The 71,821-nt window shown below is 47.0% G+C and overlaps 1 protein-coding gene across 1 annotated transcript; it reads left to right on the forward strand.

Annotated features, from left to right (window-relative positions):
* Positions 1 to 14,072: 14,072 nt before the first annotated feature.
* TENT5C (terminal nucleotidyltransferase 5C) lies at positions 14,073 to 43,653 on the forward strand. Its single transcript, XM_075560001.1, has 2 exons — positions 14,073 to 14,159; positions 38,086 to 43,653. Exon 2 carries the CDS (start codon positions 38,112 to 38,114, stop codon positions 39,285 to 39,287), a length of 1,176 nt encoding a protein of 391 aa, XP_075416116.1. The 5' UTR covers positions 14,073 to 14,159; positions 38,086 to 38,111; the 3' UTR covers positions 39,288 to 43,653.
* Positions 43,654 to 71,821: the final 28,168 nt, after the last annotated feature.

Consider the following 71,821-nt stretch of genomic DNA (forward strand, 5'->3'; position numbering starts at 1 on the left):
TGGAGGGTAGAGGCATGTCTGACCTTTGTGTGATAGGAGTCGACCTTGGGCTGGTGTGGAGTTGGGGTCTTCTCCCCTGGGTGTGGTTGGAGGAGGTCAGATGTGACCCCCATCCCTTTTCGTCCGCCTTCTGTGAGGGGCTCAGGAACGATGCCAGCCATCTTGGAGTCCTCTTTAGTGTCCAGCACTGTGTGCTACATCTCAAGAAGGGCCAAGGTGGTTTACAGAGAACAATTCTGCGTCAGAGCAGACAGAGGGACATCAGGACAAGTCCCTAGGGCTCTTCCCTCACTGCGTTCCTGGGAACACGGAGAAACCGTTCACTGCCCTCACTCTCGTGGTCCAGGACGGGCCTCTGCATTTCCTAGATGGGAACAGTTTTAAACCAATTGTTGCATCTGTAGATGCACATAGGAAGCCCACAGGGCAGTCTCCATTTGCCTCTCCACCCTCCATTTCCCCATTCTGTACCCCAGCAAGCTGGAGCCTGTGGATCCTCTCCGCCTGGCTTCTGGTTGGAGTTGGCCGATAGCTATTCATAGTTCTGGTTGGGGAGGTTTAGACAGATCAGGGGGCAGGAGGAATAAAGCCAAACACCTTACTGCCATCAAGTTGACTCTGATTCATAGCAACCCTATGAGACAGGCTAGGACTGCCGCTGTAGGTTTCTGAGGTGGTAAATCTTTATGGGAGAAGAAAGCCTTATCTTTCTCTCACAGAGCAGCTGGTGGGTTTGAACTACTACTAACTTTGTGGTGAGCAGAACAATTCATAACCCACTCTGCCACCAGGACTCCCTGGAGGTGTAAGGTGGCCAGTCCTCTCCTCTGATGTATGGTATTTACCTGTTTCTGTCCAGCAGCCCCGTCCTAGGTATACAGAATTTCTCCCTTTTGGCTGGCACGCACGCACACACACACGCGCGCGCGCACACACACACACACACACGAAAATTGTAAAGATTCCGAGATGTAAAGAAACCGAATAGCTTCTCTCTAGGGTGGTGGTCGTGGGGCTCAGGAGAGCCAGGCAAGCTAGCTCTGGGCTCTCAACCCTTGGGTGGCATACCCGGTGCCGACCCAGGTTTGTAGAGAGGCACTCAGGACACTGGGCACTGCCCGCCCGCCCCTCTGGCTCGGATGTCATGAGGATTAATGAGATAAGCAACTCCGGTAGCTTGGAATTCTTCACGTGATTAAGAAGAAAATAAGAAGCCCATTATCGTTCCTTGGCTTTGGGAAGGCCCTTTAACCTCTTTGACTGCCCCGAATCCCTCTGCTGGCCTGGCTGCTTCAGCCCTGCCCAGTGCCAGAGAGCAGCAGAGGGGACAGGGGACAGGGTCCTGGCTCAGCATCCTAGATTTCTCTCTCCCTCCCAGCAAATAACCATCTGAGGATGTGGTCCAAAGCAGATTGTGTCCCTTGGGGGCCCAGGAATCTGCATTTTAAAAACAGGCATGCACTGTGAGGAGCAGGGGGCCCTGTCTCATCTGGACTCCCAGCCATCGCACGGAGGGACCAGGGTGAGGGTGGAGGAAAGGGCGGTGGAGAGGCAGAGGGGCGGGCAGGGAAGGCCAGGCCAGCCCAGGCATTGCCCCAGGAGGGAGGAAACCCCCTGCGGGACGCCGAACCCGCCGCCCCCAGCGATTAACGCTCCGGAAACCGCGAGGACCCACTGGAAGCTTTGACGGATGCCGTATTCTTTTCCATGTCTTCTCTGATTACATTGATCCTGTACTTTTGCTGATGTTGTGACGGGCTAATTATAGACTTCGCGGCTGCTGAGCAAACAGTCATCGCTCTCCGCTCTCCTCTCCGCAAAGCTGCCGCTTACACCAGCGCCAGCCCAGGGACACTGTCATTGTCAGCAGCCAATCTGGTGACGCACCCAGGGCAGGGCGGCACAGCCGCACACCCTCCCTCTAGGAGGAAACGAGGTGAGTCGCTCCAGGCCCGTTGCTGCTTATTTAACGGGAGAGGAAACCGAGGCCCAGAGCACTGACATGACGGCTGCCACACAGTCAGGGTCAGAGCTAGGGACAGAGCGCTATCCAAGATTTCTTTTCTTCTCCCCTTTTCTCCTCGTGTTCATTTTCCCACCAAACAGCCATTGAGTGGCTGGTCTAAGGGTTTTAGAAGAGGCCAAAAGCTCACCTGTGTGTAAAGGGTAAGGGTAGGGTGGGGTCAACTGGATGGCCTCTGAGAAGCCTCTCTGGCGTCCACGTTCCTGGACCTCTGAAGCTTGTCTCTACCTGTGTCTCAGAGTTAGGGGACTGCAAGGTGCTGACTCATTCAGGCAATGCTCACAAGAGACTGATGTATAAGCCTTGAAGAGGAACTCCTTCTCTGGCCATCCTACATCTGAAGAGAGAGCCGCCAACTCCCTAGTGTTGAAGCCAGGCATGTTAGTCTGTTTTCCAACCTTCTTTGCAGCCAGGGCTTGGGCAGGTGATGCTAGTTCTGCTGATCAGGTGCCTCCATTTGGGAATTTGAATCAGCTGCTAATGATGGGGAGCAGCAGTGAGACCAAGACTCTGATTATGCACAGGTGGCAGCAGTGGAGGGCTGGCAGCCCCAGCCAGTTTCCAGAGTCGCTGCAGCAACACTGTCCGTCTGCGATGACCAGCCATGCTCCTGGGCAGGCTCTGCACTGTGATTCTCAGGCCCGGTTTCTGCTAGCAGGGTCAATGAGCAGGTTCTCAGCAGTCCCACGGATTCGGTGGGGTCCTCAACCCAGCGGGGCTTCAGAAGATATGAGTGGAGCATGGAAGAAGACGGCCATGGAATTTCCCCAGCAACCCTTTTGCATGTTTAAATAAACTTCCTTTTGCTTCAATTAGCCAGAGTCCTTTTTATTTTTTTAATTCTCTGAAATAGCAGATTGGAAGATGATCCCTGTACAAATAAACATCCAGAACTCCTGGTAGGTAAGTTCGTCAATCCTGTTCAGTGTTTCTGGCAAGCTGCGTGGGCACGGCAGAAGCCTCTTCTCAAACAGGCATGGGGCAGCCACTGCACAGGCTGGTGAGAGACACCGTGGGCCTGAGTGTAAGGCCGGCTGAGTGTGGCCATAGTGCTTGTTGTCCTCAAGGCATGAAAGGGATCAGTTAAAACATGCACTTTCATGGAATCCCTCTTCCCTGAAGGGAGATTTGAACAACTGTAATCCACAGATAAGACATCTGGGGCCCGGAAAGTGAAGGTGGCCACAGAAAATGCTAAAGCCGCACCCTCCTCGCTGTCTAAGCTGTCCAGATACTAAGGTGAGAAAAGGGGCCGAGGATGGGGAAGAGGAAAACCTGGTGATGGGGGCAACGACTTCACAATCATTCCCCAGCTCATTGCATTGGCACCAAACTCCAGGAAGAAGGTTGGCGACTGTGATCATCCTAATTTTAGATTAGGTAATGGCCTCAGAGAGACTGTGTCGCTTGTCCAACATTCCACCTTGTCCTGGGAAAGCCATCTGATCAGCCCTACCTTCTTCCTCTGATGACATCGTAGTAGGGAGATGGGCAGGAAAAGAAACTAGACAGGGACGTGAGAGGAATGAAGTCAGGCCCTGCTTAACTTTGACATCCTGTTTTCCCTGGCAGGGCTCCCCATCCGTGCCCCACCTCCAAGCCCCTTTCTCACCCCCTTCAAGCTGCGTAAGCCAGCGCCTCCACTATACTACGTAACACTAGAGCCTGCCGGCCGTATCGGTGCTCAGCAATGTAGACCACCCTTTCTTCCATGCATTGTCAACTCCGACCAGTCCAGGGTTCCGTTCCTGCTGGGGTTTGCTCTGAATCAAACTTAACCACCTTAGAGTTTGCAACTTAGTAAGTGGATAGCCAGGACTTTCTTCTGTGGTGCCTCTGGTTGGACTCAAACTGTCAGCCAAGTATTTAACTGCTTTTCTCACCCAACTGGTTGTACTACACATTCTTATTCCAAATCTACTTCTCGTCCTGCAATGTCAAAGGAAGGCTTGGCCCAAAGAAGCTTGAGAGGAGTCAGAGGGTCACTGGCCAGAGTTTCAGGTGGGAGCTGGAATGCTACATTGTGCTCTGGTCCCATCAGGGATTCATTAGGATATAGACAATGTCTCTGGAATGGTTTTGAAAATGGGTTCCACCAGTTATTTGTTGCTTCTTTCGTTGTGGTGTGGAGTTTCTCTCCCCTTCCCTAGAGCATGGGCTGGACTTGGTGTCCTGCTTCTAGTGAACAGAGTAAGGTGGAAGTGAGGATGTATCACTTCTAGGATGTGGCTGGAAGAAGATACCATGACTTCCTCCTTGTCCTATCCTGCATCATTTACCTTGAAGGAAGCAGCTGCCACATGGTAAGGGCTCTCAAGCATCCCTGCGGAGATACTCTCATGGGGAGGAACTGAAGTCCCCAGCCAGCAGCCACGTGAGTGAGTCATTTTGGAAGCAGATCTTCCAGCTCCAAATTATGACCACAGCTGACATCTTTCCTGCAGTTTCATGAGAAATTGAGCCAGATGAACCCAGCTGAACCAGTCTTAGATCTTTGACCTTCAGACACAGTGTAAGATAATTTTAAAAAACCACGTTTTAAGTTGCTAAGTGTTAAGGATAATCTGTTATACATCAATAGAGAAATTATACAATCTCATATTTCTATTTGCCTTGCTCCCAATTATAATTTATAGGTTTATAATTATAAGACAACGTTATCAGCTTTGCAGTATCGATAGTTAAAACAAAGCAAAACACCAATTAAATAACAACGCCAACAAATACTTGAAGACCTTTGGAAAAGCAGATTTTAAGACTGTTTAAGACCCACTAGAATGACCAAAATAAAAAGTTTTAACAAAATAAAGACAAATAATAACAAGCACGACACAAATGAAACTCTCAAACACTGCTCATGGGAATGTGCATTAGTATGATCACTTCAGGAATCAGTTTGTCAATATCTCCCCGAGTCATGCTTACTAATACCATAGGAAGCAGCAATTCCCTTTCTAGGAAGATGCTCAAAAGACATGTCAAAGAAGGTTCCATAGTAACGTTATTCCTGTTCACCTCCTATGGGAAACCATCTCCATGCCCATCCACCATTGAAAGGATAAATTAAATGAAATTACTGAAAATGAAGGACACCTCCATGCTTAGATTCATAAACACAATATGGAGCAAGAGAAACCCAGCACAAAGCATTGCCTACTGTAGGACTCATGGATGCAAAGCAAAGCAAATCTGCTGTGTTAGAGTCGGGATAGTAATTACTCTTGGCAGAGCAGTGACTGGCACGGGGAAGGGAGAGGGAGACTTCTTGGCGAGAGCAGGAGGAAGACTGGTCAGGTTCTGTTCTTGAGTTGAGTGGGAGGGACACAGGTTTGTTCAGCTTGTGAGAGGTCACTCTACATCTATATCTGTGATACTCTCCATGCAAACTTTCCTTATGGTCATTTTAAGGAAAATCCTTGAATTATGGATTGTTATAAGATCTGTTAGAGCCCCCAACAAAATGACTAGGAGGAAGAAAGAAAGAGAACACCGTGGGGGGAAAAAAATGAGGGGAGGGAATTTTAGTCAATACTTACAATGGTGATCCACTCTGAGATAAAACAATACAAACACCCCAAACCTGATAGCTCAGGCGGATGACCAGACACTGTGGGGAAGGTTTGCTTCATGCCATACAAAAGGTGAAGGGTAGGCTTTCTTTGCTTCCCCGGGGTCACGGCTTGAGTTATATCCCTCCAAAATTATGTGTCAACTTGGCTGGGCCATGATTCTCAGTGGCTTGGCAGTTATGCAATGATGCAATCATCCTTCACAATGCAATTAGTCCACCAATAGCAAGGTGATTACGGTGAGAGGCCATAACCTTGATCTCACATAAGGGGACTTTCCTTGGAGTCTGGCCTGCATCTTTTCCCTTCCTTTTCAAAGGACGAAGGCAGAGAATCTCACTACCACTAAAGAAAAAAGAGTCAAGAGCAGAATGTGTCCTTTGCACCAAGGTCCCAGCACTGAGAAACTCCTGGACCCCAGGGAAGATTGATGCCAAGCCCCATGGACATCTCTAAGGAACTTGGACCCAGAGATGTTTCAAGGAAATAAAGAACTTCCTCTAGAGCCAAGAGAGAGAAAGCTTTACCCTCGAGCTGGCTTCTGTCCTCCTAAATCATGAGAGGATAAATTGGTGTTTTTAAAACTACTCATTTAATTGCATTTCTGTTTTAACAGGATTAGATAACTAAGATGCCTGGTGTGTCTAATATAAGACTGAGACATACAACTATTTAAGGGTCATCACGAACTGAGACTCAACTGCATTGTTAATGCGAGTTCCCATTTCTGGTTCCTCCTTCAACTTTCCTGGGTCTAAGCCACTCAAAATGTAAAGAAGGTCTTAGAAAATTTTGATTGGATGTGCTCCAGCAAAGACTGGAGTTTGGCAATCATCTTGGAAAGGACAGTGTTCGTATCCGGTGCTCCGCCCGAGAGGCAGGACCTGGTCACTTCCTGAGACTCTGCCCAGCGTCAAGATGCAACAGTTTTACGAGGTAGAAAGAATGAACAAACAAAAACGTCTAAAACAAAATTCTAGAAAAGGCAAGTACTGTCTCAAGAATGAAAATTTTTAAAGAGCCCAAGGAGGGGAAAATATACACATGTAAGAAGAAATGTTTTCTCTATTGGCTCTTGGCCAATCCCCTCCTCCCTACCACAGAATTACCTAACAGCCAGGAAATGGAACAAAATTTCACCTAAGCAAAGGTGAAACTAGCCGGGCTAGAGCAAAGGTAATTCTAGGACAGAATGTCTGCTGTCTTCCGCCCTGCAGCCACCTGTGCCAATAGTAGTATCCATTGTCTGAGCGGCAATGGACTGCGATCATGTACTGCACTCATTCTATGAGGATCACATGTCCTGGATTTTTCTGGACAATCTGGATTTTAAATGACCAGTAACTTTATTTTCTTCAGTTTTCTGGTAAACAAGTATTTGTTTATTTGCTCTGTAAAATGTACTTGCGTTTGATGATGTCCTTGATAATTCCTGATGCTGAATTAATGGGATACTCGGGGGAAAACACAAAACCAAACCTGGACTCCAAAGCACACCAAAAAACTAGTTTGAGATGAAACCTAGACTGAGATGTGAACGTTCAAACAACCAAGCTCTTGGGGGGTGGGGTGAGAAGAGAATATCTTTACGTGTGGCCTTCCAAAACCTCACTGCCATCGAGTCAGTTCTGACTCACAACAAGCCTATAGGACAGAGTAGAACTGTTAGCAGTTCAGTGCATAATCCACAAGACCACCAGGACTCATGCGTGGCCTTAAGGCAGGCCAAAAAACACCCACAAATCTTAAACAGACCCAAAGAGCACTGAGCATAATAAATGAATGCATTGGACTTCTTGGAAGTTAAACATGTTGCCTCATCAAAAGATAGCATTAAGACAATGCAAGACATGAGGATAATCATCTATAATTTATCAAGGGTTCGTGAGGGCAGGAGAGGGGAGGAAGGGGAAGAAATTGGGAGCTGATATCAGGGGTTCAAGTGGGAAGAGAATGCTTTGAAAATGATGACGGCGGCATATGTGCAAATGTGCTTGACACAATGAATGAATGTATGGATTGTGATGAGATGTAAGAGCCCCCAATAAAAGTGTTTAATTAAAGAAAGATAACATTAAAAGTATAAGTAAGTTACAGAATGGGAGAAAGTAATTCATATATTTACAAAAGTCTCGTTCATTATATAAAAAAAATCTACAGATCATTAAGGCAGACAGCACTTCAAAATAGGGAAAAGCCTTCAGAAGGCAGACACCTCCCGAAAACAAACTCAGAACGGTTAATAAACGCATGAGACCGTCACCATTCATGACCAGACTGGTGCACCTTTCAATCACAATGCGACACCCTTTTGACATTTAAAAATTAAAATGGTTGACAATACCAAGCCCGGCATACAGTGGAGCAACTAGACAGCTCTTTTCACTGGTTCGAAGATAAATTAGTAGATCACTTGGGCACACTGTTTGGCGGTCTATTGAAAGCTGTGCGGGGGGCGGGGGGCGGGGGCAGAGTGGTTAAGTGCTCAGCGCTTATGGAAAGATTCAGGGTTTGAACCCGCCACCCGCTGTGTGGTACAAAGACGTGGCCGTGTGCGTCCATCAAGATACGCACGCACGCAGCCTCGGACACAGGGCGGCTCTACCCCGTGCTATCGGGTTGTTATATGACTAAATCCACTCGACGAGCGCGACCTTTTGTGTGTAAATTTGAATCCAGCAATTCTAAACGTGGGATCTATCCAACATAAAGGAATGCTATACGGATTAAAAGCCATGTATAAAAAGATGTGTATCTTCACTCATGATTGGCAAAAACGAGAGGTAACCACTCACCAGCGGTTAGTATTGCTACACGAATTGTCAAACATTTATATAATGAAATGATACACGAGGATAAATATGAAATCACATGCACAGCAGCATAGATGAATTTCATAGAAAGAAAGAAGGCAGGCACAAAAGAACACGCACAATAGTATTAACCTCTACAAGTTCAAACAGTGGTAACATGAAGCAGTGACAGAACAACGCTTCCCTTGTGGGACACTGAATGGGAAGGGGCATGAGAAAACTGGCAATGACCTAGATCTTGATCTGTGTGCTAGTTACATATGTAAATTTTTATCGCGCGGTTCACCTAATATAGGTGCACGTGACAGATGGCTAGATCTCAAAAACAAAGAGTGAAAAAGAATGACCAGACCATATTCATATCCTGCTTTCAGGATAAGCAATAGGGTCTGATGATCATTTCCAATGATGATCCAGGAGACCCTCCTAGGACAGGCACTTATTTGAGGGCTGTAGCCTAGCAGACACTGAGATCCACACTTAATTCTGGCAGGGATTTGCTAAAGTGAACCGAGGATATAGTAACGTTAGATACATAAATGGACTTTGAACTCGCACTTAACTGGAAGCCCTAAGAACAAAGATCAGTTTTTATGAGGCCCTGCTCGATACGTAACCCTCATGAAGGGACCACTGAAAATTTGGATGCTATAAGAAATGAAATCAGCTGGTGCCAATTTGGCAGAAAGAATGGGGTCTGGGGTCTTAAAACTTATCACAAGCAGCCATCTGAGTGAGGGGTCAGTCAAGTCCACAAGGAGGAAGCTTATGTGATACAGGATTGTAAATAATAAAATCCAAGCCCAGAGGAGGAAACTGTATTAGATCTTAAATTCTGAGCACCCAGTTTGCAGAAGGCTACAGATGACAGTGAAATTCCAAATCCATTGTAGAGTCTGCACATGGATTAAGCTTCCAGAGAATTGCCTCTGACTATTGACCCAGGATATAAACAGCCTTTCCCTCAGACAGAGTGTACTGGAAAGCAAATTAATGCAGATATAGTTAAATTTAATACCTTATTGTTTGTTTCCCCTTTTGACCTGTTTAAATTTTTTATTTAGTTCTAATTTTTATTATTACCTGCTTTATTTGGGATTGATGTTTCTCTGGTTTGGGGGGGGGTTGTTGTTGGGAATTTTCTTTTTTGTGACTTTAAATGAAATTCGAAAGAGGTAAATCTATAGAGACAGTAACTATATTATAGTTACTTATGATTATGATGGGATATTGAGGAGAATGGGGAGCTAATAATAAGAAATAAGAACATGTTTTAAAATGGATTGTGATGATGATTTTATAACTCTTTTTGCTACATTTGAAACTTTGAACTGTATATGTGGATTACATGTCAGTAAAACTGTTCAAAATAAACATAAAAATCATTCAAGCATGGGTGGAAAGAGGGAGGGGTAGGCAAATTGTTTGGGACATAACTTTTCCCACTAGCAGCCAGTAGAGAAGTTGATACAAATTAGGAGCTCAATGAATATGGTATAAATAACAGTAACTATTCTTTGATATAAATAACACTTAGCAAACACTATATCTAGCACTGAACTAACTAATCACTTTCCAAGTCTTCTTTAATACTTATATAACCTTACATAGCTGTTCCAGCTCAGTCCCATTTCACAGGTGAGGAAATGAGGTTTCGGGGGCTGAATTTACTTTACCAAGTCCTTACAGATAGTTAAGTGGCAAATGGAGATCTAGATGCAGGTGAATCTGAATTTAGTATCTGGCTCTCAACCAGTTGCTCTGACATCAATGGATGGTGTCCAATCCCTGCCTACACGTTATGTAATTTACAGACTGACCTTTTGGCATAACAGAGGAGGATTGAAGCAGTTGTGGTTTCAGGGATCAGTCATGAACTCCCTTGAGGCCCTTAACGTCACTAACTGCACACAGTGGGTAAATGAGGACTCAAGTGCACTGGCCCTGTTCCCAAGAAGGTCCCCTTTCTGGTTGTTACTGTTGCATGCTATTGATCCAGTTCTAAACCATACTGACCGTGTGCACAACATAAGGAAACATGGCCTGCTTCGATACCCCCCCTCACAATCTTTGCCACTTTGGAGTTCCTTGCTGCATCCACTGCATCGCTCTCTCAGTGAAAGTCTTCCTCTTGTTCACTGACCCTCTTGCTTTATCAAGCATGATGTCCTTCTCCAGGGACTGGTCCCTCTTGAGAACATACCCCCCCTCACGTTCAAGGAGCCTGCTGGCCACACTTCTTCAAAAACAGATTTCTGAAAAAAGTCCACTCTCGTGGCAGTTCATGGTCTAGCCATTATCCTCCCTCAGCACAACACTCGAATGCATGCCCTCCCTTTGCTCTTCCTTTTCATTGCGACGCTTTTGCAGGAGTATGAGGTACTTGAATGTACCACCGCTTGGGTTGGGCTACTCCCTTCATCCTGAAAGAGACATTTTTGCTTTTAAGTGCTTCAAAGATATCTTCCGCAACAGATTTGTCCAACACACTAAATATGTAACTTGAGTTATCAACTGTTGTTTCCGTCAGTGTGGATTGTAGCGTCAAAGAAAATTAGGTCTTCGGTAACTTCAATATTTTCTCCACTTACCATAATGTTGCTTATTGGTGTGGTTTTGAGTGTTTGTGTTATAATGAGGTGTAATTCAAGTACTGTAAGTCCTTTCAGCCAGCAGGGGTGTATCGTATGACTATTACACGTTGCTAATGAGTTTCTTCCAATCCTGAAGCTGTATTCATCTTCATAGAGAGCAGCTGCTGAGATCACTTGCTTACCATGCAGATTGAATACATGTGGTAAAAGATGTAATCTTATGCACACCTTTCCTGATTTTAAATACTTCATATCTCTTTGTTCTGTTCAACTAATTGCTTGTCAGTGCACGTACAAGTTTTGCATGAGCACAATTGTTTTGGAATTCCCATTCTTCCCAATCTTATCCAAATTGTTATAATCCACTACACTGTTGGATCCTTTGGCATCCTCCATAAAACAAAGTCAACCATATTTCTGGTATTCTCTGCTTTCAGGCAACGTCCATCTGATACCCCCAATGACATCTCTTGTTTCACTACCTCTTCTGAATCTGGCTTCACTTTTGCCATTCCCTGTTGATGTATTGTCACAACCATTTAAAAATTACGATCTTCAACAAAATCTTACTTGTAATGACACTAATTGATAATTTCTGACTTTGGTTAGATCACCTTTTTTTGGCATGGACAATAATATGGACCTCTGTCAGTTGGTTGGCCATGTGACTGCCTTCCAAATTTCTTGGCATAGATGAGTGCTTCCAATCTCACATTCTTTTTTTGAAGCATCTCAACTGGTACATGCTCACAATTCCCGGAGCTTTGTTTTTCGCTAATGCCACTAGTGTAGCTTGTACTTCCTCCTTCACATTGATTCTTAATCATATGCTACCTCCTAGAATCGTTGACCATCGACTAATTCTTTTTGGTACAATGGCTATGTATTCCTTCCATCTTTCCTTGAGGCTTTCTGTGTCATTTGATATGTTGCCCATACTAAAATCAAACCCATTTCCATTGGGTTGATTCTGACTCAGAGACTATATAGGACTTCTGAGTCTGTAAGTCTTCATGGGAGAACACAGTCTCATCTGTCTCCTTCAGAGCAGCTGGTGTGTTTGAAACACTGACCTTGTGGCTAGCAGTCCTTCGATATTTCCAATTGAGGCTTGTATTTTTTTCTTCAGTTATTTCAGCCTAAGAAATCTTAAGCATGCTCTTCATTTTTGCGTTTCTAACCCCAAGTCTTTGCGCATTTCATTATACTTTAGTCTTTTTCACCTCTTTGAAATCTGTTCTTTTACTGTTATGTCAACATTTCTTTCATTAGCTCTAGTTAATTTACATCCACGATCAAGTTTCTAAGTCTCTCCTGACATCCATTTTATTTTTTCTATTGTTTAATGAGCCTTTGCTTTGGTCATTAGGCTTTGGTCATTAGTGTTGCATCTGTTTTTGCGATGGTCTTAAAATTCAGGTGGGTTATGTACAAGGTGGTGCTTTGATTTTCATGGACTTGTTTTAATTTTCTTTAACTTCAACTTAAAATTGCATATGAGCAACTGATGGTTTGTTCCACAGTTGCTCCTTGGCCTTGCTTTAATGGACCTTGAGTTTCTCCCTTGACTCTTTACACAGATGAAGTTCATCTGATTCTTGTGGCTTCCACTGAGCAACGTCCTCATGGGTAGTTACTGTTGGTGATGTTGACTAAAAGGTATTTGCAGTGAATAAGTCACCAGCCTTTCAAGATTCAGGTGATCTGTTGTTGTTTCTATCACCACCACCATACTTTCCAATGATTGACACTTCATTTGTCTTTTAACTTTTACATTCTGATTTTAATTATCAATACAATTTGATTGCATATTGGGTCACTTTCAGACTTTAGAGTTGTTACAAATCTTTCATTTTATTTTTCATTTTTATATTACTGGTTGGTTTGTCGATGTAAACAATCTTCTTATTAACTGGTCTTCCTTTAGGCAAATGAATATTATCCTATCCCTGACAGTATTGTATTTCAGAATTGATCTCAAAATACTCTTTTATATCAATGTGATGCCTTTTCTGTCTGTTAGTCCTGGCATAAGTCACATGATTTTCCAGTTGAAAATGGCCAGCGCCTGTCCATTTTAGCTCACTAATGCCTATGACATGAATCTTTGACGATTCTCAATTTTCCTCGAGTCATACTTTATATTCCATGTTTTGATCGTTAATGGAAATTTGCAGCTTTTCTTCTCATTTAGTCATATCACACCAGCAAATGAAGGAAACGAAAATTTTGCTGCAACCGCATCAAGGTCAACTTAACTTTGAGGCAGCAGCTGTTCCCCCAGTAGTATTTTGAGTGCCTCCCAGCCCGAGAAGCTCATCACTAAGTTAGACAATATGGACAACTCTTTCTTTCTTTTTTAGAAGTAGGGCACCAGGTCTTTCTTTCTTAGCCAGTCTTAGTCTGGAAGCTCCGCTGAAATCTGTCCACCACCGGTGACCCTGCTCCCATTTGAAATACTGACGGTACCACAAACTGGCAGACGCGGGGTGGCGCACCCCGTTATCCCCAGCTCGTTTGCGAGAGGAATCAGAAACCAAAGGTCGGTTCCTTCCCCATTCCCAGACGTTCGAGCGTGGGAGAAGAGCTAGCAAGAAAAGTCCCAGAGAAAGAAGAAGACAAACAGGCCGGTGATGGAGCGTTAAAGAGATGGAACGCTTTAGAGCGGGGTAGGGGGCGACAAGTTGAGACAGAAGAAAGTCAGAAAATCTGAGTACAGGGAAGGTGGAAAACTTTGGAGGTAACTACGTTCAGGGGATGGCTCCGCAGCCTCCAGCGCTCTCTATTGCGCCTGCGCAGTCCCTCGACGTTATACACGCCCCTCCCACCCCCAGCGCTGAAGATTTACTCGTCTCTCGGCAACCATTCACCAGAGGAGCCAATCAGAGGGCAACGCTCGCCCAGCCCTCTCCCGTCAGCGCGGGGCCCAAGCGGCCGGGCCGGGTCGCTCCGCCCCGCTCCCCGGCTCTCCCGGGAGGGCAGGCTCAGAGGCGGGGGCAGGGGCGGGGGGGCGTGGTCGGGCAGTATAAGACCGGAGGGGGCGGCGGCAGGACCGCTCACTCTGCGCCGCTGCCGAGGGGCTGTAGTGACCGCGCCGCTCCTGCTGGGGGGCTGCCCACGCCAAGGTCCTGCCTCTGTCGCGTCCTCTCCCAACTCCCAGGTGAGTTCACAGCGCCTTTCCCTAAAAGTGCCAGGAGGCAGCGCCCCCAGCGAACGCTGCCCCCGTCCTCCGGGTCTGCCCCCGCCTGGCGTTCCAGTCTTGGACAAGTTTGGAGGGGCGGTGCGCACAGGTGCGCGGTCTCGGTCCCCATTTTCCCTCCATCTCTCCTCAAGACCCCTTGCCCCGGGCGCACCCGCCCCGGGAGACCAGGCGAGACGCTCGGAGACGGGGCTCCAACTTTCCCGAGACTTCTACCGGGGCTTGGCAAACTTCTGCGAGTTCCCGCTGCGAGCGTCTGCGGGGCTGTGCGCCGGCGGGGCGGCCCTAGAGGGAGCGCTGGGGGCTCCGGCGTCCTCCCTGGAGCAGACGGCGGCCCCGCCGCCCGGGCCTGCCCTGCGGCCCCCGCAGCATACCCCTGCGCCCCGGAGGGCGCGCACACCTCCATCGCGGGCGGAACCAGCGCGGATTCCGATCCGGCAATTTCCCAAGGCGCGGTTGCGGGGGGATGCAGCGGTCGGGGGCGGGGGGGGAGGGTTGGGGGTTCCCGGAGAAGCGCTGCTGGTATCGGAGGCCGCAGGAGGGGAGGTGCCCTTTCTAGGCTCCGCGCCCGCACTGGGTTCTGAAGGCCGGTGGGGTAGTGGAGAAGCCCCCTCGTTTCTCGGATTCAGTCGAGGGTGGGCCCCGTGAGTGGCCCCGGGCGCTGCGCGTCTCTCGGAAACTTTTGGGAAATACGGTGCCTGTGAAAACTAGCTCCCTGCGCTTGAGCCGTGACGCTTATTTATTAGGTAGGCGGACAGTCCTGACGCGTTCGGCGACCGGGATAGCGGTGCTTGCGGGTGGCTCAGAGGCGCGGCTGCTGGGGAGGTGTCGCAATCCCGGTGCTCCTTCGCAGATATGCGGGCGGAGGAGGGAGCGGGGTAAGAGAAGGCCCCAGAGAGCGAGGAACCTGTAGGGGCCATGTTGTGCCCTGCACACCTAACCGCGGTATGAAGCAGGTGAGAACGCGCGCCTTGCGTCCGCTAAGGAATGGAAGCCTGGGTGAGAAACCTCTGGCGAGTTTGCCTTTGACAGCCCGGGACCGCGGTACGTTCAGTCGGTGGGCCTGCCGGTTAGGGTTCGGACCTCACTGGGAAGGATGATTGGGGTCCCCATCCCCTGCCCCAGGAATGCTCTGTGGGGCCTACCTCGTCTTCAAAGGAGACCCGTTTCCTTTTGAACTTTGTATTTCATAGTGTCACATGTAAGCAATGAAAGGCTTATAAAAAGTGCCACTGGGCTCATTTATAATGTGACTACTTGGTGGTTTGGGTATTTGATAGGTGGCTTCGGAACCCCAGCAGACCCCTCCCCCGGCCCCCACCACCCAAAGAAAATTAATAGAATTAAATCCTGAAGTAGGCGCCTGGTTTGTCCTCTAGGGGAGGGAGGGGATGAGGTTGGCCACTGTTGGCTATGTAAACCTTTCAACGTGAGTAGTAACTGGGCCAGCAGGCAGGCAAAGCAGCCAGCCAACCAGGAACTGTGGTGCGATTGCTTACCAAGAACTGCTGTGCCTTAAGTCCCCAGAGGTATAGCGGAGAGTGACACCTGAGACTTCTGAACTTCGCTGGGGTGGGGGTAGGAGTGAGAAAGAGGGAAGACTGACTTTTCTGCAGCCAGCTGAGCTGGCCCACAGGATTTTCTCCTAGAGTTCAACTCATTTTCCTTCAGATAACTGGCACCTTGTCATAAGGTGTGTCCCTAGTGGGTTTTAGAACTGTGTATTGGCTTGTGTGTTGCATATAATTGTATATAAGATTGGTATATTGTACATAATTGTTCTGGTGGTTGTGTGTGTGGGGGGGGGTGGGAGTATGCCATCAGTTATTATTTACTACCAGTTTCTCTAAATTGTTAGCTCAAACCTCTTATCACCGAATCTGTTGCCATCAATTCTCGTTGATGGCAACCTGTCGGGTAAAGTGGAGCTTCCCGTGGGCAGTCATCTTTGTAGCAGTAGTGCCAGGTCATTCTCCCTAGGAGCCCGTGGTGGGTTGGAACCAAGGAGCTTCCAATTAGCAGTGAGTGCCTAACCCCACCAGGGGTCCTTTACCAAAATGAAGGCCCCGGATTGCATAAATAACTCTGGTGTGTGTACTGGGAGCTAACAGCACCATTCTATTTCGGATTTCTTCCACAATAATCACCTTGTATCTAGAGACTGCTGGTGGAACTTGGGGAAAGGATTTGGCTCATGGACTGTTAGTCCAAGTCAATGTGTGATGATTGAGCACCAATGACTCTCCCCCTACGTGGTTTTTCAGCCCAACTATGGGTTCGAACAGCACACAGAAATCCTCGGTTTCACAGCCCTCCCCACCCCTATCTCCCAGTGGTGCACGCTCTTAGCCTGCATCATCACCCTGTATTCACGGCCGGCCCGCATATTCACATCTTGCACTACCCATGGGAGAACAGAGGATTCCTGGCTTCTGGAAGTCCAAGGAACAGCCCAGCAATAAAGCTAACATAAAAAAGTAGACCACAGTGGCCTTGTTCTCACTATACCATTAACTGGCAGCATTTGATAGTGAGTTAGAGAATGATTGTTCTTTTATGGTGCAAATCAGTAGTAACATGATGTCCGGCTTCCATCTCTGGTATGTTGTGAGCCTGTTCTCGCCACTACAGAAAGGCAACCCAAGCACTCAGAAGCAGTGCAGCGATATGGGAAAGCTTAAATTAACGAGAAATTGGAGGGCCCTTGGTGTGGAGTTTGCTAAATTAAAGGTTGGACACTAATCCACCAGCTGCTCCAGATGAGAAAGGACGGGTGATCTACTGCCGTGAAGGTTACCGCCTTGGACACCCTCTGGCAGCTCCACTCTGTCTTACGGGGTTGCTGTAAATCAGAAGTGACTGACACAGCTGAGAAGTTGTGGGGAAAGGCGAGACTAGTTTCATGAATGGTTAAAAGTGGATCATTGTGTGGATTCGTTGGTGTGTCCCATTTGAATCTGGGTTCTACTTGTGTATAGAGGCGTGTGCATGTCTGTTGACGCATGGATACTGGGCTTGGGGGCTAAAGACAAGCAATGCAGACTGCAGAGTTAAGTGGAGTAAAAGACTGGTTCTGTAGATTGTGTGTGTGTGTGTGTGTGTGTTTTGTGAGGTTACCAAGGCAATATAGAACAATGCTTTCTGCAATCTTACTGTTCATGACTGCAGTACATTAAATTGACATAAACTGTATGGTAATGAAGCAGACACTTCTGTTTTTGTTTGTTAAAGATCCAAATGTCTAAGAGCTGGCATACAGCAGGCGCTGGTCTCCTGTGACCTTTCTGACCTTTTGAGCTGTTTATTTACCTTACCCTCCCGCTATATGCATTATAAGGACGCATCTATTTGAAATGTAGGTGGCCTTGTGGATGCATTTTTTAAACTCCACGCTGCCCAGCAATGTAAGCACACCTCAGGAGTGGTGAAGAATAATTTCTTCATTTTGTACAACTGGCCCTGTAGGCTGATTGAGAATGGTTTGCAGAACTTTTAGAACCATCAGGGGAGAAAAAAGACATGATTGAATTTCACTGATTTTTTTTTAAGTCCCCCCCCCCTCCCCACCCCCTGTTGTAGGATCATTTCCAGTCTGACCATTTTGGAGTCCTGGTCACTAACTACCCAGTGTGTGTGTGTGTGTGTGTGTGTCTTAGATAACAGCACTGAGTCCGTGAAGCAGTTAAGTGCTTCCCAGGCCATTGTTTTCTGCCAGGTGCTGAGGAGGCCCAGGGACTGGCATGTGGAAAGGCCAGTGCAAGTGTTCTGCGTGGAAGAGTTGCTGGGCAGCTTCCGAAGGCACTCTACCCATTACTTAATGCCTTCCAGTGAATTACGACTCCGTCACCCTACAGGACAGACTTAACCCTCCCATGGGCTTTCCGGCACTGTTGGCTTGACCAAGGTGACTGCAGCGTGGGGGCAGCTTGGCTAACAGGCAAGCTTAAGCGTGGGCTGACTATGGCGGGCATTTGCTAATCTGTCATGTACAGTTTTCCGTGAGTTTTACCCCATCTTTGAATCAACCGGTTTGACCCCCCTGCTGAGAAATTCCCTTTCCACCACCGCCAGACATACTGACTCAGAATTGATGGTTTGACAAGATCTCCAGGTGGTTCTTATGTATCCTGAGGTGATCTTGGTAAAATGTTGACTCTGATTCTATATGCTTGGCATGCTCAGCTGTTAACCCAAAGGTCGTCAGTTCAAATCCAGGGGAGAAAGATGGAACAGCCTGCTTCCATCAAGGTCAATCTTGGAATCTCTGCGAGTCAGCTTTACTCTGCCCTCTCAGCTGCTGTGGGTTGGAATCGACTTTATTTCCCTCCACCCACAGTGGAAATGCAAATTCTCAGCAGATGGTTGAAACAGAATGGGCCATTTTAAAGCCCTGAACACAAGTAAGCAAGTGCTTATTTTGCTTCCTGGGTGCTCCGGCCCTGTCAGGATTATAAATTTAAAAAGAGGCTTTGCTTTTGTCAGGAGGAAGGTGTTGTGGGGCTGGGAAAGAGATGGCTAACACCTGCTAGCCATCCTTAGAAAGCAGGCTCTTTGTGGAAGAAAATTTGAAATTGTTCATTAGTAAGCAAGCACAAGTAAACCCATGCTTACTGGGCACTCTTCCTGTTGGGGTTTGTCAACTTGAGAAGCAGCGTTGACTCCGTAGGAGGCAGTACTGTGGGGTAGGGGCAGAGATGCCAGCCATACCCAGGAGTGGAATCTTTGATATGAAAAAAATGTAAATTGGTTACTACAGACTAGTAAGTAAGTACACAGAAGCTTGTGCTTACCTGGCATTATTACTGGGTAATCCTACACAGCCGAGCAGCCGGTGGGCCCAGTGGATGACTTAATTAGTCAGCAGTCCGTGCTTAGCCTCTGCACCTCCAGGGCATGGTAGGCACCCCTTTTCCCTTGGCTACTACATGCAAGTCCCAGGAAGGCAGGATCCGTTTTCCCCACTCAGTCTCCACCACCTAGCGTGAGGCCTGGCTTGAGGAGGTGAATCAGTTATTTGGACAAAGCACTCGGCCAGCAGACATCTAAATGGAAATCCTCCCTAAGAGTTGTCACTGATGCTGCTTCCCTGGACGCTCCCACTCCTGGGAGCCCAGGTGTGCAGAGTAGCACTGCCCATAGGGTTCCTTCCCAGTGGCTATGGAACCACCAACCTCTTTGGCTGACCTTCGAGTGCGTAACTGTTTGTGCCACTCCAGTGGGGGTCCTCCTGGGGTCAAGGCGTTGGAGCCCGTTGGGTACAAAGTTCCCAGCCTAAAAAGGCAGTGCGTGTATGTGTGTGTATGTGCCCAATTCTAAGTGGCGGCTTCACGGGTAAAGCTTTGGAGCTGAGGGTTAGCTGACTGCTGAGCCACAGCTGAAGCTGCTAGAACAGAGCTGCAGATCCGCACTTTCCACTGTCAGCCTCCCATTCTTCCCGTCCTCTCGGGGCGCAGCTTTTCTCTATGTTCACTCAGTTGCTAATTCTGCTGATTCTCGCTCTCTTTTCCTGCTGTCATCACTAACCCCACTTAGGTAGGGCCCTGCAGACAGCAACTTGATTAGAGCATTAGCCGAGCAGGGCTCCCTGCCTCTGGACGATTCTGTCCTGTTCCATTCAAACAAAATTCCTGAACTGTACAAACGCTTGCCATGCTCGGCTGCTAACCGAAAGATGGTGAGGCTCAAGCCCACCCAGAAACACCTGGAAGAGAGGTTTGGCGAACTACTTATTTCGCTCCGCCCTCCCTGAATCGGCAATTGCAAACCCTGACACATGGGAGGTTCTCCAGAAGTCAGCCTCACTCAGCGGCAGCTGGCTTGGTGTACTTGGAGTGGTACAAGAACCAGTTGTTCCTCTGCACATTGAGCTCCTTGCGGCCTGTCCTGCTTGGCTTCTGTGTCTTCTCACTTGCCCTTGGGCTTGTCTTCCTAATTACCCCATGTTGCCTCACACACCGCATGCTCAGTTATTTGAACAAATGAATGCTGGTTCTTTGTAAACGTTAGTCTCACGCCTCTGAAGACTTCTTGGAGGCGCTGACAAACCTGTAGCATGTGCCCTGAGGAATCCCTTGCCCCCACACTCACCACCTCAGCACTCTGCAGTCCTCTCCTGGAACTTTGTTTTATAGTTTGCTTTCATCTTCATTGCATGAGCACAAAATCCCCTGTATGGTTGCCACCAGTGATCCACCGTAGAACCAAGTTGAGAAGAAACTGGAATCTTAAAACACCCCCTTTTGTGTTGCTTTAAACACACACACACACACACACACACACGAAAACAAACTTGCTGCCATCAGTCGATGCTGAGACTCAGCCACTCTCAATTTGGTAGCCCACCCTAAGAAGACAGGTGGTACCAAGCTCAGGCTTGCTTGGCTCCTTACTCCTCCCCACAGCCTGTTTATCCGTGAGCATTGCCTGTCACAGCTAAAGGGAGTAGGGGATAGCCAGGCCACACAGCTGGTCAGCGTGCCCTTTCCTGACGTTTTTGCGAAATCTGACTAGAAGACCGAGCACTGACCTAGATGTAAGAAGAATGGACACTAGCTGAGCACCTGTCCTGTGTCCCCCAGGTGCTTGCCTCCGGTCACTCGGGAAGTAGCACGACCTGTTTTTCCAGTGCCCAGCCCCTTTCTGGTCTCTGTCCTTTCCCCTCCCTGCTGCTCAGGCTGCTGCTCCTTGTTGGGAGACTGAGGGTCCACCTCTTCAAGGTTTCTGGTGCTGTCCAGTAGGAACATACTGTGAGCCGCCTAGGCCATAAGCCCGTTACAAAGTAAACCGGAATGGGTTAAAAGTAATTTCAGTGGTAATTTTCTTTAACTATGTCAAGTAGTAGTGCTTCAACATGAAACCAATCAAGAAATTGTAATGAGAAGATTGCCTACCGGCCTTTCTTTCTACTGTCTTTGAAATCCAGTGTGCGTGGGAGGCTTAGCAGCATGTTTCAATCTGGGCTGGAGCATTTCAAGTGTTTAGTGGCTACATGTAGCTAGTCGGTACCATCTTGGGCAGCATAGGGCCTAGACCATCGCGTCCCTCAAAATTTGACTCTCATATTCTGATTTGATACATGTGGCAGGCACGAGTTAGCCACCTTGAGTTATGGGAGAAGTGTGAGCTAGGATGGGCACTCTGCAAGGGCAGGGGTATTAGTTGCTTGCTTACTGATGGGTCCCAAGCTTCCAGAACAATGCTTGGAACATAGGAGGCACTCACTGTATGCAGGAACAGGAATTCTGCCATGGCAGCTGCCTTATTGATAATCATTAATCCTGTGAGTGAGATCTGGCACCAAAACACAGGATGTTTGATACCTAGCCCCATGCGTGTTCTTTTGTTTCCCATAATCATAAGGAACTAGAATTTCGGAGAATGGTAGGTGCAGCTCTGAGGCAGATGGGACCAGGATTCGGACTTGTGTTTTCTCTTATCGGCCATTGGAAGCAAATTATTTCAGTGAAAGGTGCTTATTGAGGTACCTTGGGACAGCCCAGCAGCCCCTGGGCTCCCTAGTGGCGTGGTGGGTTATGCATTGGGCTGATCGCTGCAGGGCCAGCAGTTTGAACACACCAGCACTCCATGAGAGAAAGATGAGGCTTTCTACTCCTGTAAAGAGTTTGTGTTGGAAACCCACAGGGGAAGTTCTGTCTTGTCTTATAGGGTTGCTATGAGTCAGAATTGATTAATGGCAGTGAGTTTGTTTTTGTTTTTAAATGACAGCACATTCGTTTCTTAATAAATATTAACTCAACAATCCCCTGAAGCATAGTTCCTGCAGAAATAGGAGCCACTCTGTGGCCTTGTTTCCTTCCTTTCAGTCAACAGCTCCCCCCCCCCCCCCCCCCGCATTTCTTGTGATTGTCAGAGGGACCATTGAGCCTGCTGAGGGCTCATTAGACTGTTGCTATGCTCAGCATGTGAGGGTCAGGTGCCTCCTCCAAGAATGTTAACCCTGTGGGAAAAACCACCGCCGTCTAGTCAGTTCAGCTCAGTGATGCTATAGGACAGAGTAGACCTGCGCACTTGGGGCTTCCAAGGCTGGAAATCTTTTCAGACTTGCCTCCATCTTTCCCCCTTCAAAGAGGCTCATGGCTTCAAACCACTAATGTGGTTCTCAGTTGGCAGCTGGACGCTTAACCACTATGCCACCAGGCCTCCTTCACCCAGTGGGACCTACGTGAAATCCAAACCTGGATGGAACTGCCCACATCCTTTGCATCTTTAGAATCTGCACCGAAATGTAAGCTGGCCCAAGCTTAGACATACTTGAATGGGCATGCGTGCATGTGTACAGTGTTGATAAGCACTGTGCGTGAGTGCTACTTGGCCCTTTGCTGATAAGGCCCCAGGGGTACTGCAGGTGACTAGGCAGGACTTTCAGTTGACTGCGGTCTTCATTTTGGACAACTTACAAGGGCTCACAGCTCCAAGCAAGAGTGAGATCCTGAAATGACCTGCGGATGAAACCCTGGAGGAAACCTGGCAGCTCTGAGCTCGTCTACTCTGTAGCTTGTAGGCTAATTTGTCATTCTTACAGCACAGCGCAGTCTCTGTGTAGGAACCATAGTATTTTCTCACCAGAATCCACTCCGTTTGGGAATCTTTGAGTTTAGACCAGGAACATCTATGATGTAGAAAAAGCCCTTTTCAGCCGCGGGGCTACCGAGTAGCGACAAAAATGTAAGCCCCAGTTTACGATGACGGGGCTCCCTGCAGATGCGTCCTGCTCGAAGTCGAGCGCCGTGGAGGATTGCCTGTTGGGCTGCTGAGGGCGAGGTTCTCTTCGCCCGTGAAGAAGCACGGCCTCGGCAAGCCGCAGAGGCCGCTCTGCCCTGCCCTGCCCTGTAGGGTCACTGAGTCAACAGATGATGGCACTCCGTTTGGATGCCGAGTTGATTGTGATGATGTGTAAGTCACAGACCTTGTTAAAAATGGCTTTTGATTATCACTCTTTTTGTAAGTATTTATTTGTCTTTGGGGATTAGAAACATTCCATGTACACATACACACACACATACGTAAATTTTCGATGACCAAAATTTACTTCAATGGTGGCATTGGCATTTTGTCCAGTTGCTTCAGTAACTCCACCTATGGAAACTTCTGGACTATCCGGATTACCCCTGGCAATTGGGAGAGTGTTTCTAGTCTGAAAATTCACACTCTGTATAGCTGCTTTCGGTTTTTCTTCCCATCTGCAGTAATAACTCACTGTTACCGGCATCTGCCTAAAGATGTTACCAGTGTGATCGGCATCCAGGCCCACATTGTCAAGCCCCTGGTTTGTTTCCAGTCAACCTTTACATTGTAAAAAGAAAAAAAAGCAATTTCTCTCCTTCCTCTCCACATCTCCTTTTTCTTCAGCATTTCTTGACTCTTTTAAAACCCAGTCAGTCCTGATGGGTCAGTTCTCCTTCACGATCCATGAGCTGATCCACATATCCTGGACTTGCCTAAGATAGCAAGTTCTGAAAAATTCAGCGTTCTTGCCACATGATGGATTTGGTCCACCGGCCGCCTCCTTTGTATTGTCGTTAGCAGATGTTTACACCATGTCCACATTATTTGCCGTTTTCCCATACTCCCTACGTGCATTTCCCCAGATCTTAATTCCAGGAAGATGCTGTCCATCACCCCGACACATTGAAGGCTGTGTGATTCATCGTAACTTGAATAATGTCCTAAATTGGGTACGACCTGTATCTCCTGTTCAAGGTGTGTATGTAGCATTAAATCAGGCTAATAACACCCTGGGACGGTCAAGAGCTCAGTGCCTTGCGGCCTTCTAAAGGTGTGGCCTTGTTCATTCCATCTGCAACCATTTCCTGGTGTTCCCTGAAGTACTTCTGTGGTGTCACAGTTAAGTAATATCTGGGCTGGTGTTTTGATTCTGCTCCATGCTGTTTTCCAGCCAGGCGTTCGCTCCAGCGTTCTCTCACCACACTTGCTTTAAGCATCCTATTTTGAACTTAGGGTTTTTTGGTTGTTGTTTGTTTTAACAGTTTTTCTTAGGGGGAGGGTGTCCATGGATAAGGATTGAGACAGGATTGAGTGGGGACTCACGTTCGGCCCTCAGCTCTTAAACACCATCTGTGCTGGGCAGGCGGCAGCCTCCGCTGTTGGAGGTGGTTCTCTTCAGCGCAGGCGCAGACAGCATCCCGGACGCCGTGGGAATCTCACCAATTTTTTTTGACTACAGTAAACATTAGTGTCAAATTGCTGGGAGGTTGCAGATAACCCTGAGAAACTAGGCGGGTCCTCCGCCTGCTTGAGAGCGGAGAGTGAGAAGAGACCATCTGTAAGGGCTGCTTGTGCGCCTGTTCGCCTCAGCTGTAACCAACTGTAAAAGCAACTTCTTGGAAAAGTGAACATGGGATCTATTTTGTGCTTTTTCGAAAATGAAGGACAGGTCAGCCTCTGGGTTATGAACGTCCGACTCATGGATAGCTCCATACTTGGTAGCTCCCAAGCTTGCTCCCTGCTGTCCTGTTGATTCCAACTATAGGACAGTACAGTGCCTCTTTCTCCCATTTGGGTTAACCCAGAAACCCAAAGCACACAGCAGCCCTAGAGGACAGGCTGGAACTGCCCCTGTGCTTGCTGAGACCAGAAGGCTTCGCTGCAGTAGGAGGCTCTCGCGCTCTCCCGTGGAGCGGCTGGTGGATTTGAACTGCTGCCCTCATGGTTAGCGGCCCAGCACACAACCACTGCAGCACCAAGGGCTCCTCCTTATTTTGGCTAAATTAAGGCTAGATAAGAACCGTATGCACCTGTTTGATTTTACGTATAAACTCGCCTTAAAGACACACTTGTGAACGGAACTGGTTTGTAGCCTTTGCCCTGGGACGTCTGTTTGTCCACGTTGTTGTTGATGATTTGCATTACCTTGGGTTTGCCTCAGTTATGTAACTTTTCAGTGCATTGGGGAGGGGGAGGGTGGTATCTCCAGAATGTGTTCGCCCGCTGATGGTCCTAGGCCCTGGTGAACAGGACTAGAAGCCAGCAAGCAAAGGCTGCCTTGAGCCTACATAACCCCTGGTCTTCATGACCCAGGAAATTCAAGGAAGAAGGGAGGATTTATCCTCGGAAGCGCAGTCAGTCCTTGCTGAGTCTGGCCTTCCTCTCCTGCCTACTTGCCAGTTCCTGTGCATATCCAGTCCGGGTCTGTTTAAAGTGCCGGGCGCTCTGCATATGGGTGAAGGCATCTCAAGGCCCCAGCTATAAAGATGGGCACAGCGACACGAGTCCAGCCTCAAGAAAAGCATTTGTGCAGTCTGCTCCCGGCTCTGAGACTCACTGGGTTTCCTTCCTGCTCCTTTGTCTGCACCAACTCTTAGAGTGGGCTCACTGCTTTCACTTTGACCCTGACTTCACTCTGTAGCTCCTGCGTCCTCTTAGACCTGAGGGAGGTGTGCTTGGCCTGCAGGGAGTGTCCTGTTCTATAGCTCTGCCTGTGAATCCAGCCTCCTGGCCACTTGGCTGGCTGAGCAAATCCTAGCATCATCATCTTATGAGCAGAGCATCACCTTAGTCTCCCTGGCAGTCCTGATCAGCCCTTTCGGAAAACCCCCCTCCTCTGCATGATTTTTCCCTCCTGGGAGCTGGCCCTGCCCCTTCCACCCCTAGGTTATCCCTCCCTGCTGAATTTGCTTTCTCTACAATCCCCTCTGGCTTGTCACTGAGCCTCTTTTTGTTCTTTTTTAAAATTTTCACCTCGCCAGCAGCTGGAGCTCCCTCTGGGGAAGTTGGAGTTCTGGGCCTTCGCCTCCTAGCCAGTGTTCCTTGAAAACAAACATTGGCATTGCTATTCTGTGTTTGATTTCATTCACTTCTGGGGTGCCCAGCCATGCTGCATGTACCTCCAAATGCCTTTTGATTTGGGGGGAGGCAACTTGGGCACTGATAATTTGGTAAAAACTTCAGTTCCCCAAACTTCTACCTTGTTCTCAGTAGTTACCATCTGGTTTTACCCACAATGAGGCACACCTGATCCCATCTAGCCAAAATGTCTTGCCCACAAGCTTACGGAAAGAACATTCACTCCTTCCTTCCCATTTCCATCCACGTACTGCCATTTACTTCTCTTCCACTGCCTGAGCTCCTGGCTCCTCTTCAGTGCCCCCACCCCCACACACATTACTGCTGCTTGTGTGCTTGCCTGCGTGACTGCCTGCTTTTGATGTCAACTCGCGGCGACGCCATGTGTGCAGGGTGGAACTGCTCTTTAAGGTTTTCAGGGCTGTGACCTTTCAGAAGCAGACATGCAGGCCTGTTTTCCACCTAGCCCCTGCGTGGGTTCAAACTGCCTTTTCAGCTAGCACTCAAGTGCTTCACGGTGTGCATCCCCCAAGGCCCCCTATGCCCCGTCTCTGCCTCCTGCAAGCCGTGCATCCTTGGGCAGTTTACTTGTTCCTAGTTGCCCATCTCTAAATGGCAGCAAGAGTATCTGCTTTCTGAGCTAATGGAGGAATCACATAGGTGGATGCCCATGAAGCTCCTACAGCATTGTCTCACAGCTTAGATGGCTAGCTCTATGCCTGGCATAGGACATTCCCAAATAAACTTGGCTTACTTAGGATGCCTGGCTCAGCATCCAGTTACTGTCTGTGGCCAAGGCTGAGGGATTGAGGTGCTGTGGAAGTGGCATGATGAACCCTGTAAGGGCAAGGACATGGGGAGGGCTAGAGAGAGGCTTATTTAACAACTGATGTGTGTCCCCACTAGGGAGTGAAATGTTCCACACAGGCCAAAAAGTCACCTTCCCCACCATCTGAGGGGCTCCTTGTAGCCACCTTGGTGTCCTTGAAGATGAACCCACAGTAAAGTATGGCTGGCTCAAGCTCTGCTATCTTGGGCAAGTGCAGTGGGAACCAGGGCAATGGGAAAGATAAGAGGCCACGTGATGGCTGTTTGTTGGTGTCCCCCCCCCCCCACCTCCAAACCAGCAAAGTTTTGTTTTAGCAAAGGGACCCCTTCAGTAGCAGCAATGATCAACCATCTGGTGCCTATGTAGATCAGTGGTCTGTGTTCACACCCTCCAGCCTTCTGCAGGCAGTGAGCTCGGTGGAAGGATTGCTCATTCCAAGAGTGAGTACCCTGGCCTTGGAGATGGGAACCCGGAGCCAGACCTTTCTGAATCTTACTTCTTTACCTGTGAAGAGCAGCGAGTTCAGAGAGCTTGAAGAGAACCAGCTGGGAATTGATGTGCACTCTGCGTGCGGTCTGGTCTCTTGCTTCCAGACACCTCTACTCCTTCACATTGTATGCAAATGAGGTGCAGGAGCTGGGGCAGTGATTGGCTGAGCTTGCTTAAGAGAAGGGTGGGGTCTAAGATCTTATGCAGTGTGTTGCCATCCACTCTGGTCCAGTTTACTTCTGCCGACCTTTCTACGCAGCAAAAGCAGTCTCTCTTGGCTGAGTTTCCTCCATTGTACATGGAGAAGAGTATGCGTGGAAGATGCCAACCACAGGCGCGTGGACCCCCTCTCTTCCAGGAGCCAGGGACAGTGGGTGTCTTTGTTCCCCAGGCACACATTACCGAGGCTGGCACCAGGCTTGGTCCATTGCCCAGGGATGGGATCTCTTACCTCAGCTGGAGACTTTTCCGAGGAATGATCCCAGCTTTTGAGGTAAAACATCCAGTAGCGGTGAAAGGGAATTTTGTAATCAAATTTTGTAATCTTTTGTTTTCTGAAACCAACGGGAGGGCAGAGGGAAGAGGGTATTGCCCCTGCTGCCTTTGGTTTGGATGGAGGACTTTGGTTGCAGAGAGCCCTCAGCCAGGCTCTGGAGCCTTCACGCTTCAGCTGCCTAGGGCTCCAGGACCACCCCACCCCACCCACCCCACCCCCGACTCCTAAAGAATTCTCAGTCTAGCATTTGCATTTTCATAGCTTTCATGAAAAGACCTAGACATAAATATTCTCACCTTTTAACTTCAGGGATGTCCCTCTAACTCTTCGGGCAGGTCCTGTGTCTAAATAGCAGTCACTTGCCACTGTATATCAGAGAAGAACCCCGACTCCAGAGCATTTTTCTTTTTCTTTTTCAGTGGCTAGGTTTTCAGGGATGAATTGCTTCTGGGTGGATTTGAATGTTCAACCTTTCAGTTAGCTGTGTGGCATATTCATTGTTTACCTTGCCCAGAGACTCACTCTGTTGATACCAGGGGCCCGCTAGGAATCATTTGTGCATTAACTCACATCCTTGTCCATGAGACCTATGTGCAACTGTGGCTAGTACTCTAGCTTTCCTCTGCCTCTCCTTCACTCGTCTAGTTGAGCCCCTTCACACTTTCCTGGCCCCTGTTGCCCTTATTCCTATAGAAAATGGACAAATCCAGGGTCTTAAGATAAACTGTGAAGCAGGATTTATCGCCAATTAGGAAATAATTAGAAATTATTTTCCAGTTAGGCTGTTTCCCATTAGGATTCAAACATGGACTTTCAAAACAACCTCCCTTGACTGGCTCTTGTTTTGCCAGTGGGTGAAGTGAAGGTAAGTTATCCATCTTCTCCTTGGGGAGCTTGCTTTCATTTTCTAGCCGCCTCTCTTCCCCAAAGATAGCTTCTTTCAAGGTGTACATTTGACCTTTCTGCTGTAGCCAGGTGACAGAAGAGAAGGGAATTCCAGCGTGCCTAACTAAGCTAGAGAGACTCCGGGCTCAGATTCTAGAAGGCTAAGTAACTTGTCTTAAAAAACACGATGCCTTCGTGCTCACTTGAGTTGAGAAGCCCTGGCTCTCCCACCTTTACTTGTTTTCACTGTGTGTAAGACAATTCATCTGTTTCTCAGACAGAAAAATGGAAATCAAACATTTTCATTCACTTTCACTAGACTTCACTTTCCTAGTCATTATTCCATTAATTCTGCTACCAAGAATTTGCCTTTGACTAGGGCCATTTGTAAGCTTTCGTTTGTTATCTAAGCCCAAGGGCTGTGACTTAGGGAACCAATGTGAAGGTTTCTCTCATTGGAAAGATTCCAAACAGGAGTGGAAGGAATTCTTCTTTCTTCCCCTCAGTTATTCAAACAATTTCTAATATAAAATGCACATTCCAAGTTACTCAATGTTGGTCTAACTAAAAGAAAAATGAAGAATCCTTATAATAGGGACCAATGATTTATTTGGGGTTTTTGAATGAACAAAGCGTATATTTGAGTGCTCAATCACTTGAGCTCCTCTGCATCTACATCACGGTAAATTTGGAAAACTACGGTAGATGTGGCATTTCTTATGTCTCGAACAGTGTTTTACATAGACCACTTCCCTCCCTAAAGTTAACTTTGTTATTCATATAGGTTATTCACCTATGTCATTTCCAGTTTGTTTTTGGATTCTTATAAAGTATTTATTTATTAGGGTTCTTATAAACATGTACAATAAATGCACCCAATCATATGTGGATAGTTATAATAGATCTGAAATGAGAAATAGCAATTCTGTAACGCTGCAAGAAACTTAGAATTTTAAAAATTATTTGTTAGACATCGACAACAGTTTCTACATGATAGTTCTTGCCCTTTCCTGCGTTGTTCCCCTCCATTAACAAGCTGTCTGCCTGTGAGTTTCCTATCTAATCTTTCAAGTTGCTCTTGTCCATTTGATCCCATAATGCTTTGGTTTTAAGAAAACTTCAAGGGATAATTTTTGGTTTACGGTTTAAAGATTATTGCAGGGGTTCATCCAGCCTCCAGGCTCTAGAAAGTCTAGAGTTCATGAGAACTTGAGATTCTGTTCTGTTTTCTTCCTTTCACTGGGGTTTTCCCTGTGGAATCTGCAATCCAAGTGCTTTGGAAAGGTAGCTGGCCATCAGTCACTTGTTCTGGTCGCATGACAAAGGCAGTTGTTTGCAGAGGCAACACATTCCATACCTTTTTCCTATTCCTGGTTCTTTCTCTGCTCTTTCAGGTGAATATTGCAGACCTATTGTGTCTTCAATGGTTACTTGTAAACTGTTAGACTCCAGGCACTATGCAATAAACTAAGAGGTAGAACAGGGGCACTGGATGTGTTAACTAGGCCCATTAGCTGGGAGGTCTCATGCATCTATGGTCCTAGGCCTTCAAAAAAGAAACCTTGACTGATGCTTTCTCTTTTCTTTCCCCATTTTGTTTTGTGGTAAATATATCTATTACCCAACATTTTGATAAGAGTGGGATAGATGAGGTGATTTATCCAATATTTGGAGAATTGTGGGGCCTTGTGGTAGACTGGTTTAAACACTGGGCATCTTCTCTAAAATAGTACATTAGTAGAAACTTAGAGTTTCTCTGAAGGTTGGGAAAAACAAAACAAAAACCTCCTCCTGCACTCATCCGTATAGCTGTCCACATTCAAGGCTTGGAGGGGAGCCTGCATTTGGCTTTGGTCACATGGCTGTGGAGATGGTTGAGCAGTAAGGAAATGAAATTGAAGGAGTCGAAGTAGAAGAACAGTAAAAGGCACATAGGGGAAAGATTTTAGAAACTTTGGATCATGAGATTAAATACATTTTTTTTTCAATTAATGCAGGCATTGATTCCAAATCCAAAAGGCACAAATAAAAATGTGCTTCTCCCCTGTCCTTGAACCTAGATGTGCTGGTTAGTATAGACGGAACTATGTCTTGTGTGCTCTGCCAGAGACTGCTGTATGCTTGGGTCAGCATGCATTTCTGCGTTCACGCACAGGCTTGCATGTGCTTTTCTGAGACTGAATCTTGGAGAGTGTTCCACATCTATTCAGAGAGAGCTGCCCATATTGTAGGTAACTGTCGGAGTCACTGTACAGATGTACCAGTTCATTTACCCACCTTCTGAATACTTGCTGGCTTCTCAGTCACTCCGCATTGAAATATACTTGTGTGTACTTGCACATACAAGAGCCCTGGTGGTTGAGTGGCTACATGCTGGCTGCTACCTAAAGGGCACCAGGTTCAAGCCATTAGCCACTCCAAAGGAGAAAAATGTGGCTTTCTACTCCGGGAAGAGTTAGTCTTGGAAACCTCTAGGGACACGTCTACCTTGTGCTGTATAGGGTCGCTGTGATTCAGAATTGATTCGATGGCAGTGATTTTTTTTTTTTACTGTATTTACTCGTGTATCTACAGGAGGAAATCCAAATTGACACAAATAGCTAACCCCATCCAGAAGGGCCTTGGCAGACAGTCCTAGAAACCCGCTTCCAAAAGGTCACATGATCCTACTCTGCTCCATGGAAGAGTCGCCCTGAGCCGGAAATGACTTCATGGCAACTAACCGACTTCCTGTTCAGAATTACGATGTCACAGGAGATGTTCACTTAGCATTGAGAGTCCCACGTGATGCTCCATAGAGGAGCTTCTAGCAGCATACCAGGCGGGTACCCAGCGCTACACCTAGGCCAGCAGCATGCCTGTAGCCCTTTTTGGTCTTGGCCAATCTGAGAGCAGACAATAATGCACTGAGGTTGCATTTGGCCACTCTCGAGTGGGGGGGATTATGATCTATATGAATACATGTCCTTTGCTCATTCTTCTGTCGAGGGTCTAGTCTCTGATTTGTAGCCGCTCTCCATTCAGGAAACGAGTTTTTGCCTGATGTTACAAGTATGTTCCTAGTCTTGTCTGACTTCATTGTGGTATTTTCATCATATTTTTATAAAGAAACATGTCCATTTTTGTGGCTTTTAAGCTTTATATAATTTAGAAAGTACTGCTTACTCTGAGTACATGTCATTTTTTTAGTACACTCATGGTTTCATCTTTTTATAACGTACATATATTCATCATTGCTCATGAGATAGGGAGCCAGCTTGATCCTCCCAGCACCCCAATTTCCTATCACTTTGAAGTACTTCCTCTAATGTATTCTAAATGCCTTTATAGGATCCCTGGTGGTGTACTCATTACCTGTTGGGCTTCCATCCATAAGATCAGCAGTTCAAATCTTCCAGCTGCTCCTAGGGATAGAGACAGGGCTTTCTACTCCTGTAAAGAGTTCTAGTCTCAGAAACACACAGGGTCAGTTCTACCTTGTCCTATAGGGTCTCTGAGTCGGTATTGACTCAGTGGTAGTGAATTCTGTTTTTTTTAATGTTCTTATAAATTTGGTCTTTTAAAAACATTTAAAAATTCAATTCCATTGCTACGTCTTTGTATACCAGTACCACATGGTTTCAACTCTTGTGGCTTCACGGTCTTTTCTGGCCCTAGTATAACTCATTCCTATTTTTCAGAGTGTTTTTTGCCTTTCCCTCTCCATATAAACAGGACCTTTAAGAATTCTCAATCTAAAACAATCTGATGTGGAATCTATGATGTTTGGTTAGGAATATATGTAAGTTATTAGACATAATGTACTCCCATGCCAGCCCCACCTTGGGAAGAGGTCATATTTTTCGTCAGATTCTCAGTAGTCTTAGATGGTCCAGTTCCTAATAGCAAGAAAACTGCTGCTGAGAAGGAAGAGCCCCGATTCAACGTCAGGTGACTGAGCAGCAGCAGCTGCAGCACAAGAATTAGAGGGCATCCCAGCAATTTTTCTCCTGTGCTACGTTGTTTAGGGGCTTGCTGGAGATTTTCTCAAAATCGAATTCGCTTTGGTTGTGTGACGTGTACCTGTGTCATGAGCACTGGCCGCGGAAGCACAACAAGAAGTGATTCACAGGCTAAAGCAAATTTATTCTGTAGGTAGAAGAGCATTATCTGACCTAAATCCATGCCATCAAGTCAGACATGAGCCAGTGATGTTGCAAAACAAAGCTAAACTCTGCATTTCTGGGATCATTTCAGTTTAATTCTGGAGAGCCTTATGTAATCAGTACAGAACTGCCATATGCTAAGCATAAAACAGGCCACAAAGAAGTACACAGGAAAAAGGAAATTCTATGGCCCAAACCTGTCTTGAAACCAAATGCCAGCCACAATATGCAATAATTGTTCCAGCACAGATTGTGCTTGATGGACTTAGAGAAACTTTTCGTATGATGCTCTAGAAGCCTAGGCCTTTTACCTCTGTTCCAAGACGTGTGAAGGGAGTTTTTTCCTTTCTTCCTAGTGGTACATAGCTTCTGTAGCAAGCAGGGGAGCAGTCATCCTGGACTGGCTTTCTGAGAGCTGCCCTTACGTGTGTGATCACCCTTCCTGTTGCCAGCAGGCAAATGTACGGTTGCTTTAGGGGTGCGTGTGGTTTGTGCTCTGCTTCTGAAGGTTGGCAGTTCAAGCCTATACAAGATTGCAACTGAAGAGCACCCTGGTGCTTTCCTGAAGATTGTAGTCAAGAAGGCTACACCTCTGCGCTGACACACAGGCAGTGTCATCATGCGTTGGGTGCCACTGAGTCAGTTCCGATGCATAGTGACCCTATGGGCAACAGAAGGAAACGCTGCCCGGTCCTGCGCCATCCTCAGAATTGTTCTGTGTGAGCCCATTGTTGGAGCCACTGTGCCCATTTTGTCCACGGCTGCTGCCTTTTCGCCGCCCCTATACTAAGTATGATGTCCTTCTCCAGGGTCTGGTTCCCTGGCAACATGTCCAAAGTATGTGAGGTGAAGTCTCCCCATCTTTGTCTCTAAGGAGCATTCTGGCTGGACTTCTGAGAGCTCGTTTTTCTTTTGGCAGTCCTTGGCGTTTCCAGTCTTCTTCGCCAGCACCATCATTCGAATACGTCGGTTTTTCTGAGGTCTCCCTATTCAATGTCCAACTTTCCTATGCATATCCCGCCCTCGAAAACACTGTGGCTAAGGTCAGGTGCACTTTAGTCCTCGAAGCATAACATCCTGGCTTTTCAACACTTTAAAAGAGATCTTGTGCAGAAGATTTGACTAATTAGGTGTGTTGTTTTTTTCTCTTGGCTGCTGTTTCCTGAGCATGGATGGTGGATCCAAGCAAGCCCCAAATCCTTGACCATGTAATCTTATCTCCGTGTATTGTGATGTTACTTATTGTCCATTTGTGAGGATTTTGGTTTTCTTTATAATGAGTTACAATCTATACTAAGACTGCAGTCCTTGATCTTCATCAGCAAGTGCTTCAAGTCCTCCTCACTTTCAGTAAGCAAAGCTGTGTCATCTGCATATTGCAGGTTGTTAATGAGCCTTCCTCCAATTCTGATGCCAAATTCTTCATCTAATCGAACTTCCCTGATTATTTGCTCAGCATACAAATTGACCAAGTATGGTGAGAGGATACAACCTTTCCTGGTTCTAAATCAGCCAGTATTCCCTTGTTCTTTTTGTACAACTGCCTCTTGATCCATTTATAGATTCCACATGAGCCCAATGAAGTGTGCTGGAATTCCCGTTCTTCTCACAGCCATGAGAATAGTTCATTACTGTTCATAGTCAAATGCCTATACAGGGGTCACTGAGTCGAAATCAACTCAACTGCCATGGGTTTAACCCAGATGTGGGCGTTCTTGGGTGGTGCCATGGCCAGGCCACCAACACACAAGGCTACTCAGTGAAGGTTGGAGGTGTTTGAGCCCATGGCCCCCTCAGAAGAAAGGTCTGGTGCTCTGTATGTGGAGATTCAGTCAGGAAGACCTAATGGAGCACAGTCTACCCTGACACATGGGCTCTCTGAGTTGGCTTTGGTTGGGTAGCAGCTGGTTTTAATTTAGACCCTAATGGACCCTCATGTCCTTGTTTGAGGAGAGTAGCTTGGTGTGGTTACCAGCCCTACACTCTTGCCAGGTCCCTGGTGCCTGCTGCCGTTGCTCCTCAGCCCCTGTGGAGAGCTATGGCCAATGTAAATGGACATTGACGTGAACACTCCAGTGTCTACCCCAATAAGGGGCCCTTTTTTGTCCTGCTTTGTCTCCTTTCTGCCACTCACATGAATACACCACCCTGCTTGGAATTCTTGCTATCTTGTATTTCCACCGGTCTCCTTCATGGCCAAGCTTGTCTGTGCATGCTCATCAGCGCCCAGACACAAATGGCTGTCCCATGGATCTGAGGCTGTGGGAGAAGCAAGGATCTCTGGTACCTTTGGAAGGCCAGACACCCAAGTTGGAGACTTAAGAGAATGCCGGCCGGAGGTGTGTTCGGTAGTGGGCATTTTTCAGAATAACGAAACTGCGGAAGCCCGTCGGATAGGTTTTATATGTGTGTAGTAAGTGAGAAAGGCAGACTTGCTCAGATGTTCGCTAAGGTTAGCCATAGCCAACAGGGAGGACATTACTGGTTCCCAGTGGGGCTTATAGGCAGCTGGGACCTGGCCTGACCAGCATGTCAGATAAAGCCCATGGCTCCCCATAGGAGCATATGTAGCTAGAGTATGAGTGTCTTGGGATGATCCCTAAATTCTACATTGTAAACACAACCCCCTGATTTCAAGATGAGTAGACTTTGTTGGTGCCCTTTCCACCTCTTGTCCCATTGCCTCCCTCAGTCAGGCATCCTTTATATTTGTGGCATTTCGACACGCCATCCTTTCCTTCACCTGGCACGCCTTGGATGTATGCCCAGGGGAGAAATGCCCCCGCTGCCTGACTCCCACCGTCTCTGCATTAAGCTTGAGGAAGGTTGTTAGAACAGGAAACTGCTCAGAGGCACCCTTCAGGTGGCGACCAGAGCATGTGCCAGATCTCCCAGCTCATAATTATGTCTGTCCTCTGGGGAGGCCACCACCACCCCTTTTCTTCCAGCTTGTCACGGGCCTCCAGCTGATCTCCACCCCTGTGCATCTCTAGCATCTTGAACGTTAACATTCCTCAGGATTTGGTTTTATGTTTGGGCCCGGAGCCCATTGCACACACACCCCCTTGAGAAGTATAAGTTAATTGAAGATCAATTTGGAGACTTTGTGGTTCTGGCAAGTGAAGGGTGAGGTGATGTTTAGGGAGCTCCTCTGCGGCATCGTTTCACAAATACAGTTCAAAGTTTGCAAAGCCCTGAGGAAATTTCCCACATTCCCTGCTCTCTGGTCTCACCGTCTATCCGGGATAACCGGAGTGCTCGTTTTAGGACAGAATGAGCATGTATGTGAAAGGAAAGCACTTACGGAAACGGCTTATTTTTCAGCCCCCCCCCCTACCCCACCAGCACTGACCAGCAATGGTGCCTGACACAGGTCTGCCCAGGAGAGCCTTACCCCTAATGGTTTCCCCCAGTCCAAGAGAGTAGGTGCCTGTTCCCTTCCGATGGCAAAGCTGGAAGTTTTCATCCAGTCATCTTGTAATACGCTTCGTTTCTCGGGTAGGGCTGGATTCCTTTCCCTTGAAGCAGAGTGACACTCCTACATTGCCCTGCCACTGGCTCTATTCCCCCAGGATGTTAGGTCTATGTGAACATGGCTGCTAGGGCGGTGGCTGCTTGCTACAGACTGCCACGGGTGATCCGACTCCTGGGTGGGTGCTAGCCCAGAGGCGAGAAGTCTCTGTGTGAGCCTCATGTTCCCTGTGTAGATGTGGTAGCTTAATGCCCAGCTAGTTCAAGATAAGAATACACCCAAACTCGTTGCCATCGAGTGGATGCTGACTTGTAGGCTTCGGAGACTAACTTAATGGGAGTAGAAAGCCCAGTCTTTCTCTGGCTGAGCTGCTAGTAGTTTCAAACTGCCAACCATGTGGCTCCAAGCCAAACTCATAACTACTAAGCCACCAGGGCTCCTAGATATGATTAGGGAATCAAATTTAGGGGACAAGATTTCTCACAAGGAGGAGATGAGCCAGTCAGGGTGCAATAAGCACCGAGGAAACACACAACTTTCCTCTAGTTCTTGAATGCTTCCTCCTCCCAACTATCATGACCTCCATTCTACCTTACAAATCCGGCTAGACCAGAGCATGTACACGGGTACAGATAAGATCTCCCAACACAGGGAATCCAGGACAGATAAACCCTCAGGACCAATTTTGAGAGTAGCAATACCAGGATAAGGGGAAGGGTAGGGGAAGAAAGAGGGACCTGATCACAATGATCTACACATACCCCCCTCCAGGGGGATGGACAACAGAAAAGTGGGTGAAGGGAGACAGCAGTCAAAGACATGAAGAAAAAAAATAAATTACCAAGGGGTCATGGAGGGGGGAGGGAGGGTCGAGAAAATGAGCTGATACCAAGGGCTCAAGTAGAAAATGTTTTCAAAATGATGGCAACATATGTACAAATGTGCGTGACACAATGGATGTGTGCACAGATGTGATGAGCTGTAAGACCCCAATCAAATAAAACCTAAAAGGCTAAATTATCAACATAAAACAAAAAGCCCCACAAACCTATTGCAGGGACACAGCATCCCTATAGGTCAGGGAACCCCCACCCCCACGGGGTCTCCAAGGCTGTGGCCCATACGGAAGCGACCACCACGTCTCCCACCCACAGAGTAAGCAGCTGGTGCCTCCAAACCACTGGCCTTGGCGATGAGCAGCCAAGCACTTCACTGCGCCAAGCCCTTTATTGGCCAGTGTTGTGTTTCAGTTAGGCGTTTTGTCTGCTTTTCTTACATAGCAGAAGCCATTTCCCCTTCACAGACCACCCCACCCCCTCACGTAAACAAAACAAACAATAGCAAAACACCCAAATAAACAAGACCCACAAAACTCTGGCCTTATCCAAATTGCTATAGGATGAAAGTGTATATGAATTTTAAACAATTCTTTAGGCATTTAATCCTCACAGTGGTCATTCCAAGGTCAGACAGTCAACCATTTGGCTGCTATAACCACATGGTTGGTGGTTCAGGCCTGTCCAGGGGTGTACTTTGGAAGAAAGGCTTGGTGTGGTGGTTCTGAAAATCTGAACATTGGAGGCTTGGTGGGAGGGGAGGGGAAGGACACAGTTCTGACATGGGGGCTCCAGGAGTCCATTCGTCTCAATGAAGCTGCTCAAAGAGAAACCAGCATCTTGGTGTGAGCTGTCTTGCCCATAGAAACGTCCAGTGAATCCTAACTCTCGTTTCTCACCCTTCACTTCCAGTTTCCCTGGCCAGGACATCCCCCAAGATGACAGACGAGAGCAGCAGGACCAGGGAATGTGTGTCCTTCAGCGTGCTGAACTGGGACCAGGTTAGCCGGCTGCATGAGGTCCTGACTGAGGTCGTCCCGATCCATGGCCGAGGCAACTTTCCGACCTTGGAGATAACTCTGAAGGACATTGTTCAGACCGTCCGCGGCAGGCTGGAGGAGGCAGGCATCAAAGTGCAGGACGTCCGGCTGAATGGCTCTGCAGCTGGCCACGTCTTGGTCAAAGACAACGGCTTGGGGTGCAAAGACCTGGACCTCATCTTTCATGTGGCTCTTCCAACGGAGGCAGAATTTCAACTGGTCCGAGACGTGGTTCTGTGTTCTCTTCTGAACTTCCTGCCCGAGGGCGTGAGCAAGCTCAAGATCAGCCCCATCACTCTCAAGGAGGCCTATGTCCAGAAGCTGGTGAAGGTCTGCACCGACACTGACCGCTGGAGCTTGATCTCCCTCTCCAACAACACCGGGCGGAACGTGGAGCTGAAATTCGTCGACTCCATCCGGCGCCAGTTCGAGTTTAGCGTGGACTCTTTTCAAATCATCCTGGATTCTTTGCTTGTTTTCTATGACGGCCCCGATAACTCCATTTCTGAGCACGCCCACCCCACGGTGATCGGGGAGAGCATGTACGGGGACTTTGAGGAAGCCTTTGACCACCTGCAGAACAGACTGATCGCCACCAAGAACCCCGAGGAGATCCGGGGCGGGGGGCTTCTCAAGTACAGCAACCTCCTCGTGCGGGACTTCCGGCCCACAGACCAGGAAGAAATCAAGAGTCTGGAGCGTTACATGTGCTCCAGGTTTTTCATCGACTTCCCAGACATCCTCGAACAGCAAAGGAAGCTGGAGACCTATCTTCAAAACCACTTTGCCGAAGAAGGGAGAAGCAAGTACGACTACCTCATGATCCTTCGCAGGGTGGTGAACGAGAGCACCGTGTGCCTCATGGGGCACGAACGGAGGCAGACCCTGAACCTCATCTCCCTCCTGGCCTTGCGTGTGCTGGCAGAACAAAACATCATCCCCAATGCCACCAACGTCACCTGTTACTACCAGCCAGCTCCTTATGTCAGTGATGGCAACTTCAACAACTACTACATTGCCCATCCTCCGGTGACCTACAGCCAGCCTTACCCTACCTGGCTGCCCTGTAACTAACCTTGAGACCTAAGGGTGTCCACAGTGGGGGACCCTGATAGGGCGAGGGCTCTCAGGTAGGGGGGAAGCCTCTTTCTAGATGTAGGTAGGTGTTTGACTTTTAAAGGGGAACTCAGCTCTGATTCTGCCTTTTTTTTTCTCCCCTACTTCCTTTTGTGTACCCATTGGTATGGGTCCACAGTGTATCATGAGCCAACCGTAAAGGGACCCGTCTTTCAGCACCACTTTGGAAATTGCTAGAGGAAGAATGGCATACTCAAATGCTTCCAAACTGGACACCAACATGCCATGGCCCACATATGAGCATGTGGGGATGGAAAGCGGTCGTCATTGAGATTGGGGAAAGCTTGGGCAGTGCAGGACAGGTGTCAAGCTTATTTGCTTTCTCAACTTAGCCTGGAGTCCTCGTCTGTGTCAGCCCTCCCTGGGGATTCCTGGCGGGGCAGTTACAGGAAAGTGGTGCTGATATAGTCTGTTTTCTTGTATCCACTTTAAGCAGACGTAGCATGGTGAACCCAAGGGTGGGTGCCCTAGTGATTTACATTTTGTTCAAGGGATTAGGTCTACCCCATCAGCAGAGCTGAGGGTTCCCGTCATCAATAACCCAAAGGCAACAGCTGGAGAATTGAGATCTGGTTAGAAGTCGTTTATGGTTTAGATGTTGCAGTGTTACGCAAAGAATTGTGGGAAATTGCTGAGAGAGGGAAAAAAAGTAAAAAAAAAGTTTCCTGAAATGTAACTTGAAAGAAAAATAATAAAATAAAATGTGGAACCTAGTATTAAAATAGCATTTTGGTGGTGGGGGAGTTGACTAAGTAGGAAATGTGAGAGTGTACCTGCCCCCACCCCCCCTGGTTCTTTAGAGTAAGGAGTTTGTATTGAATGACTTCCCCTCATCAGCTCTTTTCATGGCTGACTGGTGATCGGGGATTGTGCTGAGTCTAGAATCCTGACGTGCTGGCAACTGACATGAGGGTCTCCCATGTTTTCACTGGAAACCCTATTTGGTTGCATCCTAATAGGACAAGATTTTAAACAAAATTATTAAAAAATGAAAACAAAAGTGATTTCCTCCCCCAGGTGTGGTGTGTGTGTGCGTGTTGCTTTTCTTTCTTTTTCACATGACAGCAAATGAATTCCGGAATTTCAGCAGACCTGGATGCCCCGTGGAGTGTTCTGCCTTGTTGGCAGAGTGCCCTGGCTCAGATTGCTCAGCTGCTGCCGCCTCTGGGCTGGTATGTCTTGGAGCAACTGAGGCACACTGGATGATGATGTGGAATGATGGATTCTAGTGTAGCTGGGAAAACCGAGTGAATGAGTGTTTGTCCTTATTCCGGTAGATTTGGTCCATGCTTGTTCAGTACTTTTGAAAAAAAAAAAGTGTTAATCTCTAGTCCAAAGCAAGCTTGCCTGAGTGGGAGACAGCTAGGTTCCTCTTACATTCCTCAGTAGACTTAGTATAAGGGGTTTTGTGTGTCCATGTTTTGTGGGATCTCTTAGAAAGCACTTTTTAGAGTATCAAGGGCAAAGACACTTAAACTATTGCAAGCTTGGTTTTTAAAGTTACTACTTAAACTCATGCTTCTGATTTTGGCTTGCTTCTGTGATCATGCAAATTCCCATCCTCTGACCCTGGTGGCTATCCTCCGCGAGTTAGGCAGCGGATTTAGCTTGAAGACAGGCTTTGTAGAAAACGAGCATTTTACTATTTTTCGGGAGACATGAGTTTACATTGCTTCTGGAATGTGGTGCCGTGGTCCACCTAGATGAAAACTGATCAGAAATGACAGATCCAAGACTTGGCTGGTGTCCAGGTGGTGTGATGTGTGGTGAGTCGAAGCTGCTTGTCAGTGTAGCCAGCTCCTGTAGCCTGTGAAGCCTCAGTTGTATTTGGATTCGCTTGAGTCCAGACCAGCTCTGCATGGTGTGTGGAACCCAAAAGTGCTTCCTTGTTTAAAGGGGAAGCAGATCCCAATGAAGAGTGAATGCCAACTTCCCAAACTCCCTGGTCATCCATGACCTTAAAAAGCTGTTTGCACAACAGGAATGACGGATCTTGGCAGATTTGTTGAACCAAAGTTTTGAAATGTGATGGAGCTGTTCAGCTTAAGCACTTGCTAGCTTCTTACAGAAACCAGTATTGCGTCTACTTAGAGGGCTTGTGGGATCAGGGTAATGAGATGCCGGTTGAAGATAGGGTCAGATGGCATCGAGTAATTAAAAGTTCTGGTTTGTCCTCAGTTCTTTCTGCTTATTTATATATAGATATATATTTTTCTTATCTGGTAATAGTCATTGTTAAGAAAAACACAAGTGGTGAGAGATTTCCAGCTGTCTGATTCTGTACCCCCATCGAGGGAGGGCCGCCCATCCATCACCGGGCTTGCCATCTTGGTAGCTCTTCGCCGGCACTTTCTTTCAGCGCAGTGGCTTCTGTAGTTGGAGACTGGACACTCTAGAACCCTTAGGGTAAAAAGGCTGCCTGGAGTTTGGGACACCATGGCACTAGCCAACATTGCACTTTGAAAATATAGCCCATGGCCAAATGGAGTCTCCATCTCCTCCAGGAATCTTCTGCCAGCCTTAGATTAGACCAGGTAACTTAGGGATGAGGGGTGGTGGTTGTGGTGTCTTGGAATTCCAGTTTGTCCCTGTCTTCCCTGTCCCTGAACACACACCAAGTCCGGGTGTGAGGGTATGGAATAGCATGGACCTTGGCAGTGGCAGACAGCACTAAAATTCAAGTACAAGACCTAGTCTAGATGGAAGCAGTCTCTCATTTACTTTCAGGACTCAACCATTTTCAGGTGCGTTTTAGAAGTAGACAGTCTATTATCCCAGCCTGCAGCCTGAAATCAGGTTCAAGGGCAGTAAGATTCAAATGGTACCTTATTCTCCATGTGTTGGCCTTGAACTTCAGTCTCTCCTTTAAAGCTCACTGTGGCAGGGAGCCTTTGTTCCTCACTCACCAACTTCACAACTTTTGGAACCAAGCTGGTGGTTTCACCGGTGCCTTCAAGAGCTCTTGCTTACCGGCTGCATGTGGGTGTTGACACGGCACAGCCCGGGAGGACCCGGTTGATGTGCAGGTTTGGAGGAGTTGGGTTGATGGCTGGTTCTTGTTAAATGGTACAGATGTGGTTTGGCATTCATGTGTGGGTTTTTTTTTGGGGGGTGTTGTCACCCCCCAGTTTGATTTTCCGTGGGGATTTGAGGCTGCAGCCAGCAGTGCATGAAACCTGAATTTTGCAGTAGCATATCAATCACGTTGCTGAAGGTCTGCTGCTGGTCCTTGAACGCCCCCTCTGGTCTCTTACCTTCGTGGTAGGTTGGCATTTTAACTAGTACCATTTTTATTCACCTTGGAGAAATGGTGCCGCTCTATAAAGCAAACCCCCCTAGCTTTAGGGATAACTCCTATCTGGTTAACTTTCTGGGCCTGGTGCCTTGTCTTAGGACACGAATTCTTAGATTCTTTGTTGAAGCGCGCCCGCCCTCTTCTAGAGAGTGAATTAAAAAAGCTATCCAACAGTATGAAAACAAAAAACACCCAATACCCTTCCATTCTCAGGGGCCATTTCTTCCTGTCTAGGGTGCTCTGCTCGGGAGAAGTCTTTGGGTAGTTTCTGTAAGTTGAGAGCCTTTCAAGTTCCCAGAGATTCCTATCTTTAGTCTAACAGAGACCAAAATGTCAGACGCCATTGGAGTATATTCCAGTTCAACCAATTTAGGGGACCAAGGGAGAGATGTAGGGGGAAATATTCAAAACCAAACCAACCCCCCAAAACATGTCAGCTTTTCAGAATTATTTATGACTTGTAAGGTGGGGATCAGGAAAGAAATGGATCATTTTATGAGTTCAAGTGCCTGAATCTTGTTTACCTATCACTTTTTAAAGACATAGCTTAAGTGTAAGATGAAGAAAATGTTTGGAGTTTTGCTTGGGTTAGTGAGAGTTGGTACAAATCTCCCTGTGTGTTTGTGGAAGAAGGTGAGAAGACCATCCACTAAAGAGGAAGTAGTTAAAATAAGGATCTGTGGGCTTTAAATTTTTTTTCATTTATCTTTTTTTTCTTTTAGTAGTGTTTAAAACTGTATTTGATTTTCTGAAGCAATGATTGATTTTCAAATTATTTCAGATGAAAAAATACCCATTAGAACCAATCGGAAACTTTTTCATCATTCTCTATTTGCTTCTTGTTCTTAGCAGTGCCTAAGACGCCTGAGAGGTCCTCTTGGTCAATGGTCACTGACCTTCTTTCTTTCTTGATGCCAATGAAATCACTTGTCAATGCAAAATGTGTTAGAACTTGATATGAAATAAAGCTTTGTGTTTGAGAAATAAAATGTTATAAAAAAAACCCAAACCAAACTCCTTGTCAGTTATGCTTATTTCCTTTTGTTTTCTCCTCAACTGTCGAAGGCTTCCTAGGTTTACGGACAGCATATGTTGAATGGTGGGACCAGCTGTCAGCAAGATCAACTTTGGGTACTTCTCTGAAACACTATACTCTGGAGTAGAAGTGAGATGGTGTACACAGAGGGCCCATAATTCTAACATTTAGGATCAACTCCAAGGTTCTGGACTAATTTAAACTAATCTGTTCCTCAGGGTGTACCCCATCGTCTGATTCTTAATGGCAGGTGTTGTACTCTCTATACTTGTCCTGTGTAATTCAGTAACTGGCTAGGTTTCCTTGAACTTGACGCTAAATCTATTCCAATAATGGAACAATAACTCCCACCACATTATATACCTCACTGCCATGGAGTAAATGCTGATTCATAGGAACTTTTTGGAATAAGTTACTCCAAGGACCCAGGGGAGTTTCTCTTCCCGTACTGCACTCACCTTGATTTCAGGCTCACCCCAGAGACCAAGAGTCCTTCAAACAAACTGAAGGGATTGGGGCACATCACTCCTTGGGCAATGTGAAATTGCTACTGGGGACAGTGACCAGCTTGCTTTTGTGATTCCTTTGATCTAGTCAACAATGCCCCTGCCACCACCAGCCTACACCTTTATTCTCCAACCACCTAGTGGGTGGAAAAAACGCTCCACAGGTGCTCCATTACAACTCATCAGGCCAGCCTTTCTAAGCCCTCATCTCTCTGCCCTCATGCTGACTCAGCCTCACCCCTTCCATGACCCCTCTGCTGAATTTAACTCTTCTGATCCCCTCGATGACTTAAAAATGTCTTTCACTGTGTCAACTCTTTCGGCCTCTTCAACTTTGCTGCTTACACATTTCAGATGGAGGATGAGGGTTCCCTGGAGTTCAGTAGATGGGGGGGGGTCTTTCCATATGACTTCCTGGTGGCATTTATTTAGGGTTTTCCCCTTCAACCTTGACTGCCAGCTCACCCCATCAATGGCATGTCTTCATCTTGGCATCGTCAGTGTGTGTATCAGCCTCCTTAGATGACTTGTTGACCATCTTCAGTTAACTAGTCAACTACCTCCTCACTTTTGCTACACGTTGGCTCTAGAGCTGGTCATGAATAGTAGCGACTTTTGACTCCCTTTATGAAGATGGGGAGCAACCAAGGAGCAGTGTGATCTCATGTCTGATCGAGTGACAAGGTCCTTTCCCTCATTTATCCCACAGACCATTTGATGTGTTCATTGGCTCTAGCTCGGTGAAGCTCTTGGCCAGGCTAGATCAAGCTTGCCTGCCACTTACCCACATCTTTCCTGCCTTCAAAGGCTTTCGAAAACATGTTCATGCCTCTTCTGTACATTAAAACCTGCTTGAGACCACCCTGTGCAGGAGTATATGTCAGACTAGACACGATGTCCATAGTTGTTCACAGCTATCCCTAGTCTACCTTCTCAGCCTCCGAACGATTTCCACCAAGCTATTTGGACTTCTAGAGCCCACGATCATGTTCATACATTCCTACCACACAGCATCTACATACCTGGCTAAAAGGTCAACGTTTTCATCCTCTGTCTTCCCAGGCCCCTGCCACCTCCCTTTTCCTGTTCTGTGCCCAGACTGGCATGCATCAGCACTGCTCCAGCCTTTCTGGTTCAGTTGTGAACACGTATGTGTGCACACAGGTTTTTCCTCTGCCCGCCTCCCACAGCACTGGCCAAAAGTTGGTGTTGCAAGTGTTGACGCCATGTTTTCTGTCCCTGGAAGACTTGGACTCAGTTCATCAACAACTCAGGGCTGCATTCTGGATATTTACCTAGAGATGTTGTAAAGGGATGTTGTAATGCCTCCCTCGGGTGCCTGGAAATCATGTTCTTCTGAGGCATGGTCCAGATCAATTGCCCCGCAGAACAAATTATGTGGGAAGCAGCACTCAATTGCCTGGGATGAGAAGTTGTGCTATAGACACTGGCCCATCACAAGCTCTCAATCTTCTGAAGCAAGATTGATAGCAAGATTGCAAAAAACCTCCCGAACTCACCAACACCTTTGCCCTCCTGATGTGTAAGACTTCCCATAGACCTGCCTAGTGTTGAGTTCACAGCATGAGAGCAATGGTCAAGTTGCCACCCAGTGTTTCCAAAATCCCAAAAGTCCATTTGAAAACTACAGGAGACCTATGCACGGTGCATTCTTGGTTGTAATTTGGGATTGACACCTGCTAGAGCAGGCTGAGTGCTTTTAAGGAAACGGGTTTGTCAGGCCCCCTCTGGGAAGAAACAATGGCACTTCAGTCGGATGCTACCTCTCGGCTGCCTCCCCCTGTGCACGCTTCCTCTTGGGAGGCTTCTGGCCTGCACACCTTATGGCAGATGGTGTGGAAAGTGGATCAAGAGTAGAGCCCAGACTGGGCTGGAGCAAGCTGGGAAACGGTGGTGCGCTCCTTATCTGCGGCCCCCATATGCCGAGGGGTCATTGGTCAGTCCAGATGACTTCCCCTGCCCCAGGGGGCAGCAGCAGAGCCAGGACTAAAGTATTTCCTGGTGCTTCTAGGACCCAATGTTACCTAGAAATGATGCATGGCGGCAGAGGAATTACAGGTGTGTCTTTTAGTCTCTTGACTGCCTTCTGCCACCCCCTACCCCCCTGCCTACGTAGGCAGCAAAAATCCTGGCTGGGCCATGTCTAGAGGCTGGGTTTCATACAGCATGTCTTTCCTTACCGGTTCAGAGTAATCCGCACCAAGTGCACCTGTTCTGGCCTCGACTAGACCGAGGGACCCTTCAAGTTCAGGCAGATCGCTATGCAGATGCCATTTACTGCAGTTTGTTTCAAAAGATACTAGGGGAAGATAGGAAATGCAAGAGTCTCCTGCTTTCTCTCGCCTCTCTGGGAAAAGAAGTAGCTGAGGGATGTGGAGGTGGGGTAGGGTGTGTGTGTAAAGAGAGAGGGGAGGGGGGAGGGAAGGAGAGGCAGGCAGCCTGACAGCGATTTTAACCTGACTCTTCTCTTAAATTTCCACCCTTTCCTCCAGCAGGGCGAGTGTATCAGCCTTTGCTCCAGGAGTCTGTTGGAAACACACGCAGGAGAAAGTGGGTTGGCAGTTTCTGAGCATACCTTCTGTTCTGTTCACTTGTGGTTGGCACGTAGGAAGGAGCGCTCCTGTGTTACAGGACGGGAGCCGAGGGCTCAGCACTGCTGAGCTGCCCAAAGTTGCAAGGCTTGGTGTAAGACCAGGAGGCAGAGCCTGTGTACAAAGTACCCAAAGGTCTAACTCCAAGGCCCTATCCTTTCCTCCCAAGAGTCATCCTGAAGGTGCTCTGTAGAGCAGCAAGCACCAGGCACATGGTAATGGCTGTGCCTGCTCCCTTGAGTGGGCCTGCGAGGTGTTGAGTTGCCTGGTAATGGATCCCTTGCATTGCTCCAGGAAAGGAATTTGTGGCGAAGGCCAGCAGCTTTTCTCAGACAACCTTCCCTTTGTGAATCAGGTGTGGGGGGACCGCCTGTGAGCTGGCAGGCATGCCTGGGGACGCCGCATCAAGTGCCAGGCCCTGTGCTTTGTTGCTTGTGCCAGTCTCGCTGCAAACCACAAGGTCAGCAGTTCAAACCTACCCACCACTCCTCTGGAGAACGATGAGGCTGTTTATTCCCATACAGATGTGTCATATGGCAGTGGGGTTTTGTTTTCCTTTTAATGGGAAGCATCAGCGTTTAATCTTGTAACAACTCTGTGATAGGATGTTTACATTTACAATCAAAGAAATCAAACGTGACACCTCTGATAAGTGGCAGAGTCAAGTCCTGGCTTTTGGGGTGTCAAGCTTGTAATTGCTCTATTGTGGGCCACAAATGGCCTGTGGCAGAGACACCCTTACCCACTGCTGTGGATTCCAGCTCACAGAGACCCAAACAGACTGCCCCACCCACCCCCCTCACCCCCCCGCGGGGCTGCTGGTGGGAACCGCCAGCCTCTGGCTTAGTGACCAAGTGCCTAACCACTGCGCCACCAGGCCTCAGAGAGCCAATACCCTGCCTTTCCCCTGCCAGGCGCCTTTGAAGAGGAAGGAGCATGCCTCCCAAGCCTGTTGTTAGTAAACAGAGTGCTTGTTAAACAGATTAACTGAAAACATAAATCAAGCCCGTTGATTAAGTAGGATGCCTATAATTGGATTGTGTCTGGCAAGAAGTTTTACATCGTAATTGACACTGAAACAGCATCCTTCCTTTCTCTTAAACAAGAGGCCACTTATTCAGCGCCTGCAGGCTGGCAGGAGGGTGAGGTCTGGAGGGGCATTTGTGCACCAGTCAGGAAACCAGCTCGCCCACAGCTATGGAACAATGAAACCGAGAAGGGAGGGGACGCAGAAAACTAATAGCAAAACCTGAAGCAGTTCCTGGAGTCAAACACCTGCAGATCTTCGTGCACTAAATATAGTGGAAGTTGGGCCATCTTATCCTTAAGTAAACACTACCGCTAGGCAGCCTTTTATGAAAAGGATCTTTACATTGGCTCGCCACCCTGGGAGGCTGGGAGGAGCAGCCTTTGGGCAGCTCTGAATGGCCTGCTGGCAGCCTCTTGCTCCCCAATCATGCCCTGCTCTCTCAGGGTCCTGTTCAAAACGCCCCTCTGTGGTTTGTGCCTGATTGTCCTTAAATGCTCCCCACCCAACACCACCCCACCCCTCTCACCTTCAGCAGGAGGGATCCATTTCCTTGGCCTTCCCATGATTTGAAAGAGCATGGGGGGGGGTGGGGGGCTCCCCTACCGCCCACCCCCAGCCCCCAGCTCCAGCAGCAGAGCCAGCTTCTCAGCAGGCATATTTTCCACCCTGCTCTAGGTATTGCTGAAAAGAAAATGACTGCCGAATGGAACACAGCCCCAATTTCAGGGAATGTGAGACTGGAGGTTTGTGGCTGCAGGGCTCCACAGAGGTACCCTGGATGCTGCTAACACCCTCTTGTCTGGGTGCCCCTTCTGCAACAGGCCCCGAGGGGGAGAGCTCGCTTCAGAGACGCTCGGGAACGCAGGGTGCAGGCACAGCACGTTCCCTCTGACTCCCTGAGGGACCTCGGGACCCACTCGAGCCCAGCTCTGTCTCCTCACTATCGTGCACCATGAAGGCTTTGAGGGCTGGCCACGTACCTGTGTGAAACAAGGTGTTCTACACAAGACCCAAGCCCATAGCAGGTGCTCACCAATGGGATCTCTTGCTGGTTGTCCTCAGCCTTGCAGGAGTTCACAGTCTGCTAGTGAAAAGGACTCTTCCAAAGTTGTATTGAAAACACGCAGTGTATAGGCATTCGGAGTAGGGCCCAGTTCCTACACTGGGTTGCTAACTGGAAGGCTGGAGGTTGGAGCCCACCCAGTAGAATCTCGGAAGAAAGGCCTGGGCTTCCGAGAGATCAGTCACTGAAAGCCCCGTGGAGCAGGGTTGTGCTCTGACACATGGGTCCCTGTGTGCCAGCATCCGTGGAGACAGATTTGCCATCTAATGTCTGCGTGCTGCAGATTCTTCAGCTGGGTTGGCCATGGGGGATACTAGCCATCCTCAACCAAACCACGCTCACAGCCACCAAGCCCACTCCGACTCAGCGACCCTCTAGGACAGAGCAGAACTGCCCCCTGGGTTTCTGAGACTGTCACTCTTTACCGGAGTAGAAAAGCTTGTTTTTCTCCAGAGCAGCAGCCGGGGTTTTTGAACTGCTGACCTTGCAGTTAGTAGCCCAACGTGTAAGCACGAGGCCATGCTGACGCATCTAAATACCCTCCACTCAACAGAAGAGAAACCAAAGCTCAGAGAGGTTTAGCAGCTTGCCATCGCCCACGCAGCTGCTGAGTGGTAGATCAGCCTGGGCTGCACAGTTGTACCTTGGAGCCAGGGTGGTGTGGTTCATGCCCAGATGGCATGAATTGTGCCCCAATGCTGGCTTGGGAGTCCAGGGCAGTGTCCAGTGCTCGGCCCTGGCAGACAGCCCTATTGCCCATTGGCCTCTGGGTTGCAATATCATCATAATTCCCCCTAGACAGCCAATTAGCCTGATGCCCGCAGGAGGTGTTGCCAACTCAAGCAGTTCTCCAGAACTCGGGCCTGGCTACCCTGACCCCTGGGCTGGGGGTAAGCCGAGAATGACAGGTCAGGGTGACTGCCACGCATGGCTCCTGATGACAAAGTCATTTCGTTCTTTCACTGCACAGCTTCCATGTAGCAGGAATTAGGATCTACAGGCTGCAGCAGCCTCTTGCTCCAGTGTGGCTGGCTGCTTTTGCTAGGCGGTGCATATTTTTAACAGTGGTCATGGCCAACAAGGGAGAAGTTGGCAATCAAGGAGCTGTTTCCTCCCCGCAAAGCTGCTGTTCCCGAGGTCCCCACAGCCGAAGCCCTGAGCCAGCCCCTCCAGCCCCTACCAGAGTCTGTTCCTCTGGACCCAGGACTAATGATTGCTCTCTCTCTTTCCCTCTCCCTCCTCAACCCATGGGAAGCGCAGGTAGGGAGCCAAGTTGCTGTGACCCAGTTGTGTGAAACCACCGTGGGCCAGCTCCTGACTCAACCAGGTGGGAAGGCGATAAAGAACTTAACGGGGGTGTTGTTTCGTTGTGAGAGTTTTCCTACATCAGGGACAATTTTATTTTCTACATAGATTGTGTGTCTCCCACAGCTCTCTTCTCTCTGCCATCTCAGCGTGGAAGCAGCCCCGAGCTCACAGCCACCCTATCAGTTCCGGCTCACAGACACCCTAGAGGGGTTCCCAGGCTGGACAGCTCTAGGGGACCAGACAGCCTCCTTTCTCTCCTATGGAGAGGCTGGCGGGTTTGAATCACTCACCTTGTGGCTAGCCGCCCCAATGCCTCTGCTACTGTGCCACCAGGGGTCCTTTGGAAGCAGCCACAGACAGCACACAAACGAATGGGTAGAATTGTATGTTTGGAGGCTGGCATAAGACTTTCATTTGATTTTCATGTGCCATGAAGATTATCCTTATTTGTTTTTTTTTTTATCCAACTGCTTGACATATGCGATCTTTTCTTAGCATCTGCGGCCTGCTGGCTGTCATAGACCAGTCTCTGTTCTAAGAGAGGGGCTGCTTCAGAGCAAAACATGCCTCCCTCTTCTCTTCACCCTCCTCCACTCCTATGGAGCATAATGCACCTCAACAAGGTGGGGATGCTGTTACTTGTGTATTACCTGCCTCCTTGCTGTCCCCACCTTCTCAGGGTCCTGCTGTGGGGCCCATTGCCCCATCTGCATGAGTTGCTCCCAGCCTGCCTCTGATCTTGGGCCGAAGGTCCGAGCCATGGGAGCTTCACTACCCTGTGGGCCCAGATGGTACTCCTGACCCCCCTTCCACTATCCCTGTCACCCCGCTAGAGAAGCCTCTCTCCCAGGACTAGGATCACAGAGCCTTCCTCTTTGTTCCCAGAGGGTGGACACTCTCCTTGGTTCCCCCTGTTGTTAGCTGCTGTTGAATCTGCCCCCGGCTCCTGCCCCCATGGGCCCTGCGATCGGATGTTGTGGTGCAACCCAAACTCACTGCTGTCAACTTGCCCCTACAGGACAGAGCAGAACTTCTCTTTAGAGCTCCAAAGTTTGCATCTTTGCAGCAGACTACCTCATCTTTTTCCTGCAGAGCAGCGGGGGCTTTCAACTTGCCGACCTTTCAGCAACTTGCCTGATGCTGAACCCTCTGCGATACCAGCTTGAGTAGTTGTGATCCACAGGGTTTGAGTTGGATGCTTTTCAGAAGCGATCACCAGACTGTTCTTCCTAGTCTGCCTTAGCGTGGAAGCACCGCTGACGCCTGCTTGGTATCATAGTCACATTTAAGCTTCCACTGATAGGGGGGGCCATGCAGAAGGTACCTAGGCCAGGAATTGAACCCTGGTCTCCCACACGGAAGGCCAGCATTCTACCACTGAACCACGGCTGCCTCCTCGGTTTTTCACAGAGTTCCGCAATATGACACCCCCTGCTAAGCAGACGCTTTCTGCTCCTTACAACTCTTTTCAAAGAACTTGGCACGATTTCCTTGGTACTTGTGAGGTGTACCCCCTTAGTGTTGAGTCAAAATAAACCCCTCCTTCCCACTTAGGATCCCCCAGGATCCTAAGGCAAGACCTAGCACTTTGAACTGACCTACCTTAGATAAGTTTTCTTGTCAAGCATTGGCTCGCCAAGGAGTAAGCTAGCCCTCTGTGCGAGCATCCTTCCTGGTGGCTGATTCTCAGACTCCAGAGATCCGTGCTGGGGCACAGGGACCTGTGTGAAAGCAGGCTGCCAAAGAAAACTGGCCGTCCACATAGAACGCTCAAGAAGGATGGCGGTTCCGGCGTGAAATCCCAGGTGGTTTTCCCATGAGCCTACGGAGGCGAGGGATGGGGGTGGTGCTCGAAGGAAATCAGGGTGACTGTGCAGACTGCACAGGTGTTCAAGGGACAGATGAAGGAGAGACCCCAGGACGGGAGGTTCGACGCTGCCAAGAACAAAGGCAAGAAGACTCACGCCATGAAGGAAGGTGTCTGAAAATGATTCCGTTTCCAGAGAGAGAGTGAAGAGAACCAGGCGATGGGGGCAAGTTCCAGTGCATGTCTCTCCTTGGCGTCTATCTTTCCTGGTCAGTGAGGGTGAGGTGTGGTGTGGTGAGTGCCGTGGAGGTGGGCAGGCTAAGCACAGCCATTTCCTAACTCCGTGACCTCTGGTAAGTTACTGCATATTTCTGTTTCATTGACCGTAAACATCGATATCCAAAATTGCTATGGTTGGCATAAGGACCAGAGGAGACAACAACATTAATAAAGACTAAGTAGATGGCCAAGTAAATGACAGTACAAAGCGGCTTTGAAGAGTTCATGGAGAAATGGAATTGGCTTTCTCCATGAACCTTTTGAAGGCCCCTCGTGTGTGTGAATTGGTGGTGGTGGTGGTGTAGGTGCCATCGAGCGACCCTATGGACCCCAGATGGAAACAGTACCTGGTCCTGTGCCATCCTCGCTGCCCTGGTTATGTTTGAGCCCATTGTTACAGCCACTCGTCCACGCGTCTCCTTGCCCGTCTTCCTCTTTTGCACCGACTTTCCGCTTTACCACGCCTGCTGTCCTTTTCTAAGGATTGATCTCTCCTGATAGCGTGTCCAAAGCGTGTGAGACAATGTCTCCTATCCGTGCTTCTAAGAAGCACTCTGGCTGTACTTCTCCCCAGACAGTATCTGTCCTCTCTCCTGGCAGTCCACGGCACTTTCCATCTTCACTGCCAGCAGCATAGTTCAAATGCATCAAGTCTTCTTCAGCCTGCCTTATTCGATGTCCTAATTGCATATGCAGATTCATGTGGGTCTCTCTCTCTCTCTCTCTCTCTCTGAAGAGAGATAGATTCTTTAGCAAAGTGCTGGTCTTCATTTTTGTGTTCTGGGCCAGCTGATTAAAATCACCTTAGGTTCTAGTTCTAACTTCGGGCTCCCAGGATCCCATACCAATACTCTGATTCAGTAGGTCTGGGATATTGCTTTTCCTGGATGGCATACACGGACTGTCTTCCTGTGGGCTAATGACAAAAAGGCTGGTGATTTAAACGCACCAAGAGGTGCCTCGGAAGAAAGGTCTGGTGATCTGTTTCAGATGGGCCACAGCCATCAGAATACCCTACTTGGCGATTCTGCTCTGCATCACGTGGGGCAGCTTCTTTAGAGTCACCTGGGTGACAGCTGGTTTGGTTTTTCTGTAGTTCCCCTGGGGGCTAGGACGGTTAGGTAGCTATATTTAGAACCAGGGGGGTTGTCTCTCCCATGCCTGCAGAGACACCCCCCCCCCCATAGAGGAGGTTGGAAAGAAATCAGGCAACCATTGAACACTTGTGAAGACCCCAAACTGAGCATGCACAGACACAAGCCCCTCAGCCCAGGTTAAACCAACACCTTGGACACACCCACCTTAGGTACAGCACACAAGTGGGCCTAACTCAGCCAATGGGGTCAACCAGTACCACCTGCTACGCCTCCCCCGACAGATGTTTGAAATATGCTGGCTGTGGGAAGGCCTTGCTCTCTTTTACCATGCTCCTGGTCCATGGCAGGGGGAGGGGGAGGGTCTCCCTCCACCGTGGGTGCACACATGGGCCCACTTTGAGCCTACTCGGGGCCACAGCCTCTTGGCCCACATGCTTCTGGCCTCCAGGATCCCCCAAGATCCACACGCACCGGTGCTCTTTTCCACGTGGTTGTCCTTGCCCAGTTGGGAACCCCAGCACAACTTCCATGTGACTTTGCATGCTTTTCAGACACACTGTAGCCTTTTGAGGCTGTGAAACCTGAAACTTGTCTTGTGCTTCATAAAAACCCACTTGGATCACAGAACATGCTTCGGCATGAATTCTTTCAGCAAAGAACTGAGGCATAACCCCCTTCCGAAACCCAACAGGACCAGTTGATCCTCAGAGGCTGGATCTTGGGAAGCGTAGTCAGAGAGGTTAAGAAGCGACACCTGACAGGAGCAGAGACAACTCTTAACCTGTTGCCAAACCTTTTGCCATCAAGTTGATTCCAACTCACCATGTCCCTATAGGACAGAGCCGGGCGGCCCCAGCGGGGTTCTAAGACTGGGTCTATGGGAGCACATCACCAGGTCTTTCCTCCCTTGGGCTATTGAGGGGATTCAGAACCATCACCTTATGGTTACTTGCCGAGCGCTTAAGTGCTGTGACACCCTCAGGAGCTAAAAAACAGGCAGCCAGTCAGAAGATAACATCCCAGGGGACAGAAAACACTGCTCACTGTTTGCAGGAAGAAGGGAGGATGACTAGCGACTACAGCTCAGTCAGCTTCGTCTCACATTTAGAATTGGTTTGAATCTTTAAAGGGCTGGCCGTGGGCTTATTGAAAGACCATTTTTCTCTTTCCTTACACTAGGATTAGGAAGACAGGGTTTTTTTGACTGATAATTTCATTTTAACTTATTTTTTATGTAAAGCAACCCCTTTGGTACAGGTCAGAGATGGTTCAAATGGTGGAGCTTTTGCTGGTCTTTCAGTTCCTTTACTTACTGTAGCTGCAGAGAGGATGGTGTGGCTCCGCACCGCACCAGCTCCTGTTCGCACCCAGAAACAACGGGGCCAGATCCCTACAGCGCATCTCTTCATTTTGGTTTTGCCACAGAAGGAGCAAGTGTACTTGGCACAGCGGCCGATTTTAATTTCCTTCACCATTTTCTGGGGGGTGCTGCAATGGGTCCCCTGTTACCCACAAGTCCGGCTTTCTTGTTGTGTTTGGCCATCGTGCTGCTGGATGACAGTTGTGAAGACATTGCATGTTTACTTCAGGTTTGGGGAAAGCAAAGCCCCAGACCATGGTGCCATTACTCCTCGGGAGGAAGTGTGGACCGAAGGGTCATAAAACCCTTATTATCTGCGGTGTGGAGACAGACTCTGCCATGTCCTAAAACGGAGTTTAAGGATTGATGTCTCCCAAGAGGCTCTCCCATCTCATAGTCAAATCTACACTTAAAAAGATTTGCCTCTGGAAAGAGAAACTTCCAGTTGGAAGGGTGACTAAACAGCTGGTCCCTGACATGCTAGAGTCTTTATTTGAGTGGCTGTATCCCCCACTGCCATCCCCCACCCCCTCCCCAAACAAAAACCAAAAAACCAGCAACCCAGTTGCTGTCCTACCAACTCCGACGCATAAGGAGCCCCTGCGTGCCTGCACTGTGCTCTGGAGGGGTTTCAATGGCTCCTTTTTCAGAGGTAGTATTTCGAGGCCTTTCTTCTGAAGCAATTCTGAGTGGGCTTGAACCTCCATCCTTCCCCTGAGCCCCCAAGTATGCTTGAGTGTGCCACCCAGAGACGCCCCTGCTCCCTGGGAAGGGGCTTTTCCTCGACAGGTCTGCCCACCAGCATGGGCACCATCTCCTCCATTAGACCCTGAGGCCAGGTACGAAAACCTGGATTCCTTTAAGAAAGACACCTTCCTAAATGTCAAAGGTGAACAGAGGAACAGAAAAACAGGAAGGATAAGAAATACAAACACCAGGTGACTGACAGAACACTTTTAGGCCCCAGGGCATGCTGCCCTGGCTAGGAACTCTGTGCTCCAGCCCCGAGGGCCTCCTCCCTCTCTTAACCTTCCCTGGTGGGACCCACAATGCTAGTGAGCATCCACCACCCCAAGACCAGATCCTTTCCTGGTTCAAACCACGACGCTCAGGGACAGCGTCTCTGATGCTTATTCTCCAAGAATTTCCCTTTTTCTTCCCAAGAGAGATGGCTGTTCAGATGAGCCACATCTTGACTCTTGTTGCTTCTTTCACACTACTCAGCCATCACACTCATCGAGTCAGGGACAGGTTAGGCACAGTGACAGATGGATCCCTCCCTCCCAGGTCCCTGTGGTTGGTGAGTGTCATCAAGTTGATTGTCAATTCCTATGCAACCCCACGACAGAATAAGATGGCCTTGGGTTTCCCAGGCTGTGTAGTTTACACAGAAGAAGAACACCAGGTCTGTCTCCCGCAGAGCCTGTGAGTGAGTTCTAATGGCCAATCTGTAGATGAGCAACTGAGCACTTAACAGTTGCACCACCACCACTCCTTTGAACTTCCTACCTCTGTTCTTTTGAGGGTGAAGCCCTTCGCTAGTCAGTTCCCCTATTCTCCATAGACATGTCTTCAGTAGTTTTTATTGCCCATAGGTCAAGGCTCTTGATCCTCCAACAACTTAAACCCAAACCCACTGGCACCTAGGTGATTCTGACTCATTTGGGCCCAATACCATTGGCCTCAAATCACCTTCTAAGTCCACATCCCATTTCTCCCATGACCTCAGCTTCCAGGGTGGTGAGCAGGGGAAATGGAGTAATGGAGCACTTATTTTATCTGGAAAAGCAGTAGCCAGTTTTCTACTGGTCTCATTTCACTCAAGGTAGGAACCGGTGTGGTGGAAAATTGACTTTGGGGGCAAGAGATCACGTCTTATTCTGCTGTTTGCAGCCAGGTAGCCTCAAAGGCACTAGTCTGGCTGAACCTCAGTTTCCTCATCTGTAAAATGCATAAGTTGGATTAGCTCTTCTGTAGAGACCTTACCTACAGCTCCAGCTGAGCCTAACACTACAACTACTTTTGTGATTCAGGACCTTCGAAGGGCCCCGTTGCCTTGGGGACACCAGGAGTGATTGTAGGGCCCTTTCTGATGAAGAGCACAAGGGTATAACTGAGCCTTTGGCTGAGCTCAGTCTTCTTGAAAGGAAGACCTGGGTCCACTCCATTCAGTAAGCACATGAAAAAGACTTACCACAGGCCAGGCCCCGTGCTAGGCTCTGGCGGTTCGAGGCTGACGACCAGCAGTCCCTGCTGATACGTTACGTAGTTCATGGACTCCTGGCAAATGTGATAAAACTGCACACGTGTCCAGCTGTGGGTCAATACTGAACTGGAGGAACACAATGCCAAGCACTTTTCGGAACTGGAGAGATGGAGAAACGCCTTTGTAGGTTGGAGCTGGGCCTGGAAGAACAAGTTCAAGTGGGTGCATGCACCCTGGGAGATGAGGCGGCCATGGGGAGCCACTGAAGCTTTAGAGTAGGAGAGTGACACAATCCGATTCGGGTTTTAGAGAGAGCATGGAGGTAAGTGAGGTGCACGACACAGCAGAGGTAAGAGTGGGGACAGGAAAACCAGAGCGGAGCACACAACCGTGAAAGAGAACGAAGACCCGGACTCGGGAACGGAGGATTCCAGAACACGGAATCATTCTGGGCATCAGCACATATAATTTTAGGAACTACATCCCATGATGTGTTTGTAAAAAAGCAACCTCAGCAGCTACTATTGTTTCCACCCCCACTTTTCTTTTTGAGTCGCTGCTCTAATTCTCACTGTACTTTTGGCAGCTCAACGTTTTATAGGTGAACAGCTTATTGACTGAAATTTCAATAATCACCTCTACCCTTAATTTGGGTTTTCCATCACCTTTAATGCCCTCCTTCCCTTCCTTCCAACCCCTGGTAGTCATTCAATAAACGGTCTCTGTGCATTTGTTTCCTTTTGGTTTTTTGCTTTTGTTTTCTTAAAAACAACGGAAGTTGTACAATGTTTGTCCTTTTGTGATGGTTTAATCTCACACCACATAATGCCTTCAAGCTCCATCCTTAAGGTAGTGTGTATTTTCATTTATTCTATTGATGTATGTTTTTCTGTGTATATATTAAAAATAAAAAACTAAAATTAAATGTTTATAGGGTACAATTTTTTTCCCTGTAGACCCAGTAGAATGTGGCTTCCCCATTTACTTTAATTCGTCATTGCATCTTATTTCCCAGCATCATTTTCTCGATTCTCCCCAGTCAGCGATTTTTTTTACCTTACTGAACCCGCCCCTCAAAGCACCCTAGACCCATACCCTCCTTCTCAAGCACAATTGGCCATGTGGTGAAAGGTGGAAGAAGTGTCTAATTGCCTGTTGCTTAAGGGTGACTTTTGAGATCATGAGGAGGGACTATCTTTCATTATGAGACATTTCGCACCCCGGTCCTTGGGAAACTGGGTCGCGTTCTCTGGTCTTTGTGATAACCCAAAGCTTCCTCTGTGATTCCAAATCCCCCTGCCCCTGTGGGAGAGGGCAGGGCTTGGTTGGTTGCTGTTTGTGCCTCCACACATTAAGTCTTGTCTCCCAGGTAGCAACTGTATGCAGGAACCTTCCTAGTCTCTGTCCTCTGGGAATCCAGTTCTCAACGACATGCCACCTATTGTCTTTCTCCCCATCTCAACTCAAGTCAGGGTACATTGAACAGATAGCGTGCCCACCCTGTCAGCTTATATACATGGCTAAAATAAGTCACCCTCTGCTTTTCCACGCACCCCACTCTTTTAGAATGGGTCCTTCCAATTTCTAGGCCTTTCTGAGATTCTGAGGCTCATGTTGGCTGGCTTCCTGTTTGTTGTCCTTTCTGCCTTTGCTCTCAGCTCTCTCAAGTCTGCTAAGTGTGCTCCGACTCACCCAACTGCTCTCTAACTTCCAAAATTGTGCAGTTGGCTTTCACCAGCGGCCACTTCTCTCTGATTCTCATGTGACATAGGGTTTAAAAAAAAAACACAAACTTTTGATTATTTTTCTGTCATTTCTACTGGGATTAAGGTGAAGAGAGAGAGTGCTCTCCCAGTGATTATTCTCTTGACCTTATTTATTATGATTATTTTGGTGGCATCCCCACAAAATCTTTTGAAGAGATTTAAATAATAAGGAAGAGTATTCACTTATCTATGTAATTGTCATTTGCAGCTCTTCATTCCTTTGTGTAGAAAACATTTTCCATCTGGTGTCATTTTTCTCTTGCCTGAAGAACTTCCTTTCAGCACTTCTTGAGTGAAGATTTTCGGGTTATAAATTCCTTTAGCATTGGTGTGTGTTGGTTTTCTTTGTGAAAACTATTTTCAATGGGTATAGAACTATAGGTTGACAGTTTTCCCCATTTTCTATGCTTTTTGGATGCTGCTCTTTATCTTCTAGTTTGCAGTAGTTCCCATTAAAACTGGAATGTCAAAAAAAATAAAAAAATAAATGGAATGCCACTGTTGTTTTCGTTCCTCTACACAAGCGGTTCTTTCTGTCATTAATATTGAGAGCTTCATTACTGTTTGTTGGTGTACTTTTCTTCATGTTGCCTGCGGTTGAGATTCTTAGAGCTCCTTAGAGCAGGACAGTTATTGTCCCTTGTTTTTTCAGACACTTTTTACTACCCCTCTATCTTCTCCTTCAGGTTTTCCAATCTAAGGGCACATATATTTGGTCGTTGAAAGTTGTCTCACTGCTCCTTAATGCTCTGTTCATTTTTTTTCAATATTTTTCCTGTGTTTCACTCTGACTAGTTTATTACTAGGTGTTATTGAATTTCACCAATACTTTTTGCAACCCCTAATATGCCATTTATCCCATCTGAGGTATTTTTCATTTCATGCCTTGTATTTGTTATTTCTAGAAGTTCAATTCAGATCTTTTTATATCTTCTAGTTCTCTACTTCTACCACACCAGCAGCATGAAGCTAACCAAGCGTGTAAGAATTACCCGATCTCCTCCCTCTACCACTTGTCTGTCAGTTTGTTCTGCTGTGGCGGCTTGTGTATTACTGTGATGTTAGAAGCTGTGTCGCTAGTATTTCTAATCCCAGCAGGGTCACTCAGAATGAGCAAGTTTCATCAAAGCCTCCAGACTCAGAACAGGCTACAAAGAAGGGCTAGGCTGTCCACTTCTGAGGAATTAGTCATTGAAAACCATATGGATGGTGCGGAAACATTGTCAGTTACTGGAAACGTAAAGAACAGCAGCAGAATGCTGCCAGCGCCAGAAGATGGACCCCTCCGGTCGGAAGACCCTCGCAATATGACTGAGGAAGAGCTGCTGTAATGACAGAGATGGAGTCAAACCTTCGGGACCTTTATTTGCTGATGCAGCACTCTCAGACTAAACAGCTACAGATATCTATTAATCATTGGAATTTGGAATGTCCAAAGTCATCAAAAATGACACGAATGCATAGATTGATATCTTAGGCATTTGTGAACTGAAATGGACTGTCATTAGAATGTTTAATCAGATAGGCATATGATTTATTATGCCAGGAATGACAAATTCAAGGGGAATGGCATCACCTTCATTGTAAAAAAAAAAACCCAAAATATTTCAAGATCTGTCTTGAAGCACAATGCTGTCTGAGAAAGGAAAATATCTATCTACAGGCAAGGAAATCCAGTCAATACAGCTATTATTCAGATTTAGGCAAGAACCACTGAAGTTAGTGATGAAGAAATTGAGCAATTTTACCAGTGTCTTCTGCCTGGAATGGATCAAATATGTAATCAATATGCATTGATAGTTATTGATGACTGTAATGCAAAAGTTGAAAGCAGAGGATGGGGCAATAGTTCAAAAATATGACCTTGGTGATAGAAATGAAACACGATAGAATTTTGTAAGACCAACAACACAAAAGACAAGTATCCATGTGAACTTCTCCAGATGGAATACACAGAAATCAAATTGACTACATCTATGGGAAGAAACTATGGAGCAGCTCAATATCAGCAGTGAAAATGAACCCAAGGGCTGACTGTGGAACAAACCATCAATTACTCATATGTAAGTTCAGGTTGAAGCTGAAGAATATTAAAACAGGTCCATGAAAGCCAATGACTTTGAGTATATCCCACCTGACTTATCCATCCATCCATCCATTGTGTCAAGCACATTTGTACATATGTTGCCATCATCATTCTCAAAACATTTGCTTTCTACTTGAGCCCTTGGTATCAGCACCTCATTTTCCCCCTCCCTCCCTGCTCCCCGCCCCCACGAACTCTTGATAATTTATAAATTATTATTATTTTGTCATATCTTACACCATCTGACGTCTCCCTACATCCGCTTCTCTACTGTCCATCGCCCAGGGAGGAGGTTATATGTAGATCCTTGTAATCTGCTCCCACTTTCTCCCTCACCTTCCCTCCACACTCCCGGTATCGCCTCTCTCACCACTGGTCCTGAGGGCTTCGTCTGTCCTGAATTCCCCGTGTTTCCAGTTCCTAGCTGTGCCAGTGTACATCCTCTGGTCCAGCCAGATTTGGGGGTAGAGGGGAAGGAAGCATTCAAGAACTAGAGGAAATTGTATATTTCATCATTGCTACACTGCACCTTGACTGGCTCGTCTCCTGGCTGCAGCCCTTCTTCAAGGGGATGTCCTATTTCCCACAGATGGACCCTGGGTCCCCACTCCATACTTCCCCTCATTCGCAATGCTATGATTCTTTTTTTGTCTTTGATACCTTATACCTGATCTCTTCTACACCTTGTGATCTCACAGGCTGATGTGCTTCTTCCATGTGGGCTTTGTTGTTTCTCAGGAAGATGGCCCCTTGGTTATCTTCCAGTCTATTGGGTGCCAGATCCTACATCTTTTGACAGCTGGGCACCACCAGCTTTCTTCACTGAATTTTCTTATGCACCCACTTTGTCTTCAGCGTTCGTGTTGGGGTAGGCTGGTGTGCTTCTTCCATGTGGGCTTTGTTGTCTCTTAGCCAGATGGCCGCCTGTTTATCTTTATGCCTTTAAGACCTCAGATGCTATATCTTTTGATAGCCAGACACCATCAGCTTTCTTCACCACTTTTGCTTATGCACCCGCTTTGTCTCAATGATCGAGTCAGGACAGGCTGGTGTGCTTCTTCCATGTGGGTTTTGTTGTTTCTCAGCTAGATGGCTGATAGTTTATCTTCAGGCCTTTAAGACTTCAGATGCTTTATCTTTTGGTAGCTGGGCACCATCAGCTTTCTTCACCACAATTGCTTGTGCATCCATTGTCTTCAGCAATCATGCCAGGAAGGTGAGCATCTCAGAATGACGAATTGTTAGAACAAAATGATCTTGTGTTGAGGGAGTACTTGAGCAGGGGTCCACTGTCCATCTGTTCCCTTAATGCTAAACCTACAAATATATGTACATAGATCTATTTCCCCCTCATCATATATAAATATATTTACATCTGCATATGCCTATATTTAGATCTCTATGACTATCCTTTGCCTCCTAGTTCTTTCCTTTATTTCTTTGTACTTTCCTCTTGTCCCACTATCATATTCAGCCTTCATTTGGGTTTTAGGAATTCCTCTGGGTTACATTACCCTTCATCCAGCCCTGCCAGACCTCTTACACCCTCCTTGTCACTGATTTTGGATCACTTGTCTTTCCCTTGTCCCTGGGTTTATTAACACCCACGTCTTTCCCCCTTCATCCCCTTCTCCTATGTCCCCCTGGAACTGTTCTCTCTTCCAGCTTGTTTATCCCACTTATCCCTTCCAGATAGACATGCTATATACTATCACAGGACTGAGTACAGTGAAGTAGCAATAGAAAGTAAAACAATAGCTACTACAACAACAACACACCCAAAAAACCTATAAATAATTCAGGGTCTATTTGCTGTCCTTCACGGGTGCTTTCCAGTTGAGTCTGATGGGGTGCCATGCCCTGGCCCTACATCTATCCCTGGGGACTTCATTGCTCTGCTCACCCCGCTGCTCTGCTGCATGCCCCCAGAGGCTGGCTTCAGCATAGTGAGCTCAGGGTGGGCACAATTCCTGCCGTGTGTCTCTAGTGTTGTTCCCAATGGTGCTATGGGTCAATGAGGAACGCTGTGTCCTGTGGTGAGGCTGACCCTGTGTTTGTCTCTGTGCATTGCTGCTTTGAGGAGGACCATTGTCCTCAGGGTTTGGTGAGCCAGGATGTGCTTCACTCTTTTTTTCTTTTCCCCCCTTTTCACCCTTGTTGGCTCCTGTGTGCTCTGATCAGACAAGTCCCTCTTCTTGAGCTATAGCATCAGTGCTGTCCTCTGAAGTGAATTCTTCTGGGGTGGAGGGTGGTGCTGTTCACTTAGTTGGTAATGGGGTTGGCCCCTCAGGCCTCTCTATTGTTTCCCTGCTTCATATCAGTGTGTTGCGTTCTTGTCTTGGAACTCCAGGTTGAAGTCTGGTTCCTCTTTCCCTGTGGAGATACAATCAACACCCTCCCCCTTTGTGGGTTAGTGTTCCCCCGTCTACCCATATTCCCCCCCCCCATTTTTAGTGGGCTACCATATGTATTCCTGAGTTTAGTCTGGCCCCTGCCATATTACCTGGACTTCACCCCAGGTACGTATGTATCCAATAGCTTCTTGCCTAAGCCCCTTTTGAATTTTTTGAGCTTACCTCAGTGGACTCATGTAGTACTTGTCCTTTTGTGCTTGGTTTACTTCACTTAGCATAATTTCCTCCTGTTCTTCCCATGTGGCGATGTGCTTCATGCGTTCATCACTGCTTTTTAGGGATGCATAATACTCCATTGTATGTATGTACCAGAGTTTTTAATCCATTCTTCTGTTGATGGGAATTTGGGCTGTTTCCAACTCCTTGCAATTGTGAACTGTGCCGTGAACATTGGGGGACAGATGTCTGGCTGTGGTTTGTTTTTGTCTCTTCTGGGTATATGCTCAGTAGGGGGATTGCTGGATCATATGGTAGCTCAATTTCCAATTGTTTTGATATTGCCAAATCAATTTCCATAATGACTGTACATACCTACAGGTCCACCAGCAGTGGACAAAAGTTCCTATCTCTCCACATCCCCTCCAACACTTGTTACGTTCTGATTTCTTGAATTGGGCTATCTTTGAGGGTGTTAGGTGGTATCTCATAGTTGTTTTAATTTGCATTTCTCTTATGGCTAGAGATCTCATATATTTATTGGATATTTGGATTTCTGCCCTTGAGAAACTCCTGCTCAGGTCCTTTGCCCACCTCCTGAGTGGACGATTAGTTTTTTTCTTGTTGTAGGTTAGCAGAGTATTGTAGAGTTTAGTAAAAGGGCCTTTGTCTGATGTGTCATTGCTAAAGATGTTTTCCCAATCTGTGGTTTCTCATCAGTCTCTTGGCGAATTCTTTCGATGTACATAAGTGCTTTTTCTTCAGTCTATCCTACTGGTCAATTTGTGCCTCTTCTGTGTTTTTGTCCTTCCCGATTTCTGATAGCCTGTGTAATCCCTGTGCCAAGGTTCTCAGGTTTGTCACAATTCCTTCATTGATGGCCCTAATAGTTTGGAGTTTTACCTCAAGGTCTATGATCCACCTCGAGTTTATTCTTGTGTATAGAGTGAGGTAAGGGTCTTGCTTCATTTTTCTGCAGGTACGTATCCATTTTTTCCAGTACCATGAATTGAAGAGGGTGTCAGCTTCCCACTTGATATTTTTGGGACCCTTATCAGAGATTAGTTGTCTGTATGCTGATGATTTTATTTCTGGATTTTCAATCCTTTTCCCTGAGTATCCACCGTTATTACAACACCACGCTGTTTTGACCACTGTGCTAAAGTAGGTGCTAAAGTCGGGTAAAGCAAGCCCTCCAACTTTGTTCTTCTTCTAATTCTCGGTTTCTTCCCTCTCCATAAGAAGTTGGTAATGTGTTTTTCCAACTCTTTGAAAAAAGATGCTGGAATTTGTATTGAGATAGCATTGAATTTATATAGTGCCTTGGGTAGAATTGACATCTTTACAACACTGAATCTACCAATCCACAAGCAAGGGATCTCCTTCCATTTCTTGAGGTCACCCTTGGTTTCTTTTAATAGTGTTTTGTAGTTTTCCTCATATAGATCTTTTGTTTTTTGAGTAAGGTATATCCCTAGATTATTTCAATTTGTGTTTGGCTATTGTGATGGGTACCCCCTTTTTGATCCCCTCTTCTGTGTCCATGTCTAATGTGTACAGTAGTGTGATAGACTTCTGTTTGTTGATCTTGTAACCTGCTACTCTGCCATATTCCTCTATTGCTTCTAGTACTCTTCTCATGGAACTTTGAGGATTTTCCATATACAAAATCATCTCATCTGCAAATAACGATAGTTTCACTTCTTCCTTCCCCAGACAAATACCCTTGATGTCCTGTCTTTGGCTTATATTGTTAGCTAGGACCTATGATGTTAAATAGGAGCGGGGGCAAGGGACATCCTTGTCTAGTCCCCTTTTTCAGAAGACTTGATCTTGTCTTTTATCCATTGACTACCACATTGGCTGTTGGTTTTTCATATATAGCTTGTATTATATTGAGGAATTTTACTTCCATTCCTATCTTCTTGAGTATCTTAAACATGAATTGGTGTTGGGTGTTGCTGAATCCTTTTTCTGCATCTATCGGGATTATCATGTGATTCTTATACTTTTTCATTTCAATGTGACAAATAATACTAATGGTCTTTCATATGTTGAACCATCCCTGCATCCATGATATGAATCCCACTTGGTCATGGTGAATTATTTGTTTTATATATTTTGTATTCTTTTGGCTAGTATTTTGTTAAGGATTTTTGCATCGATATTCAATAGCAAATTGGTCTGTAGTTCTCAATTCTTGTGGGATCCTTTCCCGGTTTAGGTATCAGGCTTCATAGAAGGAATTTGAGAGTTTGCCATCTTTTTCTATGTTCTGGAAGAGTTTGTGTAGGATTGATCTCCGTTCTTCCCTGAATGCTTGATAGAATTCTCTTGTAAACCCATCTGGTCCAGGTGATTTTTTGATTGTTAATCCCTTGATAACCTTGTCTATTTCTTATATTGATATGGGTCTGTTGAGATTTTTTATGACTATTAGGGATTATCTAGGGAGGGATTGTTATTTCCAAGAATTTGTCCATGTCATCCAAGTTTTGTAATTCATTGGAGTACAGTCCTTCACGGTACTGTGTAACTATCCTTTTGATTTCTCTATGGTCCTTTGTAATATCTCCTCTTTCACCCCTCATCCTTGCTATTGAGATGTGTTCCTTCCTTTCTTTGGTCAAATTCATGGGAGGTTTGTCGATTCAATTTATCCATTCGAAGAACCAACTTTTAGCAGCATTGATTTTTTCCATAGTTTTCGTATTTTCTCTCTCCTGGATCTCAGACCTAATTTTTATTATTTCTTTTCTTTTGCTATTAGTTGGATTTTCTTGCTGACTCTGCTCTAGTTGTGCCAGTGTATCAATCATAAGCCTCTCCGCGTTCTTTATGAGCACATGTAATGCTATGAGACTTCCTCTGATGACTGCCTTTGCTGTGTCCCACAAATTTTGGTATGTCGTGTTTTCATTCTCGTTGGTTTCTAGAAATTTCCTAATTTCATCTCTGATCTGAGCCAGTATGCACTCCTTTTGCAATAGAGAGTTATTCATTCTCCAATTGTTTGCCCTTGATTTCTTTATCTTCCTTTTGTTGATTTCCAGTCTTATGGCACAGTGATCAGAGAGAGAGGTCTGTGTGATATCAATGTGCTTGAATTTATGTAGGTTTGACTCATGCCCCAGCATGTGGTCTATTTTCATCTATGTGCCATGTGGGCTTGAAAAGAATGTGAATTGTTTTGTATTTGGGTGGAGAGCTCTGTAGCTACCTATCAGGTCAAATTATCTAATTGTAGTGTTTAGATCTTTAGTCTCCTTGTTGAGTTCCTTTCCAAGTGATCTATTTTTCTCAGAGAGCTGTGTATTGAAGTCACCTACTATAATTGTTGAGGCTGTGATTTCTTTCTTCATCCTTTGCAGTGTTTGCTTGACATATTCTGCTGCATGCTTGTTTGGCGAGTAAATGTTTAGAATGCTTAGTGGTCCTTTATGTAATGTTCCCTTGAGCATTATATAGTGCCCATCTTTATCTCTTTTTATGGTTTGCACTTTGAGGTCAATTTTATCTGAGATTAGGATTGCAACCCTGCTTTTTGAATTGCTGTTTGCTTGGTATGTTTTTCTCTAGTTTTTGATTCTCAGTCTATTTTTGTCTGTAATGTTGAGATGTGTTTCCTGTAGGCAGCAGATCAAGGGGTTGTATTTTCCAAGCTAGATTATTAGTCTCTGTCTTTTAAGGCCCGAGTTAAAACCATTGATATTCAGGGTTATTACAGCTGTCTGTCGACCCTGTGATGTCATTTTATCCCTCTTGTGCTGGGTGTTTTCCTACCTCCATTTCTTTTCCATGGGTTGTGCATATGTGTGTTTGTGGTTCATTCTTGCCTTCTTTCCATTGTTGAGCCAGTATGATCTTGGAAACTGTTTTCCCTTTGGTGGTCTCTGGGTGGAGTAGTTCTGTGTGGTGGTCTCTTGTATGTGCTTGGTGCATGTTGTTCTTCTGCCTCTACTGGGTCAGCGAGGATCATTTGTAGTGCTTGGTTCCTTTTAGCATATTCTTTGAGGCTTTCCTTGTCCAGGAAGACTCTCACTTCCCCACCGATTTTGATAGATAATTTGGCTGGATAGAGTATTCTTGGGTTTGTGTTTTTTTCCCCCTGCAATTTTCGGAATATACTGCTCCACTGTCTCCTCTTCTTCATAGTGTCTGCTGATAGGTCTGATCATATTCTTATCTGCTTGCCTTCATATTTGGTTGCCAATTTTTCCCTAGCTGCTCTCATACTTTTCTCCTTTTCCTCATAGTTGGACAGTTTAACAACTATATGTTTTGGTGACTTCTTGGGATCCAATCTAGCTGGCATTCTTCCAGCCTCCTGGACAGTTGCCTGGTTTTCATTCATTAAGCCAGGGAAGTTTTCCTCCAAGCATCCCATCACGATTTTGGATGTTAATTTCCTTGATGTGCATTTATCTGGCCAGCTGATAACTCTGATGTTGTTCCTTCTCATAGCATCAGACATAGCTCTGGGGTTTTCTTCAGCTTCTCTGATGGACTTGTTAGACATTTTCTCACATTTATTAATTTCTGCTTGCGAATCCTCTAGGTCACTGGTGCGATTCTCTGCCTCCTCCATTCTCTGGGTGAAGTCCGTGAGTTTGCTATTAGTTTTTGTTATCTTGCCCCTTAACTCCTGTATGCATGGCCTTATTTCCTCTATCATTTCATCCTTTTTTTTTTGGTAATGCTTCCCTCATGTCCTATATGGCTCCAAGTAATATTCTGAAGATGTCTTTCTGTGGGAGGTCAACTGCTGCCTTTTCTGTGACTGCTATTAGGCCCAGGTAAGCCTCTGGAATTGGATTTTGTTTCTCTTTTCTTGTTGAAACTGTGGAAGCATCTTGCTGATTTTCAGTCGATTTATTGGAGCTAGGTGCCATTTTCCCTGGGGTCTCAGAGCCCTGGGATCTCTTCTTTGGGAGGTTGGTGTTGGTGTTTCATCAGGCTGCCTTTTCCAACTGCCTTGAGGGGGCTGCTTCCGCCGTGCACCTGACTGCCCTGTGGCGCCAGTCCAGGCAGAGCAGGTACTCTGAGAACCGCAAAAGAGACCCTGAGCATCTGCTGGGAGCACTGGTGATAGGGTGAGAGTCCGCTTCAGGTTCAGAGAAGTGCTCTGAGTGGTCTTGGGAATTGCAAGACAGACTTGATACCCCTACTAGGCCTCCAAATTTCCTCACTCACCGATATCCTCAGAGCTCCAGGTGTGAGCTACCTACCTGGTGGCCATCTTCCCCTGACTCTATCCCACCTGACTTTTGAGAACATCTCAAGAACAGATTTTATGTGTTGAACTCTAATGACAGAAGACATGATAAACTGTGGGATCACTTCAAGAACACCATACAAATACAGGAAAGAAAAATTACATTGGGTGTCAGAGAGACTATGAAGTGAAACCTTAAATAGAATAAGCCATACTCACAGCCATTGAGTCAATGCTGAGTCATAGTGACTCTGGTGCGTTTTTAAGGCTGGAGCAGTTTATGGGGATAGAAGGCCCAGTCTTTATCCTGTGCAGCTGCTGATGGTTTCCAACTGCTGTCTGATGTGTAACCACTACACCACCAGGGCAAGATCAATGGAATCTTAATTGTAGAATAGCTCATTCAAAGAGCTAGACGGAAAATTTTGTAGGGTAGCTCAAGAAGACAATGCAATTCGTATAATAATGAAATGTGCAAAGACCTAGAATTAGAAAGAAAAAAAAGTAAGAACACGTGAAGCATATCTTAAACTGAAAGAACTAAATAAAAAATTCAAGCCTCAAATTGCAATATTGTATTAGCAAAATATTGAAGATTCAGGAAGCATATTAAGAAGATGGAAGGTATATACAGAATCCCTGTACTAAAACAAACTAGCTGGTATTCTACCATTTCAGGAGGTAGCATATGATAAAAATAGTAATTAAAACAAAGTTACTGAAGGGGCAAGTCCAAACTGCACTGAAGGCATTAGTCAAAAACAAAGCTCTGAGAATTGACTGAATCTCAAATGAAAATGTATCAAAAAGCTGATAAAGCACTAAAAGCACTTACTCATCTATGCCAAGAAATTTGGAAGACAACTGGCCAACTGACTAAAAGAGATCCATATTTGTACCCATTAAAAAGAAAGGTGACCCAATCAAATGCACAAATTATCAGACCATATCATTGATATATGCAAGTAAAATTTTCTGAAGATCCTCCAACAATAGTTGTAGCAGTACATCGGCAAGGAGCTTCCAAAAATGCAGGCTCGATTCAGAAGAGTACCTGGAACAAGGCATCTCATTGCTGGTGTCACATGGATCTTGACTGAAAGTAGAGAATCACACAAAAATATTTACTTGTGCTTTATTGTCCACACATTAGACTGTGTGGATCTTAACAAGCTATGGATGGCCTTGAGAAAAATGGGAATTCCAGAACACTTCACTGGGTTCACGTGGGAACTGCACATGGATTAAGAAGCAGTTGTTGGAACAGACGAAGGGATTACTGCATGGTTTAAAATCAAGAATGATTTGAATCCAGGTTATATCCTCTTGCCATACTTGGTCAATTTGTATTCTGAACAAACAATTAAGGAAGTTGGATTATATGACAAAGAAAACAGCATCAGGATCGGAGGAAGGATTATCAACAACCCGCAATATGCAGAGGACGCAGCCTTGCTTGCTGAAAGCGAAGACTTGAAGCACTGCTGATGAAGGTCAAGGATCGCAGCCTTCCATATGCATTACAACAGGATGCAGAGAAAGCCAAATTCTTCACACATGACCCCGTAATAATAACATCAGGATAAGTGGAGAAAATATTGAAGTTGTCAGGGGTTTCCTCTTGCTTGCACCCACATTCAGTGCTGATTGGAAATAACCACCAAGAGGTCAAATGATGCATTGCGATGGAAGAGCCACTGCTGAAAAGCGAGCATGTTCCTATGAGGACTAAGGTGTGCCCAAAGCCATGGCATTTCCAGTCGCCTCCTATGCACGTGAAAGCTGCTCCTCAGGGGAAAGATGAGACGTTCTACTCCCGTAAAGAGTTAGTGTTGGAAACCCACAAGGGGTAGCTCCATGGCAGGGAGGTGTGTGTGTGTGTGTCTGCTGAGCAAAAGACTTTTGAGAATTCTTTCTAATCTTCCTCAAACGATAAGATTTTATGTTCTGACTCATGGGAGTAGTGACACATTTTAGCCTTAAGCAATCCTGGGTATTAAATGACGCAGTGGGTTTAGCATTGGACTGTTCCCTGAGAGATCATCAACTCTTAACCACCAGTCACTTTGTGAGAGAAAGAGGAGGCTCTCTGCTTCCATCATGATTTGCAGCCTTGGAAATCCTCTGGAGCAGTTCTGTTATGTCCTCTGGGGCCAGGATGCACCAGAATTGAATTGATGACAGTGGGTTTGGTTTTTGATTTGACGTCCCCAGTCTCAAGCAGTCCCCTCACATCCATGCGCTGATCAATGCTCAGCTGACACCCTCTGCAAACCTCCAGAGCTTCCTCTCAGTGGATTCTCTTTTCCTTATGTGCCTGGGCCTCTTCAGACTCCCAGTTTCGTCTTCTCGGCTCAGCTTCTTTTGGCTTCCCCCTCCCTGTCCTGCAGCCTACACACTCTGTCCAGGAAGTAAGCCCAGGCATCAGTGGGTGAATGTTGTTTCCACTTCTCAGGGGTCACTGCCTCTCATTGCCTGGTTCCCATCATCTTTCACCTATTGTGTGTGCTTTTCAGTTGTTTCAGGCAAGAGGATACAACATTGTCCATATTACTTCACCTTGGCTGGGAGTAAAAGTCTGGAGATTTCATTCATTAAGAATCATTCATTAATTAAAAAACAAACAAAAATAAATCAAGCCAAACTCATTGCCATCTAGTAGATTTTGATCCATAACAACCTTATAGGACAAAGTCCACCTTCCCCTGTACATTTCTGAGATGGTAATTCTTGATGGGAACAGAAAGCCTCATCTCTCTCCCGAGGAGCAACTGGTGGTTTCGAATGCTCACCTTGTAGTCAGAAGCCCAATATGGAAACCACCGGACCACAAGGGCTCTAGCTCATTAATGAAAGAGAAATCTTTATTCCTGAAGTGTTCAGAGTAGATAGAATCCAAGAGCGATGGCCATGCTCAAAATCAAATCTACCACTCTAGACAGAGGTCAGGGTCAGCCTGCACAGAGCCACCCAGGAGGCCCATGTCACCACTGAGCAACGCCCGATACGCTCTCCAAGATTCAGAACCATGGGATGTATTGTGATAGCAGTTGTACCAGCCCCAGTCAAATGATTTTAAAAAGAAGAAAAGAAAAGCTTGAAAAATTAAAAAAAAGAAGATGTAAGCTGGTGAGCCAGCAGCATCTTCTGTCTTTGGAAAGTGAATCCAGAGAGAGAAATCAAAGTATTGTAGAGAGGGTTCATAACACCCCTGCTGATTTTCTTATGAAAATGC

This window comes from Tenrec ecaudatus, chromosome 1, assembly GCF_050624435.1.
Source record: "Tenrec ecaudatus isolate mTenEca1 chromosome 1, mTenEca1.hap1, whole genome shotgun sequence".
Lineage (NCBI taxonomy): Eukaryota > Metazoa > Chordata > Mammalia > Afrosoricida > Tenrecidae > Tenrec > Tenrec ecaudatus.

Bases quoted from the DNA above. Each gene is read 5' to 3' on its own strand.
- TENT5C (XM_075560001.1), top strand. From the start codon at position 38,112: ATGACAGACGAGAGCAGCAGGACCAGGGAATGTGTGTCCTTCAGCGTG.